The 72,089-nt window shown below is 43.2% G+C and overlaps 1 protein-coding gene across 1 annotated transcript; it reads left to right on the forward strand.

Annotated features, from left to right (window-relative positions):
• The first annotated feature begins 6,757 nt into the window (after positions 1–6,757).
• LOC110520623 (protocadherin-17) lies at positions 6,758–37,432 on the forward strand. Its single transcript, XM_021598026.3, has 4 exons — positions 6,758–10,420; positions 11,584–11,642; positions 11,813–11,985; positions 36,154–37,432. The coding sequence occupies exons 1-4, from the start codon at positions 7,940–7,942 to the stop codon at positions 36,762–36,764; spliced, it is 3,324 nt and encodes a 1,107-aa protein (XP_021453701.3). The 5' UTR covers positions 6,758–7,939; the 3' UTR covers positions 36,765–37,432.
• Positions 37,433–72,089: the final 34,657 nt, after the last annotated feature.

The raw sequence follows: 72,089 nt of genomic DNA on the forward strand, positions 1-72,089 counted from the left end.
AGCACTCAACAACTTAGCAATCAATTTACTTTCAAAGTTGGCCCCTTGGTCAGAGTGGATACGACAAGGAAAACCATACACAGAAGATGTTGTTCCACAGCTGAAGGGCCACTGCTATAGCTGATTGGTTCGGACACAAGAAGGCATGGGCCATCTTAGTAAAATGATCAGTGACGACCAGAACATCCAAGGACTTGTTGTTGGAGTCTTCAGCAGATCAGAAGTCCACACACACCAACTCGAGGGGCTCAGTCGTGATGATGTTCTCCAGTGGAGCTCTGGCCTCTGGCTCGGGGGCCTTACTGAACACACACCTCTTGCAGGTCTTGACATACTCTCTCACATCTGACTTCAGACCCTGCCAGAAGAACCTCTGTCTTGTCAAGTACAACGTCCTCTGTTGCTCCTGATGACCGGCTTCATCGTGGACACCCTTCAAAACTGTCGCCTTCATTGAGGTGGGTACTACATACTGGTACGTCTTCCTCTTTGACAGCAAACTTTCTTGCGACCTCAGGACTGCTGACACCGCTTCCTTTGACAGAGAACCAGGAGAAGGATAGGAGGTAGTTTGGCAGTCCATGACAATTTCACAGGCATCTGCCTCAATTGACGGTGAGCAGCTTTCAAGGTTGAATGGGTGGTTCGACCATCTTGCACCTTCTCAGCACGTACTCCCGCAGCTTCTTCCAGCAAGGCCTTGTATGGAACATTTGTGATACGGTGGAGAGCGCTCGGCTGCACAAATGGCTGTCTACTGAGGGCATCAGCAATGACAGCAAAGTAACGTTAGCAACAAACCGCACAGAGGCACGTAAAACATACACATGTGAAGATAAGACATTTCTCCCCCTTACAACCCAGTAGACTTTGTCCTTTCTGTTGATTTGCTGCTACAACCCAGTAGGCATGGTCTTTTCTGTTGATTTTTCTGCCTCGTCTCCAATTAGGCAGGCACTGAGTTGCCATTGACTAGCTGGAGGGGATATCCACTGTTCTCCTTTGAGGCACCCTTCGATTGACAAGGAGAGGCAGTCGACCCTATAGAATGGTTTTATTCTGAGTTAAAGTACAATCATTAACAGCCTTTTAGAAGGACTGGAGTGGGGGTACTTCCTGCCATGCTACACTCCTTATCAGACTTTAATTTGTCCTTATCCATAACAGAGGATGGCAGAGGACTGCAACATCATCCAAATATGCCCCTTTACTGTCACAGGACAAGTTGTGCATTCTGAGCTTCCGGGAAATTGATATTATGGAGGGACAGAGCAACGTGATGAATGCACATTACTCCCCTGATTGGACTGGTAGGTGATATCAGAGGATATAACTCACTTTGACCTTGTGCTCACTCATCACACAAAACACAAGGAGCAGACAGCGCCAAATCACCCATCCATCACATAGCAAGTATTATTGCCTTCAGATTGCTGATATCACCATGGCACTGTTTCAGATAGCTGCACTTCATTTTGTCAAAGCAGAAAAATTACATCTGAACCTAGGGTCTAATTAAATATTGCATAACTAAATGTGTCTCCATTCATATTCCATCCTAGGGTGTAGTAATTGATTTCATCGTCCCCAAGTTTTTTCATGATCAGAACGGAGACATCAAAAAGCAGTGACCCTCATTATAATCCCTTTGAAATTAAAACTTTAATTCTCTGCTCAGGCTCTCCCAGTAGCTCCAACTAATTCTCTAGGGTGATTCCTTTCCTAACCTGATCCTTCAGTGCTGGTCCAAAGAGTATCCAGCCATCCATCCACCTACTGTATATCACTTCCCCATGCTGTATGTGGGCCCCTTGAGATAGGAGTTAGACTAGGCATCTGACACAACCCTCCCGAGGCTGAGGATCAGTGTGCTAGATTCTGTCTCAGTGGTACACAGGCAGGCACAGGCCCAGAAGTCAAGTAGCACATGTGTTATATTGTTGTTGATAACACACGGGTCTTGTGGACTGAATGACATCACTACGCCACTCCATTTACAAGCCAAGGGCTCTATTCCCAGTTCAACACAAACAGAACCTGTTATACAGCATAATGCTTGTAGACCCACTGTTTTCTATTGTACTATTGTTATTTTCTACTGAAAGACACAAAAGTGGAGTTTGTGGGGTTTTTTGTTTTTTTTGGAGGGGATGGTTAGATCAGCTTTAATTAACAGTGCAGATAGACTGTGGTCTGCATCAATGTAATGGTCTGCATCATTTTCAATCCCCCATATTGTTTGTAAATATACAATATATATATATATATATATATATATATATAGAGAGAGAGAAATATTTTTTATATATTTTCCTTTATTATATTTCCCTAACCCTAAGGAACAATGTTGTTACTCTAATGTGACTACAGCGTCACTACACAGGGATAAGAGAATCTGTACCGAGCTGTTGTCTGGCTCATGGGGTGTACAGTAGGGTATATGCTCTCATACATTTTGAATTACTACATTTACACAATGTCTCAAGAGACATTATAATGTTGACGGTTCTACAACAAGTTCACTACTGTACTATCATACAGCACTAGTGGATGGGCTAACCAACACAAACACTTAGAATACCCAGGCTGAAAATGTGCAGGATTCTCCATTGGTGTTCCTTGAAAATAATTGTTTGATAAGCAGTTAATTTGCATTGTTCAGAGCATATAATTACATTAGGTAATCTTTTGAAGGTACATTTTCCATGGTAAACAGAGAGCTGATCCCCATAGGCTTACCTGACCAAAAAGCAGCTATCAGAATGGTTTAGCTAAACCTGAGCAGGGAGACTGGTGAGGGACATCTGTAGGGCATGGAGGCACGTATGTCCACCCACCTCAGGAGGGCACACAGCACACAGGGCTGAATATCACACACGGACCAACATTCTGTGTTCCTACACTGCACATTATTGTGGTTCAGGAGTGAAATGCTTTCTGTGATGTCTTGTATCACCTACTACACATTCATTAACTTGGTGTTTTGGAGGAATTTCTTGAAGGCGATGAGCTGAAATACAGGCAGGCTGTGACTCAGATATGAGGTGATAAACAGGCAGGCTGTGACTCAGATATGAGGTGATAAACAGGCAGGCTGTGACTCAGATATGAGGTGATAAACAGACAGGCTGTGACTCAGATATAAGGTGATAAACAGGCAGGCTGTGACTCAGATATGAGGTGATAAACAGACAGGCTGTGACTCAGATATGAGGTGATAAACAGACAGGCTGTGACTCAGATATGAGGTGATAAACAGACAGGCTGTGACTCAGATATGAGGTGATAAACAGGCAGGCTGTGACTCAGATATGAGGTGATAAACAGACAGGCTGTGACTCAGATATGAGACTAACATACCATATAGAAAGGCTGTGGCTCAGATATGAGGTGATAAACAGGCCGGGGATGTGACTCAGATATGAGGTGATATACTGTACAGGCAGGCTGTGACTCAGATATGAGACTAATATACAGTATAGAAAGGCTGTGACTCAGATATGAGGTGATAAACAGGCAGGCTGTGACTCAGATATGAGGTGATAAACAGGAAGTCTGTGACTCAGATATGAGGTGATAAACAGGCAAGATGTGACTCAGATATGAGGTGATAAACAGGCAGGGGATGTGACTCAGATATGAGGTGATAAACAGGCAGGCTGTGACTCAGATATGAGGTGATAAACAGGCAGGCTGTGACTCAGATATGAGGTGATAAACAGGCAGGCTGTGACTCAGATATGAGGTGATAAACAGACAGGCTGTGACTCAGATATGAGGTGATAAACAGGCAGGCTGTGACTCAGATATGAGGTTATATACAGTACAGACAGGCAGGCTGTGACTCAAATATGAGGTTATATACAGTACAGACAGGCTGTGACTCAAATATGAGGTGATAAACAGGCAGGCTGTGACTCAGATATGAGGTGGTAAACAGGCAGGCTGTGACTCGGATATGAGGTTATATACAGTACAGACAGGCTGTGACTCAGATATGAGGTTATATACAGTACAGACAGGCTGTGACTCAAATATGAGGTGATAAACAGGCAGGCTGTGACTCAGATATGAGGTGGTAAACAGGCAGGCTGTGACTCGGATATGAGGTTATATACAGTACAGACAGGCTGTGACTCAGATATGAGGTTATATACAGTACAGACAGGCTGTGACTCAGATATGAGGTGATAAACAGTTTAATCTCACCCTTTAATCACGTCGTTACAAGGTGGAAAGTCAATTTCATAAAGGAGATAGGCTAAGTATTGTATTCATGCTCGAAGCTGTGTAACTACTGTTTACTACTTGTCATTCCGGCTTCTCCAGTATTACAGCAGCTCAAAATGTGCATTGGCATTGTGATGCACATTTGACTGCGGATCAATTCACAGTGAGACAATCAACTCACCCATGTGTTCGTGCCACAAACAGATGCAGATGAAAGTTGATCACTCAAAGAAAAGCAATATGCTCGGGGGGGGGGGGGGGGGGGGGGGGGGGGCTCCGTGTCACAGGCTCTTCAATCTCCACAAACAAAAAAAAACTATTGGGAAATGGAGAGGCACACGTGTAGGATAGAGGCATGCATTATGGATCTGAATTTCACATTCATTCAAAGGGAGCTATGATAATAGTAAGAAAAATGGATGAGTGTGTCAATGCAAACAGTATTGTCAATAGCCGTCCTTTCCAGGGGGGGGGGGGGGGGGGGGGTTAACAGACGGAATGATAATTACAGCTTGCCTTTGTTGCTCTTATCTCTCACCTGCAGAAATGTCCAATTTATGCAGGCTGCACCCTGGGCTGGCAAAGTTGATGCTCCCCAGAGAAAGATGGTAGCATGTTTCAGACAATATAAACTAACCTGGGGACAACTCAAGGTTGATTTAGAGCGAGGAGCAACAAGCAATTTAATGATGAACCTGCAACCACACTGATCTTGCCCTTACAACTGACATTATTCCCTCTAAGAAATAATATGTCGGTCCATACCTTTTGTATTACCTAGGAGACCGGTATTGCACTGCTCTGGTCAGGTGAGAATTAAAATGCAAATGTCACCTGATTGGAAAGAAGAATGGATTAAATGTCAGTCGATCTTCCCAGGATCTGTCGGTGATAATAACTATGGCTAGTGCATAGAAAAGGTGGAACGATATGAAATAGGAAACATTCTCTGAATATAAAGCATATCCCCACGTAGACCAATAATCCCTTATAGGAACTGACGACTTTGTTATGTCACCACTGTGATAGGGCTTTTTCTTTAGTTTTATCCTCTTGTGAGACTTCTATCTACAGCGACTCACTTACAGCCTGTATTCTTGAATCACGAACCACAGTCATTATCAGACCCTGCAGTGAAAGGAGACAAGACCAAATCAGAATGTGTCATTACAGTAATATGAAAAGTATAATTGGGTGGAATGGGAGTATTGGATACATGCTGTACAAAGTTATTTTGGGTGATCATGTCCGCAAGCATTTCCACAGTCAGAAAAAACAGGGCTGTTGTTTTGAATTTTTAAATCTTTATTTAAATAGGCAAGTCAGTTAAGAACAAATTCTTATTTACAATGACGGTCTACCGGGGAACAGTGCCTTGTTCAGGGGGAGAACGACAGATTTTTTACCTTGTCAGCTCTGGGATTCAGTCTTTTGGTTACTGGCCCAACGCTCTAACCACTAGGCTACCTGCCACGCCAAGTAGCCTGGTACCAGCCCCTGGCATGACCCGCCTTTCTGGCACAACAGGACTGACCACCTTTAACAAACTCTTTCTGGTATGACCAGTGCTTGACTTGGGCAGGAGCTCTCCTGGGTACCAGTAACTCAAATGTTCTACTGCTTGAGCTCCTGTTCCTCCAGCTTGGTCTCATAGATTAGAAGTAACATATTAAAAGTAAATCCGGGACACTCAATTTAGTATGATATGTCATGTTACGTTTGGTATGGTTACAGAAGGTTTCTTGAGGCAAAAACGAAAAGATTGTGATTGGTTGGTTGGGGTGGGGGTGTATAATAACTCAAACGTCTACCAACCCAAAATTTGCGTGTTTGAATCTCATCATGGACAACTTTAGAATATTAGCTAATTAGCTCATTTTCAAATATTTACTAATTTTCAGCTACTTTGCAGCAATTACTTAGCATGTTATCTAACCCTTCCCCTAACCCCAACCTTAACCTTTTTAGCTAAACTTTCCGCTAACCCTAACCCCTAGCCTAGGTAACATTAGCAACAACAAATTGGAATTTGCAACATATCATACATTTAGCAAATTCCTAACATATCATACGAATTTTGATTCCTAACATCTCGTACGAATTGTAATTTGTAACTTATATCATACGAATTGTAATTTGTAACTTATATCATACGAAATGGATGATGGACATCCACAAATTAATGCATACCAAACGTAACATATCATATCATACTAAATGGAGTGTCCCAGATTTACATACAGTACTATACGAAATGCTCTGAGACCAGGTTGGTTCCTCTTCTAGAATATTAGTTTAAAAGTATTGTGGAGCTCCTGCATCTAAATATAACAATTTGCACCCCAAATTTCAGTCCAAGTTAAGCACTGGGTCACCACTCTACCCAAACCCTCACAGGTTTTATCAGTCTTTTTATATTTATACCTATTCCGACATTTTTCTATGATCCACACACACTATCTCTACTGCACATCCAGATGTATTCGGAACAACATCCACAAGCACGTTTTCATCTCCAGCTCCCTGCTCAGTGCGCTCACATCAGTAAGTGAGTCACGTACCAGCGGAACAGCCCTCCTTCAATGCGAACTTGCCAGACCTATTGGAGAAAACCCCCAAGGCAGGATCTGTCACTGTTTCACTCATTGGCTGGAAGACGATCAGAAACATGTTATATGCACCAAGATATAAACTGGAGTCGGTGTAGGGCGTATTGAGGAATCTTGTGGTAACCAGATCTCAATGCCAAGACGAGCTGTTTTCAACTGTTGACGTGACTGGAGAATTGAACACAGGAAGAAGAAAAAAAAAACACAATTTTGAGCAAATCGGAAAATCTACAACCTTGTGCACCTTATTTTTTTGGATTTGTGTAACCTCTAAAGAGGCAGTGTTGATTCTCTTACCTCCGAATCAATGCAGGATGCAAGAGCACAAGGTCCAACTGGACTGGATTACCGGATTAATGGACTGATTATAGGACAATTATCGGGCAAAAGTCCTTATCGCTCTCCAGATGTTCGTGAATGAAAGGATGTAAAACGTGGTCCCGAAAAAGCATATTTATTGGTGCATCTGCTATAGGGATACTTTATGGGTTAGTTCATGTAGCCTACATGTTCATAACCAGTATGCAACAGTGTGTAGCCTAGCTCTCACAGAAAAAAAGTATACTGTGTACTGTAGATGGTAGCCGGCTACGCTGGAAAATGTGTAGTTAAATGAATGAATATCTCCGTATTTTTCTGTAAACTAGGTGTAGATGCCGCATGGGCTTTGCGCATTTGTACTGCCTAACCTTCAGCATAGAGTGTTGAACAAACGGATGTAACCTTGTAGCAACAAGGGAAATGATGAACGCTTTAAAATCACTAAATATATTTTATTCATCGCACAAGTGAATCACGTCTGCCACATGTTCAATTGTGTATTGCGTTAGGCAAATGCGTGATATGTCTTTGGGCGTTCATCTCTGTTTACAGAAATAGTTCATTATATCTGTATATGGCATGTGAAGGAGGTTAGAATAACCGCGTAAAAGAGGGGAAAGGCTGGCTCATACATCGATTAAATATCCTCTGTCGTCTTGGATACAAAACTACCTGTCTCGTGTGATTTTAGTCGTAGTGTGTGGCACCTGGACAAATCAACAGGTTGGAAGTTAAAAGGGACATTTTTTAAGCACGCGCATCCTACACAGTAAAGGGATATGCGTCTTCCTGTCATATGTTTCCTTCTCTTCTGGGCTAAAGCCCGGACACTGAAAAATCTAAATTATTCTGTTCCGGAGGAGCAGGGACCTGGAACTGTTATCGGAAACATTGCTAAGGATGCCGGATTTGGACCGGTGGAGAAAGGAACCAAATCGAACTTTCGAGTTCTGGAGAATTCTGCTCCACATCTCATTGATGTGGATTCGGAGAGTGGGCTGCTTTTTACCAAACAGCGGATTGACAGGGAGACATTGTGCAAACGCAACCCTAAGTGTCAGCTCTCTATGGAAGTGTTTGCCAACGACAAGGAAATATGCATGATCAAGATTGATGTAGTGGATATAAACGACAACTCCCCCAGTTTCCCCTCAGATCACATCAATATTGATATTTCAGAGAACGCAGCTGCTGGGACACGGTTCCCTTTAACAATTGCACACGACTCAGATTCTGGACAAAACGGAATAAAGACTTATCAGGTCACCAGAGATGATTACAATACATTTTCTTTGGACTTGAAATTGAGGGGTGATGGAACCATATATCCTGAATTGGTGGTTCAGCGCCCTCTAGATAGGGAAGATCAGTCTCATCACACCCTCCTTTTGACAGCCATTGATGGAGGGGAGTATCCAAGATCAGGGTCCATGCAAATCAATGTGAGAGTTACTGATTCAAACGATAATAGCCCAGTATTTGACAAACCCGGCTACATGCTGGAGCTTCCTGAAAACTCACCGCCTGGGAGAATGCTGATAGATGTGAATGCAACTGATCAAGATGAGGGCAGCAATGGACAGGTAGTCTATTCTTTCAGTGGATATGCATCCGATAGAGTCCAAGAGTTGTTTTCTATTGATCCCAAAACAGGTGTCATTAAGATTCAGGGAGAAATTGACTATGAGGATAATCCAACCATTGAATTTGACGTGCAGGCCATGGACCTGGGGCCTAACCCCATCCCTGGCCATTGTAAGATTTCAGTCAAAGTGCTTGACAAGAATGATAACTGGCCCGTTATAAGTTTTGTCTCCGTCCGCCAGGGAGCTATCAGTGAGGCAGCGCCTCCAGAATCTGTCATCGCCCTGGTGAGAGTCACTGATAAGGATTCTGGGAGGAATGGCCAGCTCCAGTGCAGGGTGCTTGGCAATGTACCATTCAGGCTGCAGGAAAACAATGAGAATTTTTACACTCTGCTCACAGACAGACCTCTAGACAGGGAACTGAAAGACGAATATAACGTGACCATAGTGGCCAGAGACAACGGAATACCTTCGTTGAATTACACCAAATCGTTCACAGTGAAAATCTTGGATGAGAATGATAATGCACCGCGTTTCACCAAGACAGTGTACGTGCTCCAGGTGCCTGAGAACAACATCCCAGGGGAGTACTTAGGCTCAGTTCTGGCTCATGATCCAGATATAGGTCAGAATGGAACTGTGTCCTACTCCATTTCACCGTCGCACATCGGAGACGTGTCAGTTTACACCTACGTGTCTGTCAATCCTACCAACGGAGCCATATACGCCTCAAGGTCTTTCAACTACGAACAAACTAAGTTCTTTGAGTTCAAAGTTCAAGCTAAAGACGCAGGGTCTCCTCATATGGAGGGCAGTGCCACAGTCAGAGTCAGTGTGCTTGACGTCAATGACAATCTACCAGTTATTGTATTACCCCTCCTGATAAATGACACTGTGGAAATCATGGTCCCTAGAAATGTAGGTCTGGGGTACATAGTGACCACGGTGAGAGCGGTCGATCAGGACCACGGGGAGAGCGGTCGTCTGACCTACGAGATCTGGGAGGGTAACGAGGAGCACCTGTTTGAGATGGACCCTGTGGCCGGCGAGGTGAGGACTGCCCATGCTGTGTGGGAGGACGTGGCCCCAGCTGTAGAGCTGGTAGTGAAGGTAACCGATCACGGCAAGCCCCCACTGTCTGCCGTGGCTAAGCTGATCATTAAGGCCAACACAGGAGCCATGGCAGCAGGGGAGTCCAGCGCCAGCGGGGAGCAGCAGCACTGGGACATGTCCCTGCCCCTCATCATCACCCTCTGCATCATCTCCCTCATGCTCCTGGCTGTCATGACTACCATCGCCGTTAAGTCCAAGCATCAAGATAAGGAGGCTGGGAATTATAACTGCCGTATGGCCGAGTACTCCAACTCCAATCCCCCGGTTGGAAACGGCAAGAAGAAGAGGATCAACAAGAGCGACATCATGCTGGTGCAGAGCGAGGTGGAGGAGAGGGACTCTGTGAGCAGGATGAACGTGGTGAGCAGCCCGTCTCTCATCACCTCGCCTATCTGTTTCGACTACCAGGCGACTAGCCCCCTGCCTCTCACGCTGCCCAGGTCAGAGGTCATGTATCTGAAAACCACTTTCAACAGCCTGACGGTACCTCGGGCTGGCTGTCACTCGAGCTTCGCGGGGCTTACCACAGAGACTCCTACGAATAGAATGTCAGTGATACAGGTAAGAAACAGAATCATTGTCAGCCTTTTATTCTCCATTCATGGATTCTAATCTGCCACAAGAGAGGTAATTCTTCAAATCAATACTCTCAGGCACCATGCAATCACATATCCTTCTTATCATTTTTATTCCCTGCCTGGCGCCCTACAATATTGCCAATTGAAGGAGTCAAAAAATGCAGCCAATACAGGATAATACGCCATATTGAAGAAATATATTAAAATATATGTTGGCACCGGTTGTTAGCGTGCTTGAATAGACTGTTTGCAATCTACTTCTCCTCCACAGAGATCCTAACCATTTTGAAATTGGCCCATTATGATTCGCTTCTACCAGCACCTTACAGGTGGTCTGAATAATCAGAAACCCATTTCTGTTAGATATGCAAACCATGTGAGTCTTGGACTGCGCTGCTGTGCTGCCACTGCCAGATCTGTCTGTGAAAACAAAACCCTGCCCGAAATGTGGGATTGGACAACAGCTTGTCTGATCACATTAGTAAAATATTATGTGCCAGACAGCTAGATGCATACAGCATAACCTTACAATCCCATTTCTTGCCCTCCACAAACATGGACCAGTTCCACAAATCCAAATCCTATGTTGGCACGATAAGGCCTTTACCAGGGTCCAGCTCTACCTTGTACAAAATGACAGGGTTGCTTTATGCAAGCCAGCATATTCAATTGACAGGGAATGCATGTATTTGTATTTAGCACAGCAGTGTTTTTCAGTTGTTAATGATGTAAATATCTAGGACAGTCTCCGAGATGATAACACTGATGACAAGGTCTGTTGCTAGGGCACGTTGCTATGGCATGTGGGTGTGATCAACACAAACACAATAATTCTCATGATAAGTAGAAACGTGGATGCAGATGACAGTGGCTGCTACATTTACTGCTCAGCCTCGCCAAACAGGCACGTGTAGTATGGACGTGAAGGAGATTTGTTCTTTTCAGGGTGCCACTTTTGGAACATGGTGTATTACCATGTTTCATATATTCCTAAATGATTCAAATGTACAGATCAGAATGTAGGCCAAGCCACAGCTATGGGCATATCCTTTGAATATCTCATGTTGCACACATTAAAAAAATATTTTTACAAAAAATGTCTGGAGAAACAATAAACTAATAATTTCTCTCTGATTTTATTCTCAGACGGATAATTTTCCTTCGGAGCCGAATAACGTGGCCAACAGGCAACCATTTGCTCAAAGGTAAGGTCGCTGTATGACAACGACCTAACCGCCTCATTTTGCATCGTAGTCAATATCGAGGCATCAGGCTATAAAAATATGTCAAAATAGGGCGCAGAGGCGATCACAAGAGAGATAGACAGTGAGTTATTTTTTTATATTTATTTCATGTTTCTCTCCCCATCCTGCAGCAGCTCAACTTTTAAGGATGCAGAGCGAGCGAGCCTCCGAGACAGTGGCCATGGTGATAGTGACCAGGCTGATAGTGACCTGGATACTAATAAAGGCTGCGCCTGCAACACGTCTGCCAGGGGGGCCCTCAAGATGAAAGCCACAGCAGTTAATGGCCAGCCTCTTGACCAGGGTGAGTGGAAGCTCTCTCTCTCTCTGACATCGTGAAGATGCTTAACAGACCCTTGTATCAGACCCCCTGCATCAAGCCAACATGCACTACAAACACGTGTGTTGACAGTCTGTCTATCCCTATAATCCTACAGAACCGCCCTCAGTGTAAAGCTAAAGTAAATGATGATTACACAGTGTACACCTCAAAGAGATTACTGAAATCATAATACTTAAAAGAGATTGTAGCAGTATGAATTCTTTGCAGCAGTAATGAAATCTTAGCTCTGTGAGACAGCTTCGTATTGTAGCTCAGTGCTGGTGCAGAAATGTTGAACTACACTGCCAAGATGACATGAAGGCGCCATAGTGGAAAATAGACGATAGTTAAGGGGATAAAAGGGTCCATTGACAGAAGGAAATGATATTCAAACACCCTCTGCCAGCTTTGTAAAGTGTACCTCTATGGCTGTCTCATTTGAACATTTCATTATTTGATTATGAACTTTCTGCAAGCCTTGCTTGCATCACAAGACAGGGACAAAAGAGCATGACAGACACTTTCAGTACAAACAGACATGTAGCGTTTGGTGACTGCTGACAGAATACTTTCTTTCTCAGGTGCCTTTAATGGACTGTTAGAATGGTAAAGATGTACGTACGATAGGGAATGATAAATAGGACTATTTCGTGCCAGTTATGTCAAAAGTCTTGTTGATGTTCTCAATACGTATAAGCGTTGATGAGTTTGAAACACTTTCCGCCAGTCAAGTGCTTTTCACCACTTGTCGGATTCTGATTGGTTTATGTAGCTCTTTTTCTGTGCGATACAATGAGGCACATCTCCCATATACACCTTTCAAACCAAGATGTTTTTCTGTCAACTTTAGCATCTCGTCAGCTTTAACATCCCGCCAACTTTAGCATCGTGCCAAGTTTAGCATCGTGCCAAGTTTAGCATCGTGCCAAGTTTAGCATCGTGCCAAGTTTAGCATCTCACCAACATTAGCATCCTGCCAACTTTAGCATCCCGTCAACTTTAGCATCCCGTCAACTTTAGCATCCCGTCAACATTAGCATCCCGTCAACATTAGCATCCCGTCAACATTAGCATCCCGTCAACATTAGCATCCTGCCAACTTTAGCATCCTGCCAACTTTAGCATCCCGTCAACTTTTTGCCTACTTTTTGTTATAAATGAAATGTATAACCAACCTAGTCATTATTACGACTTGATCACAACAACATTGCATTTTGGTACACCAGAAGTACATTAATTTCTCTATTTTATTTCACCCATTTTTCTCCCCAATTTCATAATGTGCAATTGGTAGTTACAGTCTTGTCCCATCAGTGCCTTAGACTGCTGTGCCACTCAGGAAGCCCAGTAGTTCAACATTCCTTAACCATCAGAACCCAAAATATAAGCTTGTTTTACTCCAATGTTTGTAAACAAAGAAAATGTAAACACATTCCTCAATACATGTTTATAACTATACTTCTGATATTATGGATGGTCAGTTCTAGCATCCATAGCTCTGTCTTTGAATTTGAGAGTGGTTACATTTCTCCAGCCCCCCCCCCCCCCCCCCCTGCTTTTTTACCCACACAGTGATGGGGAGTACACTTTGTTATTGTGTTAGCTCCTTTAACAAGTGGATTGTTTTTCTCTTCACTTGCGGTCACTTAGTAGCCAAGGCCTACTCCAGACTAAAAGCCTGTTTCTTGTCTTAATAACCCTCTGGAGTCCAAGCTCTGGGTGGGGGGGGGGGGGGGGGGGTCATACCAAGGATCATTTTGCGATTTGATTTAGAATTTTAAGACCCCTTCAGGTATTACAAAAATATATGAAAATATTATTGGATGAAACATTGGCATTACTGCTATAAGCCAATAGAAGGGCATTGAATAAAATATTCCCTACATGGAACAACAGAGAGTCTCAAAATGAAGTTTGTTCTGAAGTGTGTTTGTCTTTTATCTGAGAGTTATAAGAATGATCAGTAAACTATATATATATATATATATACATATATTTTTTACATGTACAGTGTATTCGTTGAATATTCCGACCCCTTGATTATTTTTTTTATTTTTTTTCTAAAAACAGGTTTTTAGAAATTGTTTCAAATTGCAAATTTAACATAAAAAAACTAAAATATCATTTATATAAGTATTCAGATCCTTTGCCTTTTGGCAAACTCCAAGTGGGATGTCATGTGCTTTTTTACTGAGGAGTGGCTTCCGTCTGGCCACTCTACCATAAAGGGCTGATTGGTGGAGTGCTGCACCATTTCTGTATGGACTTCACTTTGTGCACAGGGGCATTGTCATGCTGAAACCGGAAAGGGCCTTCCCTAAAAATGTTGCCACAAGGTTGGAAGCACAGAATAGTCTAGAATGACATTGTATGCAGTACCGTTAAGATGGACCTTTTCTGGAACTAAGGGGCCCAAACCATGAAAAACAGCCCCAGACCATTATTCCTCCTCCACCAAACTTTACAGTTGGCACGATGCATTGGGCGTTCTCCTGCCAAACCCGGATTCATCCGTTGGATTGCCAGATGGCGAAGCGTGATTCATCACTCCAGAGAATGTGTTTCCACTGCTTTAGAGTCCAATGGTGGCAAGCTTTTCAGCACTCCAGCCGACGCTTGGCATTGCACATGGTGATCTTAGGTTTGTGTATGGCTGCTCGGCAATGGAAACACATTTCATGAAGCCCCCAACAAACAATTATTGTGCTGACATTGCTTCCAGAGGTAGTTTGGAACACGGTAGTCATTGTTGCAATTGAGGACAGATGATTTTTATGCGCTACGCGCTTCAGCACTCTGGGGTCCTGTTCTGTGAGTTTGTGTGGCCTACCACTTCGCGCCTGAGTCTATGTTGCTCCTTGACGTTTCCACAGCACTTACAGTTGACCGGGACAGCTCTATCAGGGCAGAAATTTGATAAACTGATTTGTCGGAAAGGTGGCATCCTATGACAGTGCCATGTTGAAAGTCACTGAGCTCTTCAGTAAGGCCATTCCAATGCTAATGCTTGTCTATGGAGATTGCATGGCTGTGTGCTCAATTTTATACACATGTCAGCAAAGGGGCTGAAATAGCCAAGTCCACTAATTTGAAGTGGTGTCCAAATACTTTAGTATACAGTTGAAGTCGTACGTTTACATACACTTAGGTTGGAGTGATTAAAATTTGTTTTTCAACCACTCCACAATTTCTTGTTAACAAACTATAGTTTTGGCATGTCAGTTAGGACATCTACTTTGTGCATGACACAAGTCATTTTTCCAACAATTGTTTACAGACAGATTATTTCACTTATAATTCACTGTATCACAATTCCAGTGGGTCAGAAGTTTACATACTCTAAGTTGACTGTGTCTTTAAACAGCTTGGAAAATTCCGGAAAATTATGTCATGGCTTTAGAAGATTCTGTTAGGCTATTTGACATCATTTGAGTCAATTGGAGGTGTACCTGTGGATGTATTTCAAGGCCTACCTTCAAACTCAGTGTCTCTTTGCTTGACATCATGGAAAAATCTGAATAAATCAGCCAAGACCTCAGAAAAACAATTGTAGATCTCCACAAGTCTGGTTCATCCTTGGGAGCAATTTCCAAACGGCTGAAGGTACCACTTTCATTTGTACAAACAATAGTACGCATGTATGAACACCATGGGACCACGCAGCCATCATACCGCTCAGGAAGGAGACGTGTTCTGTCTCCTAGAGATGAACGTTCTTTGGTGCGAAAAGTGCAAATCAATCCCAGAACAACAGCAAAGGACCTTGTGAAGATCCTGGAGGAAACAGGTACAAAAGTATCTATATCCACAGTAAAACAAGTCCTATATATAAGGCCGCTCAGCAAGGAGAAGCCACTGCTCCAAAACCGACATAAAAAAGCCAGACTGGGGTGGCAGCATCATGTTGTCGGAGTACTTTGCTCAGGAGGGACTGGTGCACTTCACAAAATAGATGGAATCATGAGGGAGGAAAATGATGTGGATATATTGAAGCAACATCTCAAGACATTAGTCAGGAAGTTAAAGCTTGGTCGCAAATGGGTCTTCCAAATGGACAATGAACCCAAGCATACAGTACTTCCAAAGTTGTGGAAAAATGTCTTAAGGACAACAAAGTCAAGTTATTGGAGTGGCCATCACAAAGCCCTGACCTCAATCATATAGAACATTTGTGGGCAGAACTGAAAAAGCTTGTGTGAGCAAGGAGGCCTTCAAACCTGACTCAGTTACCACAGCTCTATCAGGAGGAACGGGCCAAAATTCACCCAACTTATTGTGGGAAGCTTGTGGAAGGCTACACAAAACGTTTGACCCAAGTTAAACAATTTAAAGGCAATGCTACCAAATACTAATTGAGTGCATGGAAACTTCTGACCCACTGGGAATGTGATGAAAGAAATGAAAGCTGAAATAAATTATTCTCTCCACTATTATTCTGACAGTTCACATTTTTAAAATGATGTGTTGATCCTTACTGACCTAAAACAGGATTAATTTACTACGATTAAATGTCGGGAATTGTGAAAAACAGAGTTTAAATGTACTTGGCTAAGGTGTATGTAAACTTCTGACTTCAACTGCACATTGGGGCGGCAGAGTAGCCTAGTGGTTAGAGTGTTGAACTCGTAACCGAAAGGTTCCAAGTTCAAATCCCCGAGCTGACAATGTACAAATGTGTCATTCTGCTCTTGAACAGGCAGTCATTGAAAATAAGAATTTGTTCCTAACTGACTTGCCTGGTTAAATAAAGGTAAAAAAAATTGTTTATCTCCATATATACTGTACTTTACTTCCAGGAGCTGCCTAAAACAAAGGTGTAAATTCGATGGATGTATTAAAATAGACCATCCATATCTACTCCCACTCTTGAACCAGCCGCCATGTGCACGGGAGATATAATAGGTCCTGGCAAAAATGGGACTGTATTAATTAGGCTCTAAAGACTTTTGCCAGAATTGTTTTACAAGCACTGTCTGTGAAGGAGGTAATAGTCACAGTTTGTCTGCAGTTGGAAACATAGACTTGACTGAAGTGGGGCCGGCTCTCATTTCCGTTAGTCAGAGACAGAAGTGTCTAGGAATGGAATGACTGTTGTCATCAGGGGGACGCACTGTACCACTTTCATCAGTTCCCTGGACAGTACTGTTGTCATCATTTCCCTGGACAGTACTGTGGTCATCAGGTCCCTGGACAGTACTGTTGTCATCAAGTGGACAGTACTGTTGTCATCAGGTCCCTGGACAGTACTGTGGTCATAATTTCCCTGGACAGTACTGTGGTCATCAGTTCCCTGGACAGTACTGTGGTCATCAGTTCCCTGGACAGTACTGTGGTCATTAGGTCCCAGGACAGTTATTTTGTCATCAGGTGCACAGTACTGTGGTCATCAGGTGGACAGTACTGTTGTCATCAGGTGGACAGTACTGTGTTCATCAGGTCCCTGGACAGTACTGATGTCATCAGGTGGACAGTACTGTGTTCATCAGGTCCCTGGACAGTACTGATGTCATCAGGTTGACAGTACTGATGTCATCAGGTGGACAGTACTGTGATCATCATTTCCCTGGACAGTACTGTTGTCATCAGGTGGACAGTACTGTGTTCATCAGGTCCCTGGACAGTACTGATGTCATCAGGTGGACAGTACTGTGTTCATCAGGTCCCTGGACAGTACTGATGTCATCAGGTGGACAGTACTGTTGTCATCAGGTGGACTGTACTGTTGCCATAAGGTGGACAGTATTGAGGTCATCAGGTCCCTGGAGAGTACTGTGTTCATCAGGTCCCTGGACAGTACTGATGTCATCAGGTGGACAGTACTGTTGCCATAAGGTGGACAGTATTGAGGTCATCAGGTCCCTGGACAGTACTGTGGTCATCAGATCCCTGGACAGTACTGTTGTCATCATGTGGACAGTACTGTGGTCATCAGATCCCTGGACAGTACTGTGGTCATCAGGTCCCTGGACAGTACTGTGGTCATCAGGTGGACAGTACTGTTGTGATAAGTTCCCTTGACAGTACTGTTGTCTTCAGTTGCCTGGACAGTACTGAGGTCATTAGGTGGACAGTCCTGTGGTCATCAGGTGGACAGTACTGTTGTCATCATGTGGACAGTACTGTGGTCATCAGGTGGACACTACTGTGGTCATCAGGTCCCTGGACAGTACTGTGGTCATCAGGTCCCTGGACAGTACTGTGGTCATCAGGTGGACAGTACTGTGGTCATCATGTGGACAGTACTGAGGTCATCAGGTAGACAGTACTGTGGTCATCAGGTCCCTGGACAGTACTGTGGTCATCAGGTCCCTGGACAGTACTGTGGTCATCAGGTGGACAGTACTGTGGTCATCAAGTGGACAGTACTGTTGTCATCAGGTGGACAGTACTGAGGTCATCAGGTGGACAGTACTGAGGTCATAAGGTGGACAGTACTGAGGTCATCAGGTGGACATTACTGAGGTCATCAGGTGGACAGTACTGAGGTCATCAGGTTGACAGTACTGAGGTCATCAGGTGGACAGTACTGAGGTCATCAGGTGGACAGTACTGTGGTCATCGTGTGGACATTACTGTTGTCATCAGGTGGACAGTACTGTTGTCATCATGTGGACATTACTGTTGTCATCAGGTGGACAGTACTGTGGTCATCATGTGGACAGTACTGTTGTCATCAGGTGGACAGTACTGTTGTCATCAGGTGGACTGTACTGTGGTCATCGTGTGGACATTACTGTTGTCATCAGGTGGACAGTACTGTTGTCATCATGTGGACATTACTGTTGTCATCAGGTGGACAGTACTGTGGTCATCGTGTGGACATTACTGTTGTCATCAGGTGGACAGTACTGTGGTCATCATGTGGACAGTACTGAGGTCATCAGGTGGACAGTACTGTGGTCATCATGTGGACAGTACTGTTGTCATCAGGTGGACAGTACTGTGGTCATCATGTGGACAGTACTGTTGTCATCAGGTGGACAGTACTGAGGTCATCAGGTGGACTGTACTGTTGTCATCAGGTGGACAGTACTGAGGTCATCAGGTGGACAGTACTGTGGTCATCATGTGGACAGTACTGTGGTCATCATGTGGACAGTACTGTTGTCATCAGGTGGACAGTACTGAGGTCATCAGGTGGACAATACTGTTATCATCATGTGGACAGTACTGTGGTCATCATGTGGACAGTACTGTTGTCATCATGTGGACAGTACTGTGGTCATCATGTGGACAGTACTGTGGTCATCAGGTCACTGGACAGTACTGTTGTCATCAGGTGGACAGTATTGAGGTCATCAGGTCCCTGGACAGTACTGTGGTCATCGTGTGGACATTACTGTTGTCATCAAGTGGACAGTATTGAGGTCATCAGGTCCCTGGACAGTACTGTTGTCATCAGGTGGACAGTATTGAGGTCATCAGGTCCCTGGACAGTACTGTGGTCATCGTGTGGACATTACTGTTGTCATCAGGTGGACAGTACTGTGGTCATCATGTGGACAGTACTGTTGTCATCATGTGGACAGTACTGTTGTCATCAGGTCACTGGACAGTACTGTTGTCATCAGGTGGACAGTACTGTTGTCATCAGGTCCCTGGACAGTACTGTGGTCATCAGGTGGACAGTACTGTGGTCATCAGGTGGACAGTACTGTTGTGATAAGTTCCCTTGACAGTACTGTTGTCTTCAGTTGCCTGGACAGTACTGAGGTCATTAGGTGGACAGTCCTGTGGTCATCAGGTGGACAGTACTGTTGTCATCATGTGGACAGTACTGTGGTCATCAGGTGGACACTACTGTGGTCATCAGGTCCCTGGACAGTACTGTGGTCATCAGGTCCCTGGACAGTACTGTGGTCATCAGGTGGACAGTACTGTGGTCATCATGTGGACAGTACTGAGGTCATCAGGTAGACAGTACTGTGGTCATCAGGTCCCTGGACAGTACTGTGGTCATCAGGTCCCTGGACAGTACTGTGGTCATCAGGTGGACAGTACTGTGGTCATCATGTGGACAGTACTGTTGTCATCAGGTGGACAGTACTGAGGTCATCAGGTGGACAGTACTGAGGTCATAAGGTGGACAGTACTGAGGTCATCAGGTGGACATTACTGAGGTCATCAGGTGGACAGTACTGAGGTCATCAGGTTGACAGTACTGAGGTCATCAGGTGGACAGTACTGAGGTCATCAGGTGGACAGTACTGTGGTCATCGTGTGGACATTACTGTTGTCATCAGGTGGACAGTACTGTTGTCATCATGTGGACATTACTGTTGTCATCAGGTGGACAGTACTGTGGTCATCATGTGGACAGTACTGTTGTCATCAGGTGGACAGTACTGTTGTCATCAGGTGGACTGTACTGTGGTCATCGTGTGGACATTACTGTTGTCATCAGGTGGACAGTACTGTTGTCATCATGTGGACATTACTGTTGTCATCAGGTGGACAGTACTGTGGTCATCGTGTGGACATTACTGTTGTCATCAGGTGGACAGTACTGTGGTCATCATGTGGACAGTACTGTGGTCATCATGTGGACAGTACTGAGGTCATCAGGTGGACAGTACTGTGGTCATCATGTGGACAGTACTGTTGTCATCAGGTGGACAGTACTGTGGTCATCATGTGGACAGTACTGTTGTCATCAGGTGGACAGTACTGAGGTCATCAGGTGGACTGTACTGTTGTCATCAGGTGGACAGTACTGAGGTCATCAGGTGGACAGTACTGTGGTCATCATGTGGACAGTACTGTGGTCATCATGTGGACAGTACTGTTGTCATCAGGTGGACAGTACTGAGGTCATCAGGTGGACAATACTGTTATCATCATGTGGACAGTACTGTGGTCATCATGTGGACAGTACTGTTGTCATCATGTGGACAGTACTGTGGTCATCATGTGGACAGTACTGTGGTCATCAGGTCACTGGACAGTACTGTTGTCATCAGGTGGACAGTATTGAGGTCATCAGGTCCCTGGACAGTACTGTGGTCATCGTGTGGACATTACTGTTGTCATCAGGTGGACAGTATTGAGGTCATCAGGTCCCTGGACAGTACTGTTGTCATCAGGTGGACAGTATTGAGGTCATCAGGTCCCTGGACAGTACTGTGGTCATCGTGTGGACATTACTGTTGTCATCAGGTGGACAGTACTGTGGTCATCATGTGGACAGTACTGTTGTCATCATGTGGACAGTACTGTTGTCATCAGGTCACTGGACAGTACTGTTGTCATCAGGTGGACAGTACTGTTGTCATCAGGTCCCTGGACAGTACTGTGGTCATCAGGTGGACAGTACTGTGGTCATCAGGTGGACAGTACTGTTGTCATCAGGGCCCTGGACAGTACTGTTGTCATCAGGGCCCTGGACAGTCCTGTGGTCATCGTTTGGACAGTACTGTTGTCATCAGTTCCCTGGATAGTACTGTTGTCATCAGGTCCCTGGACAGTACTGTGGTCATCAGGTCCCTGGACAGTACTGTGGTCATCAGGTCCCTGGACAGTACTGATGTCATCGGTGGACAGTACTGTTGTCATCAGGTGGACATCACTGTGGTCATCAGGTGGACAGTACTGTTGTCATCAGGTCCCTGGACAGTACTGTAGTCATCAGGTCCCTGGACAGTACTGTGGTCATCAGGTGAACAGTACTGTTGTTATCAGGTGGACAGTACTGTGGTCATCAGGTCACTGGACAGTACTGGGGTCATCATGTGGACAGTACTGTTGTTATCAGGTGGACAGTACTGTGGTCATCAGGTCCCTGGACAGTACTGTGGTCATCAGGTGAACAGTACTGTGGTCATCGTGTGGACATTACTGTTGTCATCAGGTGGACAGTACTGTTGTCATCATGTGGACAGTACTGTTGTCATCAGGTGGACAGTCCTGTTGTCATCAGGTCCCTGGACAGTACTGTGGTCATCAGGTCCCTGGAAAGTACTGTGGTCATCAGGTGGACAGTACTGAGGTCATCAGGTGGACAGTACTGTGGTCATCAGGTGGACAGTACTGAGGTCATCAGGTCCCTGGACAGTACTGTGGTCATCAGGTGGACAGTACTGTGGTCATCAGGTCCCTGGACAGTACTGTGGTCATCAGGTGGACAGTACTGTGGTCATCAGGTGGACAGTACTGAGGTCATCATGTGGACAGTATTGAGGTCATCAGGTCCCTGGACAGTACTGTGGTCATCAGGTCCCTGGACAGTACTGTTGTCATCAGGTGGACAGTACTGTTGTCATCAGGTCCCTGGACAGTACTGTGGTCATCAGGTCCCTGGACAATACTGATGTCATCAGGTCCCTAGACAGTACTGTGGTCGTCAGGTGGACAGTACTGAGGTCATTAGGTGGACAGTACTGTTGTCATCAGGTCCCTGGACAGTCCTGTGGTCATCAGGTGGACAGTATTGAGGTCATCACGTCCCTGGACAGTCCTGTGGTCATCACGTCCCTGGACAGTACTGTGGTCATCAGGTCCCTGGACTGTACTGTTGTCATCAGGTGGACAGTACTGTTGTCATCATGTGGACAGTACTGTGGTCATCAGGTGGACAGTACTGTTGTCATCAGGTGGACTGTACTGTTGTCATCAGGTGGACTGTACTGTTGTCATCAGGTGGACAGTACTGTTGTCATCATGTGGACAGTACTGTTGTCATCATGTGGACTGTACTGTTGTCATCAGGTGGACTGTACTGTTGTCATCAGGTGGACAGTACTGTTGTCATCAGGTGGACTGTACTGTTGTCATCAGGTGGACTGTACTGTTGTCATCAGGTGGACTGTACTGTTGTCATCAGGTGGACAGTACTGTTGTCATCATGTGGACAGTACTGTGGTCATCAGGTGGACACTACTGTGGTCATCAGGTGGACAGTACTGAGGTCATCAGGTCCCTGGACAGTACTGTTGTCATCAGGTCCCTGGACAGTACTGTTGTCATCATGTGGACAGTACTGTGGTCATCAGGTGGACAGTCCTGTGGTCATCAGGTGGACAGTACTGAGGTCATCAGGTCCCTGGACAGTACTGTTGTCATCAGGTCCCTGGACAGTACTGTTGTCATCAGGTCCCTGGACAGTACTGTGGTCATTAGGTGAACAGTACTGTTGTCATCAGGTGGACAGTATTGTTGTCATCATGTGGACAGTACTGTTGTCATCAGGGCCCTGGACAGTACTGTTGTCATCAGATGGACAGTACTGTTGTCATCAGGTTGACAGTACTGATATCATCAGGTTGACAGTACTGATATCATCAGGTTGACAGTACTGTGGTCATCAGGTGGACAGTACTGTTGTCAACAGGTTGACAGTACTGTTGTCATCAGGGCCCTGGAAAGTACTGTTGTCATCAGGTGGACTGTACTGTTGTCATCAGGTGGACAGTACTGTTGTCATCATGTGGACAGTACTGTGGTCATCAGGTGGACACTACTGTGGTCATCAGGTGGACAGTACTGAGGTCATCAGGTCCCTGGACAGTACTGTTGTCATCAGGTCCCTGGACAGTACTGTTGTCATCATGTGGACAGTACTGTGGTCATCAGGTGGACAGTCCTGTGGTCATCAGGTGGACAGTACTGAGGTCATCAGGTCCCTGGACAGTACTGTTGTCATCAGGTCCCTGGACAGTACTGTTGTCATCAGGTCCCTGGACAGTACTGTGGTCATTAGGTGAACAGTACTGTTGTCATCAGGTGGACAGTATTGTTGTCATCATGTGGACAGTACTGTTGTCATCAGGGCCCTGGACAGTACTGTGGTCATCAGGTCCCTGGACTGTACTGTTGTCATCAGGTGGACAGTACTGTTGTCATCATGTGGACAGTACTGTGGTCATCAGGTGGACAGTACTGTTGTCATCAGGTGGACTGTACTGTTGTCATCAGGTGGACTGTACTGTTGTCATCAGGTGGACAGTACTGTTGTCATCATGTGGACAGTACTGTTGTCATCATGTGGACTGTACTGTTGTCATCAGGTGGACTGTACTGTTGTCATCAGGTGGACAGTACTGTTGTCATCAGGTGGACTGTACTGTTGTCATCAGGTGGACTGTACTGTTGTCATCAGGTGGACTGTACTGTTGTCATCAGGTGGACAGTACTGTTGTCATCATGTGGACAGTACTGTGGTCATCAGGTGGACACTACTGTGGTCATCAGGTGGACAGTACTGAGGTCATCAGGTCCCTGGACAGTACTGTTGTCATCAGGTCCCTGGACAGTACTGTTGTCATCATGTGGACAGTACTGTGGTCATCAGGTGGACAGTCCTGTGGTCATCAGGTGGACAGTACTGAGGTCATCAGGTCCCTGGACAGTACTGTTGTCATCAGGTCCCTGGACAGTACTGTTGTCATCAGGTCCCTGGACAGTACTGTGGTCATTAGGTGAACAGTACTGTTGTCATCAGGTGGACAGTATTGTTGTCATCATGTGGACAGTACTGTTGTCATCAGGGCCCTGGACAGTACTGTTGTCATCAGATGGACAGTACTGTTGTCATCAGGTTGACAGTACTGATATCATCAGGTTGACAGTACTGATATCATCAGGTTGACAGTACTGTGGTCATCAGGTGGACAGTACTGTTGTCAACAGGTTGACAGTACTGTTGTCATCAGGGCCCTGGAAAGTACTGTTGTCATCAGGTTGACAGTACTGATATCATTAGGTGGACAGTACTGTTGTCATCAGGTCCCTGGACAGTCCTGTGGTCATCAGGTGGACAGTATTGAGGTCATCAGGTCCCTGGACAGTCCTGTGGTCATCACGTCCCTGGACAGTACTGTGGTCATCAGGTCCCTGGACTGTACTGTTGTCATCAGGTGGACAGTACTGTTGTCATCATGTGGACAGTACTGTGGTCATCAGGTGGACAGTACTGTTGTCATCAGGTGGACTGTACTGTTGTCATCAGGTGGACTGTACTGTTGTCATCAGGTGGACAGTACTGTTGTCATCATGTGGACAGTACTGTTGTCATCATGTGGACTGTACTGTTGTCATCAGGTGGACTGTACTGTTGTCATCAGGTGGACAGTACTGTTGTCATCATGTGGACAGTACTGTTGTCATCAGGTGGACTGTACTGTTGTCATCAGGTGGACTGAACTGTTGTCATCAGGTGGACTGTACTGTTGTCATCAGGTGGACAGTACTGTTGTCATCATGTGGACAGTACTGTGGTCATCAGGTGGACACTACTGTGGTCATCAGGTGGACAGTACTGAGGTCATCAGGTCCCTGGACAGTACTGTTGTCATCAGGTCCCTGGACAGTACTGTTGTCATCATGTGGACAGTACTGTGGTCATCAGGTGGACAGTCCTGTGGTCATCAGGTGGACAGTACTGAGGTCATCAGGTCCCTGGACAGTACTGTTGTCATCAGGTCCCTGGACAGTACTGTTGTCATCAGGTCCCTGGACAGTACTGTGGTCATTAGGTGAACAGTACTGTTGTCATCAGGTGGACAGTATTGTTGTCATCATGTGGACAGTACTGTTGTCATCAGGGCCCTGGACAGTACTGTTGTCATCAGATGGACAGTACTGTTGTCATCAGGTTGACAGTACTGATATCATCAGGTTGACAGTACTGATATCATCAGGTTGACAGTACTGTGGTCATCAGGTGGACAGTACTGTTGTCAACAGGTTGACAGTACTGTTGTCATCAGGGCCCTGGAAAGTACTGTTGTCATCAGGTTGACAGTACTGATATCATCAGGTTGACAGTACTGATGTCATCAGGTTGACAGTACTGTGGTCATCAGGTGGACAGTACTGTTGTCAACAGGTTGACAGTACTGTGGTCATCAGGTGGACAGTACTGTTGTCAACAGGTTGACAGTACTGTGGTCATCAGGTGGACAGTACTGTGGTCATCAGGTGGACAATACTGTTGTCATCAGGTAGACAGTACTGTAGTCATCATGTCCCTGGACAGTACTGTGGTCATCAGGTGGACAATACTGTTGTCATCAGGTGGACAGTAGTGTAGTCATCATGTCCCTGGACAGTACTGTGGTTATCAGGTCCCTGGACAGTACTGTGGTCATCAGGTGGACAGTACTGTTATCATCAGGTGGACAGTACTGTTGTCATCATGTGGACAGTACTGTTGTCATTAATTGAACAGTACTGTTGTCATCAGGTGGACAGTACTGTTGTCATCATGTGGACAGTACTGTGGTCATCAGGGCCCTGGACAGTACTGTTGTCATCAGGTTGACAGTGCTGTTGTCATCAGTTCCCTGGACAGTACTGTTGTCATCAGGTTGACAGTACTGTTGTCATCATGTGGACAGTACTGTTGTCATCATGTGGACAGTACAGTGGTCATCAGGGCCCTGGACATTACTGTTGTCATCAGGTTGACAGTGCTGTTGTCATCATGTGGACAGTACTGTGGTCATTAGGGCCCTGGACAGTACTGTTGTCATCAGGTTGACAGTACTGTTGTCATCAGGTTGACAGTACTGTTGTCATCAGGTTGACAGTGCTGTTGTCATCAGTTCCCTGGACATTGCTGTTGTCATCACTTCCCTGGACAGTACTGTTGTCATCAGGTTGACAGTCCTGTTGTCATCATGTGGACAGTACTGTTGTCATCAGGTTGACATTGCTGTTGTCATCAGTTCCCTGGACAGTACTGTTGTCATCAGGTTGACAGTCCTGTTGTCATCATGTGGACAGTACTGTTGTCATCATGTGGACAGTACAGTGGTCATCAGGGCCCTGGACATTACTTTTGTCATCAGGTTGACAGTGCTGTTGTCATCATGTGGACAGTACTGTGGTCATCAGGGCCCTGGACAGTACTGTTGTCATCATGTTGACAGTACTGTGGTCATCAGTTCCCTGGACAGTACTGTGGTCATCAGGTGGACAGTACTGTTGTCATCAGGTTGACAGTACTGTTGTCATCATGTGGACAGTACAGTGGTCATCAGGTTGACAGTACTGTTGTCATCAGGTTGACAGTACTGTTGTCATCAGGTTGACAGTACTGTTGTCATCATGTGGACAGTACAGTGGTCATCAGGTTGACAGTACTGTTGTCATCAGGTTGACAGTACTGTTGTCATCAGGTGGACAGTACATTGGTCATCAGGTTGACAGTACTGTTGTCATCAGGTTGACAGTCCTGTTGTCATCAGGTGGACAGTACAGTGGTCATCAGGTTGACAGTACTGTTGTCATCAGGTTGACAGTACTGTTGTCATCAGGTCCCTGAAAAGTACTGTTGTCATCATGTGGACAGTACTGTTGTTATCATGTGGACAGTACTGTTGTCATCAGGTCCCTGGACAGTACTGTTGTCATCATGTGGACAGTACTGTTGTCATCATGTGGACAGTACTGTTGTGATCAGGGCCCTGGACAGTACTGTTGTCATCAGGTGGACAGTACTGTTGTCATCATGTGGACAGTACTGTTGTCATCATGTGGACAGTACTGAGGTCATCAGGTGAACAGTACTGTTGTCATCTGGTCCCTGGACAGTACTGTGGTCATCATGTGGACAGTACTGTTGTCATCAGGTGGACAGTACTGTTGTGATCATGTGAACAGTACTGTGGTCATCAGGTTGACAGTACTGTTGTCATCATGTGAACAGTACTGTGGTCATCAGGTCCCTGGACAGTACTGTGGTCATTAGGTTGACAGTACTGTTGTCATCATGTTGACAGTACTGTTGTCATCAGGTGGACAGTACTGTGGTCATCAGGGCCCTGGACAGTACTGATGTCATCAGGTTGACAGTGCTGTTGTCATCATGTGGACAGTACTGTTGTCATCATGTGGACAGTACTGTTGTCATAAGGTTGACAGTACTGATGTCATCAGGTTGACAATACTGTGGTCATTAGGTGAACAGTACTGTTGTCATCAGGTGGACAATACTGTGGTCATCAGGTTGACAGTACTGTGGTCATCAGGTTGACAGTACTGATGTCATCATGTTGACAGTACTGTTGTCGTCATGTGGACAGTACTGTGGTCATCAGGGTCCAGGACAGTACTGTGGTCATCAGTTCGTGAGACAGTACTGTTGTCATCAGGTCACTGGACAGTACTGTTGTCATCAGGTCACTGGACAGTACTGTGGTCATCAGGTCCCTGGACAGTACTGGGGTCATCAGGTCCCTGGACAGTACTATGGTCATCATGTGGACAGTACTGTGGTCATCATGTCCCAGGACAGTACTGGGCTCATCAGGTCCCTGGACACTATTGTTGTCATCAGGTGGACAGTACTGTTGTCATCAGGTCCCTGGAGAGTACTGTGGTCATCAGGTAGACAGTACTGTGTTCATCAGGTAGACAGTGCTGTCGTCATCAGGTAGACAGTACTGTGTTCATCAGGTCGACAGTACTGTGTTCATCAGGTAGACAGTACTGTGTTCATCAGGTAGACAGTACTGTGGTCATCAGGTAGACAGTACTGTGGTCATCAGGTAGACAGTACTGTTTTCATCAGGTAGACAGTGCTGTCGTCATAAGCTAGACAGTACTGTGTTCATCAGGTAGACAGTACTGTGTTCATCAGGTAGACAGTACTGTGGTCATCAGGTAGACAGTACTGTGGTCATCAGGTAGACAGTACTGTGGTCATCAGGTAGACAGTACTGTGGTCATCAGGTAGACAGTACTGTGGTCATCAGGTTGACAGTACTGTGTTCATCAGGTAGACAGTACTGTGGTCATCAGGTTGACAGTACTGTGGTCATCAGGTAGACAGTACTGTGTTCATCAGGTAGACAGTACTGTGTTCATCAGGTTGACGGTACTGTGGTCATCAGGTAGACAGTACTGTGGTCATCAGGTAGACAGTACTGTGTTCATCAGGTTGACAGTACTGTGGTCATCAGGTAGACAGTACTGTGGTCATCAGGTAGACAGTACTGTGGTCATCAGGTAGACAGTACTGTGGTCATCAGGTAGACAGTACTGTGGTCATCAGGTTGACAGTACTGTGGTCATCAGGTAGACAGTACTGTGGTCATCAGGTTGACAGTACTGTGTTCATCAGGTAGACAGTACTGTGGTCATCAGGTTGACAGTACTGTGGTCATCAGGTAGACAGTACTGTGGTCATCAGGTAGACAGTACTGTGTTCATCAGGTGGACAGTACTGTGTTCATCAGGTGGACAGTACTGTGTTCATCATGTTGACAGTACTGATGTCATCAGGTAGACAGTACTGTGGTCATCAGGTTGACAGTACTGATGTCATCAGGTAGACCGTACTGTGGTCATCAGGTTGACAGTACTGTGTTCATCAGGTAGACAGTACTGTGGTCATCATGTGGACAGTACTGTGTTCATCAGGTAGACAGTACTGTGGTCATCAGGTAGACAGTACTGTGGTCATCAGGTAGACAGTACTGTGGTCATCAGGTTGACAGTACTGTGGTCATCAGGTCGCTGGACAGTATCAAATCAAATCAAATGTGTATAGCCCTTCTTATTGCTGGACAGACACCCAGCCTAAAACCCCAATCAGCAAGCAATGCAGGTGTAGAAGCACGGTGGCTTGGAAAAACTCCCTAGAATGACCAGTACCTAGGAAGAAACCTAGAGAGGAACCAGGCTATGAGGGATGGCCAGTCCTCTTCTGGCTGTGCCGGGTGGAGATTATAACCGAACATGGCCAAGATGTCCAAATGTTCATAACTGACCTGCATGGTCAAATAATAATAATCACAGTAGTTGTCGAGGGTGCAACAGGTCAGCACCTCAGGAGTAAATGTCAGTTGGCTTTTCATTGCCGGTCATTGAGAGTGTCTCTACCGCTCCTGCTGTCTCTAGAGAGTTGAAAACAGCAGGTCTGGGACAGGTAGCACGTCCGGTGAACAGGTCAGGGTTCCATAGCCGCAGGCAGAACAGTTGAAACTGGAGCAGCATCACGGCTAGGTGGACTGGGGACAGCGAGCAGTCATCATGTCAGGTAGTCCTTAGGCATGGTCCTAGGGCTCAGGTCCTCCGAGAGAGAGAAAGAAAGTAAGAGAGAATTAAAGAGCGCATACTTAAATTCACACAGGACACCGGATAAGACAGGAGAAGTACTCCAGATATAACAGACTGACCCTAGCCCCCCGACACATAAACTACTGCAGCATAAATACTGGAGGCTGAGACAGGAGGGGTCAGGAGACACTGTGGCCCCATCCGATGATACCCCCGGACAGGGCCAAACAGGAAGGATATAACTCCACCCACTTTGCCAAAGCACAGCCCCCACACCACTAGAGGGATATCTTCAACCACCAACTTACCATCCTGAGACAAGTCTGAGTATAGCCCACAAAATACTGTTGTCATCGGTTCCCTGAACAGTACTGTGGTCATCAGGTCCCTGGATAGTACTGTTGTCATCAGGTAGACAGTACTGTTGTCATCAGGTCCCTGGACAGTACTGTGGTCATCAGTTGGACAGTACATTGGTCATCAGGTACCTGGACAGTACTGTGGTCATCAGGTCCCTGGACAGTACTAAGGTCAGGTGGACTACTTTCCACTCCATTGCTATGAGCTGTGTGTTTGTGGTATGCCCAGGAGGACAGAAATGGTTGCCAGGGGGATGTGTGTGTGTGTGTGTGTGTGTGTGTGTGTGTGTGTGTGTGTGTGTGTGTGTGTGTGTGTGTGTGTGTGTGTGTGTGTGTGTGTGTGTGTGTGTGTGTGTGTGTTGTCAGGGGAAACGGCAGGGCCAGTCTCTCTGTGGGATGTGTAAATTCAATCCTACCTTTCTGGAGCACATATTTCTGAATGTAATTCTCCAGACCCTGTCCAAAGACCAATCAAATGGAACGATACTGAAAGAGATGTTTCATATGTTCAGAAACGGAATTGACACGCAGCACAGACGCTTACTTGACTGTAATGTCAATTAATTTATAGACCTGCATTTAGTGAGATAAGATCATTGCAAAGAACAGGTACTAAAATGAATAGCTTGTGTTATGGATTTTTTTCTGTTGTACTCAGAGTTGTGTCTTTGGTTGTACAATATGTTGTTTAAAGCTAAACTGATTGTTACACTGAATGGTTACTGTTGGTCCGTTTTATATTGAATTGACAGGCAGTTTGCAGACAGTTTTCTCCTCTGGGGCAATCGGTTTCTGGTATGATGTATTTGCTCTATAGGCCCAAATTGCCCTCGTAGTGAGGTGTAGGTTGATGTGTCCTTTACCTGGACAGGAGGATCATATGGCCTGGAATAATAGTTTCAACTTAGCACAAAGTCACCACAAGCCCTAACAACAGGGTGGATTGAGTATTGCTTTTTTTTTTTGTGTATTTTCACCTTTATCGTAGACTCCTCTCGGATTTGATACAGGCGATGAATGCACCAATAGCTGTCCTCCCTTCGAAGTATGTCCTGTCACCAGGAGCCTCTAGCTGCGTGTGTACCGGGCGTCTCTGTTGCTAGGCTTTTTCTATTTACCACGACCAGGCAGGTTCTTTGTCTTTGAAAACATTTCCCACCCCCCCCCCCCCCCTTCAGCTTAGACGTAATACCACCACCCTTGTGATCTCTTTAAATGGCTTCTCTGTGTCTCTGGCTTTTAACAAGCATCCACAAGGCACACGCCTGCAATTGTAGACCCATTAAAGATGATTAGTCTTGGAACTCTATGGTGCTTTCAGAGATTTTAATTATACTGACTCGGGCACGTACATGGCAAAACACAGCCAGATGTCTACTCTGGCTATGTTTTGTAAGATCCCCCACATTGTCTTTAGGAATAGTTACAGGACAGCTGTTCTCTCTTAATTTGACCACTCTGTTGTCGCTAAAACAAATCCTGTGTCACAGGAAATGCTAACGTGTATTTGAGTTATAAATATGCTTCTAAAGTTTCGAATTTCCACAATTTCAGACTTAATTTGCACTAACGAAAAATGGATCAACCCATCAAAAAAATGTCCATTAACTATAATCCACATAATAATGAACATTTCCTGTTACTGCAGGATTATTTTCCTGCTGTGAGAAACTGGTCAAATTAAGATCCTACATCTGTATGTAAGAAGGGAAGTTCCTAACGTGTGATTGGTCTGTGTTGTGTGAGACATGGCAAATCCGCATACCATCCACCACTGAAAGGTGTATCTTGGCAAAGGGTGTGCAACTCGTTTGACACAAACACACTAACTTTGATAACAAATAGCTATTGTTTCGGGCAAAGTGAGAGTCTTCGCCTGTAAGCTGTGAAAATAAACTATCCCTGTGAGTCAAGGTATGATAGTTTCCTATATTTAACCACTTTCCATATGCATTGCAAAATAAACATAAAATGCCTTGTTGGCACCTCTCTCAACAGGTGCTCAACCCATATATCAATTCTTAATTGTCTGAACTCATTTGAATTCAACGCACATAGTGAGAAGGCAATGTAACACTGGATTTTTAGTCACCACAGTCATAAAAACTGTAGTCCAAAATATCAACTGTGCAAATGCTTCCATGAACCTTTTCAATACACAGACCTCTCTCTCTACATCATTGTCAAAGGCTAGTTTCTTTACAGTGGGGATAGCTACCTTTAAAACTACATTTAAATGAGTCTCTTTCCTGGTCCTACTGCCTATGTTGTGGTTGTTATACAGTGCCTTCGGAAGGTATTCAGACCCCTTTACTTTTTCCACATTTTGTTACGTTACAGCCTTATTAAAAAATGTATTAAATAATTGTTTTCCCTCATCAATCTTCACACAATACCCCCATAATGACAAAGCAAAAACAGTTTTTTAGAATGTTTTGCTAATTTGTATATATATATTTTTTTACATAAGTATTCAGACCCTTTACTCAGTACTTTGTTGAAGCTTTACAGCCTCGAGTCTTTATGGGTATGACACTACAAGCTTGGCACTTGTATTTGGGCAGTTTCTCCCATTCTTCTCTGCAGATTCTCTCAAGCTCTGACAGGTTTTTTTTTCAGGTCTCTCCAGCGATGTTCGATTGGGTTCAAGTCCGGGCTCTGGCTGGGCCACTCAAGGACATTCAGAGACTTGTCCTGAAGCCATTCCTGCGTTGTCTTGGATGTGTGCTTAGGGTCATTGTCCTGTTGGAAGGTGAACCTTCGCCCAAGTCTGAGGACCTGAGCGCTCTGGAGCAGGTTTTCATCAAGGATCTCTCTGTACTTTGCTCCATTCATCTTTTCCTCAATCCTGACTAGTCTCCCAGTCCCTGCCGCTGGCTTCCGTCTGGTCACTCTACCATAAAGGCCTGATTGGTGGAGTGCTGCAGAGATGGATGTCCTTCTGGAAGGTTCTCCCATCTCCACAGAGGAACTCTTGAGCTCTGTCAGAGTGACCATCGGGTTCTTGGTCACCTGACCCTTCTTCCCCATTTGCTCAGTTTGGCCGGGCGGCCAGCAAAACTTCTTCCAACAAACTTCTTCCATTTAAGAATGATGGAGGCCACTGTGTTCTTGGGGACCTTCAATGCTGCAGAAACATGCACTGTCAACTGGGGGACCTCATATAACAGGTGTGTGCCTTTCCAAATCACGTCCAATCAGTTCAATTGACCACAGGTGGACTCCAATCAAGTTGTAGAAACATTTCAAGGATGATTTCACGGAAACAGGATGCACCTGAGCTCAATTTCGAGTCTCATAGCAAAGGTTCTGAATACTTATATAAATAGGGTATTTATGTTTTTTTTTATTTTATAAATTTGCCAACATTTCTAAAAACCTGTTTTTTCTTTGTCATTATGGGGTATTGTGTGTAGATTGATGAGGATTTTTATTTATTTAATTCATTTTAGAATAAGGCTATAGCGTTACAAAAATGTGAAAAAAGTCCAGGGGTCTGAATACTTTCCGAATGCACTGTATGCATATATATGTAAAACTGGTGTGGTTCTCCCTCTGACTGGAGATGAAAAGCAGACAAAAACAATTGCACTTCCCAGGCAGCATATTTGGTACCTTAGAAGTTTGTAGTTTCCTATTGGTTCTGGTAACAAAGCCATACATTTCCTGACCAGTAAAACTGTACATTGTTTTTTAAACACCCTGCGAACGGAAGTGAAAACATGGCCTCTTCTGGGAACGTTTATTTTAGTTTGCAGGGAGGTTCTGAGAATGTTTTACTCCGTTGAAAGTTTTATTAAAACTCTTGAGATCAGAAATATTGGTTGTTTGAGGTTTTACCCCCCCCCCCCCCTTTTTCGGTGGTTGTGATCTTGTCTCATCACTGCAATTCCCCAATGGACTTGAGAGAAGCGAAGGTTGAGAGTCATGCGTCCCCCGAAACATGACATGCCAAGCCGCACTGTTTCTTAACACACTGCTCGCTGTACTCAGAAGCCAGCCGCACTAATGTGTTGGAGGAAACACCATCCAACTGACAACCGAAGTCAGCTTGCTGCCTCCGGCCTGCCACAAGGAGTCACTAGAGCACAATGAGCCAAGGAAATCCCCCCCAGCCAAACCCTCCCCTAACCCGGACAATGCTGGGCCAATTGTGCGTCGCCCCATGGGCGTCCTGGTCACGGCCAGCTGTGACACAGCCTGGGATCAATCCCAAGGCTGTAGACCGCTGCACCACTCAGGAGGCCATTTTGAAGATTATTTGTTGTAACTTTCTTAAGACATTCACAGAATGAAGAATTTTAATAACAATGCTAGATTATTTTTTTGAGCTCCAAGCGCAGATGGAAATTCATTTCCTTAGGCATAAATCATCCGAAAACATGTATGAGATTCAAACCTATAATCTTGTATTCTCTGTCCATGGAATTAGTCCACTGCACCACCAGGATGGAGTTAGGATGACATGTTTTTTAAGCTTACAAAGCTGTTCATTTTAGTCTATTCAAACAGACCTCATTTCAAAGAAAAAAACACTCCTTAAGATCCGGTGTGGCCAATTAGTGGGCGAGGCCAATAAACCTGAACACACTTAACAAGATAGGGAGAGTTAGAGAGAGTTTTGTTGATGCTGAGAATGGAATGTATTTGTTTTTAAATAACCATGATAACCATGAATAGAACCATGAGGAAACCTGAAGGAAACGTTATGTTGAAGTACTGAAATTCCTGTAGAAGAAAGTTGCTTCTTAACGTTCTCTGAACTATTTGAGAACATTCCCAATGTCAAACCAGTTGGAGAGCCTTCCTAGAACATTTCCACCATTTACATTAAATCTAACCATGTTGGAAGTTTTAGGAAATGTTCTGTTAAAGAAATGAAATGTGCTGAGATTATTCCAAAGCCAAGCAACTATCCTGCAACATTCCCAGAAAGTTGTGGGAAGGTTGTTTGCTAAATAACCACAGGACAACCACGCTCTCACCAAGCTCTAAGAAACATATGGTTCTCAGAACGTGATGCGCTAGCTGGGATGGTTCTCAGAACGTGATGCGTTAGCTGGGATGGTTCTCAGAACGTGATGCGCTAGCTGGGATGGTTCTCAGAACGTGATGCGCTAGCTGGGATGGTTCTCAGAACGTGATGCGCTAGCTGGGATGGTTCTCAGAACGTGATGCATTAGCTGGGATGGTTCTCAGAACGTGATGCGCTAGCTGGGATGGTTCTCAGAACGTAATGCGCTAGCTGGAATGGTTCTCAGAACGTGATGCGCTAGCTGGGATGGTTCTCCGAACGTGATGCGCTAGCTGGGATGGTTCTCAGAACGTGATGCGCTAGCTGGGATGGTTCTCAGAACGTGATGCGCTAGCTGGGATGGTTCTCAGAATTGTATGTGCTAGCTAGATTGACTGTAATCTGTTGTTAGTCTGCCTTGCTGGATATGCCTTCAAAAGCACAGGGATTGTAATGTGTGGGATCCATGTTGCAGTTTTGCCAAATCGAACAGTCTCTTTTGATTTAATATGCATTTTGAATTCACATTTTCTCTTGATCGTAGTCCTGACAGACTGGAAATTTGAGTGGTTGTACTAATTCCCTAGAAATGATTTATTCATTCTTCTATAGTTTTTATTTGAGTGGGTTTGGGAGGACATATGGGTCTCTAGTGCTGAAATTGAGCTCTGAATTACATTTTATTATTTATCTTCAATATTTGATAATACCTCAAATGCACCCATCCCTTTGTAAAGTGGTTGTCATTTAATAGCAACTTTTTAACTCTTTCCATAGGACAAGGCAGATCTGTTCACTGCACAGATGAATGTCGTGCGCTGGGCCATTCTGACAGATGCTGGATGCCAAAGCTACGTGTAGGAAGCCAAGCAGACAGTGGCGATAATCGCACCGACCTTTTCATCCCAGTGGGAATGGAGGCCACGGCTGAGACAGAGATTTATGGCAGCCTCAACCGCAGCGCAGCCAGAAAAACCCTCAGCACGTTCGGCAAGGAGCAGCGGGACAGCACCATCCTAGTGGCCAACATCAAACCCTACTTCAAGTCTCAGCGTGCCCGCAGTCCCCTGCTGCAGGAGTGCTCTTCCGGGTCCAGCAGCCCCACCAAAGGGAACACACCCCTGGACTCCCACACCAAAGGGCCTAGGGAGGAGGTGGGGAGGGACGGGGAGGGGGGCTCAGACAGCAGTGCCTATGGACCCCCAGACGGCCAATGTTCACCGCCCCATACGGAATTGGAGGAGCCGTCATACATGGCTTGCGGCCTCACGCCCAAGTCCCTGTCAAACAGCCTTATCCACAGCTCTGAGATCAGATCTGGGATCATCAGCCAGGAGTGTGTGGGGATGGAGTGTGTCAGTCCAAACCAGCGGGACTCTGGGGACTGAAAGGTCAGGGTCTGGGCCTCATCTGGGTGCCGTGTGATGCGGTCACAGATGAATGACGGAAGGGTAATTTATGTTCACCCAGGAAGGTTCCAGACATTGTACTGTATAACCAAAAACCATCAGACATTAGCTCTGTCTTTTTTTTTTATTCTGTGGTTTGTTGTTAAACGTAAAGGAAAACATGTATGTCCATGGTTCGGACTGCTGTGAGCAAGAAGGGGAAGAAAAGCATTGCTTTCATGCTATTATGTGTTTTCATGCTATACTGTTCAATTCAGATGTCCGTGTTTTACACAATTCAAGCTCCAATTTTGTGAGGCTGTTGAACGAATTGCTGCTGTTAAGGTATTAAGTCCTGTCTGCTTTTGTTAAGTGATATGCTTTTGTCTTCACTTACTGTAGTGTATGAAAAACATCCGCTTGGATTTATAATTTAAGTGAAATACAACGTGAAGTGTCTTATAAACGTTTAAATTCGACTCTGCTCTGGTAAACCAGGGAATGTCCCTTTTCATAAAACCATTTGAGGTTGCTGAAAAATCAAACCGTTTTTTACAAATGTATTTGTAATTTTATCGTCGGTTTATGTGCAAAAAAAAGCTGAGCTTTCAAGTGAATATGAGCTACTGTACTTGTGTATTGTATTAAATTTGTATACACACATGCTACAGCGGAACACAGAATGTAATTATTTTTTGACAAATGGTGCCTCTAAAGCTATCAAGCTTTATTCTGCCTGAGGATCATAATTATCTCTCCAAGGTGTGGTTCAAGGACCGACATGATTTATCTTGCTTAATCAACTGTCAGAAAAGGCTGCAACCCCACAAACACACCAAAACGAGCCGTGACTATTTACAATAGCGGTCGAGACCCCACTCTAGTTAACTTGATATTATCATACTCATTATGCAATCATGACTCTTACCACAGTCACCTTTCTTTTTAACACCAACTAATTATCTTTAACAGCAACTAATTATCTTTAACACCAACTAATTATCTTTAACACCAACTAATTATCTTTAATTAAATCAGACCATATGAAGTGGTTTAGTTTATTCAAGGTGTCGACCTCAGCTAGTGTACCTCATTACACAGCAAATCAGCCAAGCCTATGCTGCTTCTATGCTGCTCAAGCATTAAAGTAACTGCCAAATGAAAATCTCACTTTAAAAAGTTCATATTCTGTTAACTCCAAATAATGTTGTTGACTCCTCCTATACTCATATTTGTGGCAAAAGCATCAATTTGGAGAAAAAAACACTTAAATCCCCCCCCCCCCCCCCCCCCCCAGCTTAAAGTTGTATTTCAAACAGACATTAAAAAATGCTTGCTATTTTCTCATAGAACACGATGTCATCTCCCTGAGGAGGATAAGCAGGCCAATCAGCAGTCTACTTGCGTGAATATTTTTAATGAGTATACACCCACACCTTTCCAACACAGAAAAGCTGCATTTTAGCATACCTAATTACCTTGTTTTTTTTAAGGAAAACTATTTCACTCATATTGTACTGTAAGTAATTATAGGTCATATTCCATAGAAATCTTGAAACAGTGGTCAGTTACTTTAAACAAGTCTCCAATGTATGTATGGTACAAGGACATTTGTTGATGTAGTAGCACTAGCATACCTGAATTTAAGGCCAGCTGAATCAATGTTCCTCTACCTCTGCACCACCCTGAGGAGAACCACCCTGAGAATAACCCACCCCGAGGAGAATCACCCTGAGGAGAAACCACCCTGACAAAAAAAAAACCCAGAGAAGAAATCACCCTGAGGAGAATCACCCTGAGAAGAAACCCTTCTGAGGAGAATCACCCTGAGGAGAATCACCCTGAGGAGAACCACCCTGAGGTGAACCACCCTGAGGAGAACCACCCTGAGAATAACCCACCCCGAGGAGAATCACCCTGAGGAGAAACCACCCTGACAAAAAAAAAACCCAGAGAAGAAATCACCCTGAGAAGAACCACCCTGAGGAGAAATCACCCTGAGGAGAAATCACCCTGAGGAGAACCACCCTGAGGAGAATCACCCTGAGGAGAACCACCCTGAGGTGAAATCACCCTGAGGAGAAATCACCCTGAGGAGAACCACCCTGAGGAGAATCCACCCTGAGGAGAATCCACCCTGAGAAGAACCACCGCGAGGAGAATCACCCTGAGAAGAAACCCTTCTGAGGAGAATCACCCAGAGAAGAACCACCCTGAGGAGAAATCACCCTGAGGAGAAATCACCCTGAGGAGAACCACCCTGAGGAGAATCCACCCTGAGAAGAACCACCGCGAGGAGAATCACCCCGAGGAGAACCACCCTGAGATGAACCACCCTGAGGAGAATCACCCTGAGGAGAAACCACCCTGAGAAAAAAAAACCCAGAGAAGAAATCACCCTGAGGAGAATCACCCTGAGAAGAAACCCTTCTGAGGAGAATCACCCTGAGAAGAACCACCCTGAGGAGAAATCACCCTGAGGAGAAATCACCCTGAGGAGAACCACCCTGAGGAGAATCCACCCTGAGAAGAACCACCCTGAGGAGAAATCACCCTGAGGAGAAATCACCCTGAGGAGAGAGGAGAAATCACCCTGAGGAGAAATCACCCTGAGGAGAATCACCCTGAGAAGAACCACCCTGAGGAGAAATCACCCTGAGGAGAAATCACCCTGAGGAGAACCACCCTGAGGAGAATCACCCTGAGGAGAACCACCCTGAGGTGAACCACCCTGAGGAGAACCACCCTGAGGAGAATCACCCTGAGGAGAATCACCCTGAGGAGAACCACCCTGAGGTGAACCACCCTGAGAGGTATAGAAATAGTTTGTCAAGAGAATCTCAAGAGGCGTAAGAAAAAACCCTCAGTGTACTAAAATCTGCAGCAGAGGTAAGTACTTCAGGTAAAATTGATGGACAACAGCAATGATATGACAGCCCAAAACATTTGGAACGTCTTCCTAATATTGAGTTGCACTCCCCACTTTTGCCCTCAGAACAGCCTCAATTTGCCTGCACTAACCATGGAACTGCATGATGACACGGCCAAGTATTGCGCCATGCATTGGGTTCAAACTGTTATGACTTGGTATGCGCTCCGCTCCATAATGATTTAATTAGCCTATGTGTCTTTTTTATATATATATATATATATATATATTATCAACTGTAAATAATGATCCTCAGCAACAACCACACGGCCGTGACAGCGTTTTACAGAGGAAGCAAATGAGGTTCGCTGGACCTTATTCATGGTTTCTTCTCATGTAAAGGTGGTGGAATTATTAGGGAATTAAGTCAAAGTCAGAATACTGCGCATCTGTAGACACACCTCTGCTACACATTAATTTATTCGATCCGTAGACACACCTCCTCCACCTTAATTTTTTCGATCTGTAGACACACCCCCTCCACCTTAATTTATTAGATCTGTAGACACACTTCCTCCACCTTAATTTATTCAATCTGTAGACACACCTCCGCTACACCTTAATTTATTCGATCCGTAGACACACCTCCTCCACCTTAATTTATTCGATCCGTAGACACACCCCCTCCTCCTTAATTTATTCAATCTGTAGACACACCTCCTCCACCTTAATTTATTCAATCTGTAGACACACCTCCGCTACACCTTAATTTATTCGATCCGTAGACACACCTCCTCCACCTTAATTTTTTCGATCTGTAGACACACCCCCTCCACCTTAATTTATTAGATCTGTAGACACACTTCCTCCACCTTAATTTATTCAATCTGTAGACACACCTCCGCTTACACCTTAATTTATTCGATCTGTAGACACACCTCCTCCACCTTAATTTCTTCGATCTCAAACAAATAGCGAGTGAATAGCAAGCTATTTTCATGCTGAAGTTCAAGGTCAGAATACTCATAGAAAAACTTGAATCACTTGCAGCTCATCTGGCTCTATACGGTAGGCTACTCTACTGCTCCTCTACTGGCTATTCACTCAATGATTTTTTTTATTATGACGCATTGATTTCTAGTTAGACCACCGCACGCGTCAGCAGCCTCTAAAAAAGGCTGTGTTTCGCAAATAGCCAAATGATCCCCACGAATTGGTGTTTCTATTTTCCGCTGTCTCTTATCTGCAGACGTGTGACTTCTGTGTGTCATCTCACCGGGAACGCCACAGTGCTGGTTTCCTGGTTAACGGGATCCTGTCATGTTACCTCCTCCAGGGGAAAACATATTCATTTATATTTCTATTGGTATTTGTTTCCGTTGCAATTCCAGACCGAGATGTTGAGCTCATCTGCATAAATTGAAATATTCTTTGAGGGGGGTAAATTGCGTGGGTCACCGCAACAAATTCCCATTGAAATGCCAGGAACTAACATCACATCTCTCACCCTCTACTTTATTCCCCAGAATTTTAAACCACTTGAAAGCAAAAACAGGGGACAACAGAATGTCAATCTGAAAGTACTCAGGCAATTTCATCACATTTACCCCTGAGATCCTTTAAGATATCCCTTCAAGAAATGGCCACAGGTTAAACTCCCAAGTCAGCGGCAAATTATGCAAAATATGTTCTTTGAAGAAAACACTCCTTTAATTAACACGGTGTGACAATGACTTGACATATTTAAAAAAAAATAAGTGGTGTTGAGGACAGCTGAATGCAGATTATGGACAGGCATAGCACACACTGTGGGACGGATGAACATGACTTGTCTCTCACACAATGATTACAGTCAGAATTAATAGGAATTACAGACAATGACAGCGATCAATGTACTACCACCCCCCCCCCCATTCTTCACCATTTTACACCAATTATTTATTCCAATGAAATAGGACCATTCAGTTGACATGCCCACCCTGAGCACATACGCTTTATATTCAATAACACATAGGCAATAAGAGTTTGTCTTTACCTCCACCAAATACTGTGGGAAATGCTTCCACTTGGTTGAAAGCTGTTGGTGGGGATAAACCCTGAGAGCATGTCATAAACAATATTGAGAGAGTACCTTCCCTTCAAGTTAAAAACACCAGTCAACATTAGTCACCCTAAAGAGCCTTTATTTTTCAAGTTAAAAACACCAGTCAACATTAGTCACCCCAAAGAGCCTTTCTTTTTCAAGTTAAAAACACCAGTCAACATCAGTCACCCCAAAGAGCCTTTCTTTTTCAAGTTAAAAACACCAGTCAACATCAGTCACCCCAAAGAGCATTTATTTTTCAAGTTAAAAACACCAGTCAACATCAGTCACCCCAAAGAGCATTTATTTTTCAAGTTAAAAACACCAGTCCCCATTAGTCAGCCCCAAGAGGATTTATGTTTCTCGTTAAAAACACCAGTCAACATCAGTCACCCCAAAGAGCCTTTATTTTTCAAGTTAAAAACACCAGTCCCCATTAGTCAGCCCCAAGAGGATTTATGTTTCTCGTTAAAAACACCAGTCAACATCAGTCACCCCAAGAGGATTTATTTTTCTCATTAAAAACACCAGTCCCCATTAGTCAGCCCAAAGGGCTTTTTATTTCTACTTCTTTTGCTGACGAAGAAATGAGGTGCGTAAATGGAAGAACTTTGTAATAAGAATGATCAAAGTGTTGAAGTAAGAACACTTTCAGCTGATTTGACAGGACAAGAAAAACTACATTATTGTAAAGACTCAGTGTCTTCTTTCAACTATTTTTTTTACAGTGTTTCCAAGACTTTTTGCAAACCCTCAGAATTTCACTAGTATTTATTCACGCTGTGTTTAATGCACTGAAAGTCAAGAGAAAAAGACCTAGCAGTGCTGCAGTCTTTTTTTCTCTTAGAAGATCATGACACTGTTGACTGCATGTAGTTTTCAGTCTCACCCCTGGGAATTCACACCCATTTTATAGACCTTGTCGAACGCAAGAGAGAGATGGAGAGAAAAAAAACACTGGAGTCCACAGTCATCCTTTCTTAAGCGCTCGTTAGAATTGTGTTACTGATGGCTTTTCTCTCTGGGAAGAGTTGTCATAGATCTCCAAACTGTCAATCAACAGTGAAGAGTTGTAATGCAGCTCCAACCTGTCAATCAACAGTGAAGCTTTGTAATGCAGCTCCAGCCTGTCAATCAACAGTGAAGCTTTGTAATGCAGCTCCAACCTGTCAATCAACAGTGAAGCTTTGTAATGCAGCTCCAACCTGTCAATAACAGTGAAGCTTTGTAATGCAGCTCCAGCCTGTCAATCAACAGTGAAGAGTTGTAATGCAGCTCCAGCCTGTCAATAACAGTGAAGCTTTGTAATGCAGCTCCAGCCTGTCAATCAACAGTGAAGCTTTGTAATGCAGCTCCAGCCTGTCAATCAACAGTGAGTGTTACAGATCAAGACAGGATAGAGAATAAGAAGGAAGTTTCAGCGGAACTTCTGATGGGCTCCTTTATTGGTCAAAACATCAATGTCTCTCTTACTACTGTCCTCTGTAGAGAATTGTAGTGTAGAGTAGTAGGGACACTCAAAGTCAATATTAAATGAATAATTGTTTATTGTCAGCAAGCTGGAGAGGTCACAGTCAAACTTAGATGTATAAAGTACCGGTCTGAAGGGAGCTCTGACGGGGCAGTCCCGTTAGTTCTCTTATATACTGGTTACAGAAACGTCAGATGGGTATAGTTCATAGGGTTGGTTCTGGCATGCATCTGGCAACGTCTCCTCTGCCAAACAGTCTAAGGAGGTCATGACCCCTCATATCTTCACCAGGCACAGGCATGAACCAAGGATTGTCTATGACACCAAAGTCAAGTAACTACAATGAAGTAAACATGTCCTTCCCATTCCATCCTTTTATAATAATAATTACATTTTAAGGTAAGCATTGTTTAACTTCTATATCAATCTGTCTATTGAAGTAAGGGAAATTAACACAAACCAGACACTTCATCATTTCAAGCCCTTCCTTCTGAGTTGTACAATCCAATTGGTATGGTGTACTATCATCTTAATTACGGTTGTACTTCTATTAATGAGAGCGTACTTATCAAAAATACACACACACACACACAGCATATTAAATAACACACGCTGCATCCCATTTGGCAACTTGGGATCTTCCAAACAGGGATTCCAACCAAGTTGCAGGCGTCCACTCTGATTGTGGGGAATTATTCTTAGCAACGGTGCTAATGTATTCGGCGAGATCAGTCATATTAGAAGAGCGATCTGGGACAAAAGTACAACATTCATTGCCAATGATCGCACCCTTGACCTGCCAAAAGATAGTCAAGAGCCTCTCTGTTTTGCAGAGCCAATTTACACAATAATTTTACCATTGCCAATTTTCTCTACGTCTCTAGAGATCTCCCGAATTTGATCTAGGGCACATGCATATTGACTTTCACAGGGAAGAGCGAGAACACATGATGTAAAAGTTTCACACAAACCTTGATAAGAGTGAGATTGGGGAAAATAAAAGAAAAAGACCCCACACAATAAAACAACCGCTAACAACAATTCATTAAAAGTTGGGTTGTGTGTGGGTGCTGGCATGTACAGTGCCTTGCGAAAGTATTCGGCCCCCTTGAACTTTGCGACCTTTTGCCACATTTCAGGCTTCAAACATAAAGATATAAAACTGTATTTTTTTTGTGAAGAATCAACAACAAGTGGGACACAATCATGAAGTGGAACAACATTTATTGGATATTTCAAACTTTTTTAACAAATCAAAAACTGAAAAATTGGGCGTGCAAAATGATTCAGCCCCCTTAAGTTAATCTTAAGTTAATACTTTGTAGCGCCACCTTTTGCTGCGATTACAGCTGTAAGTCGCTTGGGGTATGTCTCTATCAGTTTTGCACATCGAGAGACTGAAATTTTTTCCCATTCCTCCTTGCAAAACAGCTCGAGCTCAGTGAGGTTGGATGGAGAGCATTTGTGAACAGCAGTTTTCAGTTCTTTCCACAGATTCTCGATTGGATTCAGGTCTGGACTTTGACTTGGCCATTCTAACACCTGGATATGTTTATTTTTGAACCATTCCATTGTAGATTTTGCTTTATGTTTTGGATCATTGTCTTGTTGGAAGACAAATCTCCGTCCCAGTCTCAGGTTTTTTGCAGACTCCATCAGGTTTTCTTCCAGAATGGTCCTCTATTTGGCTCCATCCATCTTCCCATCAATTTTAACAATCTTCCCTGTCCCTGCTGAAGAAAAGCAGGCCCAAACCATGATGCTGCCGCCACCATGTTTGACAGTGGGGATGGTGTGTTCAGCTGTGTTGCTTTTACGCCAAACATAACGTTTTGCATTGTTGCCAAAAAGTTCAATTTTGGTTTCATCTGACCAGAGCACCTTCTTCCACATGTTTGGTGTGTCTCCCAGGTGGCTTGTGGCAAACTTTAAACAACACTTTTTATGGATATCTTTAAGAAAAGGCTTTCTTCTTGCCACTCTTCCATAAAGGCCAGATTTGTGCAATATACAACTGATTGTTGTCCTATGGACAGAGTCTCCCACCTCAGCTGTAGATCTCTGCAGTTCATCCAGAGTGATCATGGGCCTCTTGGCTGCATCTCTGATCAGTCTTCTCCTTGTATGAGCTGAAAGTTTAGAGGGACGGCCAGGTCTTGGTAGATTTGCAGTGGTCTGATACTCCTTCCATTTCAATATTATCGCTTGCACAGTGCTCCTTGGGATGTTTAAAGCTTGGGAAATATTTTTGTATCCAAATCCGGCTTTAAACTTCTTCACAACAGTATCTCGGACCTGCCTGGTGTGTTCCTTGTTCTTCATGATGCTCTCTGCGCTTTTAACGGACCTCTGAGACTATCACAGTGCAAGTGCATTTATACAGAGACTTGATTACACACAGGTGGATTGTATTTATCATCATTAGTCATTTAGGTCAACATTGGATCATTCAGAGATCCTCACTGAACTTCTGGAGAAAGTTTGCTGCATTGAAAGTAAAGGGGCTGAATAATTTTGCACGCCCAATTTTTCAGTTTTTGATTTGTTAAAAAAGTTTGAAATATCCAATAAATGTCGTTCCACTTCATGATTGTGTCCCACTTGTTGTTGATTCTTCACACAAAAACACAGTTTTATATCTTTATGTTTGAAGCCTTAAATGTGGCAAAAGGTCGCAAAGTTCAAGGGGGCCGAATACTTTCGCAAGGCACTGTATATAGTAAAATCGTAAGGTAAAAACAAACTAAATGGCCAGGTCTTACTAAATTTGGGAGTTCCCTTAACAGCTGGATCCGGGTACCTTTAAGATGATACAGTGTCCCGTAAAGCTGAATTTAGGCACTTTCTAAATCTAGCCACTTTCTACAATCTCAGAGCCCCTCTCTTGACATACAGTTCTGTACAACCTGTCCCTGGGACATGAGCTTAGTTGAAATATAAAACCTGTTATTTAACAACTTTTCTAGGACCTTCAAAAAGTTGGTGATGTGTTATCAGCTCAATATTCTGTACTAAAAAAACGTTTACCTGTGATCTACTTCAATTCTGGACACAGTTCCACATCATGGAAAGAGATTTTTGTTTTAGATGACATTTACCTTCTTATTTAAATCTCTGGTGCTACCCAAACTATATAATTTTGTAATACATTGTCAAAAACGTGTCTTACTCAATTATTCATACCTCTGTCACAAATTTCCCCACTGTGTCTCTTGCAGCCTTTTTGAGTTCAGTGTGTACTGAAGGCTATCTATTGTTCCACAGGAAGCTTATCTATCACAAACAGCAGATGACTTAAACACAAGAGTAGTGGACCAGGCCTTGAAGAGTGAGTGGCTTCTAATTTAATATCAGTCCCAATGCTCAGTCTTCAAATTACTAAAATATTGCATTATGAGCATCACTCTCAAACAACATTTTGCTCCCCCCCCCCCCCTATTGCAAGGTTTAAAAAAATAATTAAAAAAACATGATACATTTCTCCACATTGGAATGCATTGTTTTCATTTCAGTATACCTTCAAAAAGTTACTCTATATTTTTTATTACCAATCTCTGTTGGATATTCAATTTCTGCTTCAATATTTATTAAATGTCTGTATATTAAGATTCATGTGTAATGCTTTGTAGGGATTATGTATTCACTGTGATGGCACTGTCTATCAGTCCCCTGTAGGTGGTATGCTCTGTCCATGAAAAGTCTCTACCTAGCAAGTTAAACGGTTGAGTAGGTGAATATAGAAAACCATTGGTTCTATTTAGCAGGGTATGGGGTTTATTTCAAAATCTATTACCAGGGTGGAAGGCGTCTCATGAGTGTTTACAGTTTTATTGGTTAGGGGTAAGTCAAGTCCCATACAATGCCTTAACCTTCTCAAATGATCTATAAAGGAACCACTCTGAACATTCCTCTGAATAGTTTTTACACATCTTTCGTACATCTACGTGTGTGTGTGCAAGTTTGATATTATTATAGTTTTCTATTGTTACCTTATCAGATCATCATAAGAACCCATTATACTCAATATTATGTTTATACAAAATTCCTCCTTTAGACTAGTGTTCCATTCGTACAAGGATTTACACTATTTCTATTTAACAGCATATTTGGGAATAATACTCTGTCCTTTCATATCTCCATACAGGACCCCTATATAACGTTATAAATAGTTATTCATGTCCACATGGCAGCGACGACCACAGTGCAGAGAGAGGTACACATATCGGGTTCTCAAGGAAATCTCAGTGTCCGGGGGCATCGATAAACTATTGATACATTGATACAGCCGTTACCCATCTCAACTGGTACCCTCTGAAACTTTTCAATGGCTTCTCCTGTCCGTTGGGCGGCAGGCTAGCCTAGTGGTTAGAGCGTTGGACTAGTAACCAAAAGCTTGCAAGTTCAAATCCCTGAGCTGACAAGGTAAAAAATCTGTAGTTCTGCCCCTGAACAGGCAGTTAACCCACTGTTCCTAGGCCGTCATTGAAAATAAGAATTTGTTCTTAACTGAGCCTAGTTAAATAAAGGTAAAATAAAAAGTGCTCACTACCTGTAGATTGATGGGCGGTGGTGGACAGAACCTCCTAGATAATGTTATAGATCTGAAAACTCAGCTCACAGAACTGGTTGTACACTGGAGCTAGTCCCCTGACATCTCTCATTCACTCAGTAATTCAGCTACAGTTGAAGTCGGTAGTTTACATACACTTATGTTGGAGTCATTAAAACTTGTTTTTAAAACGCTCCACAAATTTCTTGTTAAGATTGAAATTTGTTTTTTAAATTGAAATTTAAAGTTGAAGTCGGAAGTTTACATACATTTAAATTCAGTTTTTCACAATTCCTGATATTTAATCCAAATAAAAAGTCATTGTCTAAGGTCAGTTAGGATTCTAACTTTATTTTATGAATGTGAAATGTCAGAATAATAGTGGAGAGAATGATTTATTTCAGCTTTCATTTCTTTCATCATATTCCCAGTTGGTCAGAGGTTTACATACACTCAATTAGTATTTGGTAGCATTGCCTTTAAATTGTTTAACTTGGGTCAAATGTTTGGGTAGCCTTCCACAAGTTTCCAACAATAGGTTGGGTGAATTTTGGCACATTCCCCCTGACAGAGCTGGTGTAAATGAGTCAGGTTTGTAGGCCTCCTTGCTCTCACATGCTTTTTCAGTTCTGCCCACATATTTTATATATGATTGAGGTCAGGGCTTGTGATGGCCACTCCAATATCTTGACTTTGTTGTCCTTAAGCCATTTTTCCACAACTTTGGAAGTTTGCTTGGGGTCATTGTCCATTTGGAAGACCCATTTGCGACCAAGCTTTAACTTCCTGACTCATGCCTTGAGATGTTGCTTCGATATATCCACATCATTTCCCTCCCTCATGATGCCATCTATTTTGTGAAGTGCACAGTCCCTCCTGTAGCAAAGCACCCCCACAACATGATGCTGCCACCTCCGTGCTTCGCGGTTGGGATGGTGTTCTTCGGCTTGCAAGCCCCCCCTTTATCCTCCAAACATAACGATGGTCATTATGGCCAAACAGTTCTATTTTTGTTTCATCAAACCAGAGGACATTTCTCCAAAAAGTATGATCTTGGTCCCCATGTGCAGTTGCAAACTGTAGTCTGGCTTTTTTTTATGGCGGTTTTGGAGCAGTGGCTTCTCCTTGCTGAGCGGCCTTTCAGGCTTTGTCGATATAGGACTCGTTTTACTGTGGATATAGATACTTTTGTACCTGTTTCCTCCGGCATCTTCACAAGGTCCTTTGCTGTTGTTCTGGGATTGATTTGCACTTTTCGCACCAACTCAGTTCATCTCTAGGTGACAGAACGCATCTCCTTCCTGAGCAGTATGATGGCTGCGTGGTCCCATGGTGTTTATACTTGCATACTATTGTTTGTACAGATGAACGTGGTACCTTCAGGCATTTGGAAATTGCTCCCAAGGTAGGCCTTGAAATACATTCACAGGTGCACCTTCAATTAACTCAAATTATGTCAATTAGCCTATCAGAAGCTTCTAAAGCCATGACATCATTTTCTGGAATTTTCCAAACTGTTTAAAGGCACGATCAACTTAGTGTATGTAAACTTCTGACCCACTGGAATTGTGATACAGTGAATTATAAGTGAAATAATCTGTCTGTAAACAATTGTTGGAAAAATTACAAAGTAGATGTCCTAACCGACTTGTCAAAACTATAGTTTGTTAACAAGAAATTGTGGAGTGGTTGAAAAACAAATTTTAATCACTCCAACCTATGTGTATGTAAACGTCCGACTTCAACTGTATACTGAAGTATTTGGACACCACTTCAAATTAGTGGATTTGGCTATTTGAAGTGAAATAATCTGTAAGTGAACAATTATTGGTAAAATGACTTGTGTCATGCACAAAGTAGATGTTCTAACCAACTTGCCAAAATTATAGTTTGTTAATAGTACTATTTTCAATCCATTTATTATCAAAATTCCTTGTGTTACAGCTTAATATGTCATATCTTAAAATCACACAACTTTCACATCCTCATTCACTTAGTACTATTCCCAAACACAGTCAGTAATCTCCCCCATTAACCCATGTGCATCTTCAATGATTATTGTCATTACTTGGTATGCACCATGGGTATACTGCTATACATATAAATAACACCCTGTATTTAAAAACACATTGTGTTATTTGCAGTGGCTGCAGACCACGTACACAGTTTTTCTAAATGCCTACAGACAGCTGTCAGTCAAGCTTTCCATGGTACCATTACACCTTCGCTCTAGTCTTATCATAAAACTACTGTCACGAGAATTTTCAATCCCATTGATGATAACAATCACTATAGCTTTGACCAATTCCCCCTTGTAAAGCTAGGGTTAATAAGAATTTGGCAAAGTCCCAGATTCCTGCAAAAGGTTGGTTCTTTAGTCACAAGTACGTTCTAAAGTCAACCAACATTTTAACAGTCTTCATAACACACACACACACACACACACACACACACACACACACGCACACACACGCACGCACGCACGCACGCACGCACGCACACACACACACACACACACACACACACACAGTTTTATCACTTTTCTACCAGCCTTGGCAGTTTCTTGCCGTTCTCTCCTCTCCTCCCTAGGTTAGAGAGGCCTTGGAAGGGCCCTCCTGTTGTCAGCTTTTTCAGAGTTATCATGTGTAATCTACCAGCCTCTGTTTTCTCGAACAAACATTTCTCCCTCTTAACTTGTCCCACACATGTATTATTGGAATATAGTCTCATAATTCTAATACATTTCATATAGTCTTATACGTTTCAGGGTGGAATTCTTTAATCATTACTTTAAACATATAAATTCCCTTATCAATCCACCCTTTGACTAAATATTACACACTGATACGTCAACCTTAATTTGGAATTATAAATGTCACACAATACATGTATTTACATCATATACTCATCAACGACTGTTCTAGGCCTATATCCAATTATAACTCTTCTTTTTAGGATTTTCATTATGAACTTTATTAAATAAACAGTCTGTCTAAACATTGAAGATAGTCTCATCCAACATGGGCTCTTCGTGATTGAAGTGATCAGAGCCATCTACTAGGTTTGGAGGCCTGTATTTGTCATACCACTGGTAGGAGCTCAGAATCGGTCCGTACCTCATCATTTGTTGCGTCATTGATCTCTCTTCTTGACACTACCCATCCCTTAAGCGGGATAATTGTCATCAGCAACCGCTGAATAGCATAGCGCCTCAGTCAAATAATATTACTAAAAATATTAATATTCATGAAATCCCAAGTGCAATATTGCAAAACACAGCTTAGCCTTTTGTAAACATCTCTAGGGTAGGGGGCAGCATTCCGAATTTTGGATGAAAAGCATGCCCAAATTAAACGACCTGCTACTCGGGCCCAAAAGATATGATATGCATATGACTGGTAGATGTGGTTAGAAAACACTCGAAAGTTTCCAAAACTGTTCAAATAGTGTCTGTGAGTATAACAGAACTGATTTAGCAGGTGAAAACCTGAGAAAAATCCATTCAAGAAGTAGTTTTTTGTTTTTGTTTTGTAGTTTTCTATTCAATGCCATTACAGTATCCATTGACTTAGGACTCCATTTGCAGTTCCAATGCCTTCCACTAGATGTCAACAGTCTTTAGAAATCGTTTCAGGCTTGTATTCTTTTATGATGATTTTGGATATAAAGAGACTTCCTCGAACAAAAGGAACATGTCTTCTGATTGCCAACATATGAAGATCATCAAAGGTAAGGGATTCATTTTATCTCTATTTCTGAGTTTTGTAACGCTTCTGCTTGGCTGGTTACTGTTTGTAATAATTTGTCAACTGGGCTATGTTCTGGGCAAGGTATGTTCTGGGCTAGGTATGCTTTCGCGAAAAGCATTCTATAAATATGACACTGTGGTTGGTTTAACAAGAAGTTAATCTTTAAACCTATGTAAAATATGTTTTGTTTTCTGAATTTTTATAATGAGCATTTCTGTAATTGAATTTGGCGCTCTGCAACCTCACTGGATGTTGGCCAGATGACCACATACCCTAGAGAGGTTAATCCACCTGTCGTCTCAGATTTTTAAATTATGCTTACAGCGAAAGCAATCCAAGCGTTTGTGTAAGTTTATCGATCGCATGACAAAACATTAAGTACACTTTGTATCAGGTAGCTTGGTCAGGAAAATCAGAAAAGCAATCAAATTAATCGTTTACCTTTGATGATCTTCGGATGTTTTCACTCACGAGACTCCCAGTTACACAACAAATGTTCCCTTTGTTCCATAAAGATTATTTTTACATCCAAAATACCTCCGTTTGTTTGGCGCATTATGTTCAAAAATCCACAGGAAAGAGCGGTCACGACAACGCAGACAAATTCCAAATAATATCCGTAATGTCCACAGAAACATGTCAAACGTTTTTTAGAATCAATCCTCAGGTTGTTTTTAAAATATATAATCGATAATATATCAACCGCAAATGTCTTTCACAGTAGGAGAGGGAAAAGCGATACCTATCCAAACTTGTTGCGCGAGCAAAACTCATGTGACCACTTGACGCGATGTTATCGTTCTGGCTCATTTTTCAAAATAAAAGCCTGAAACTATGTCTGAAGACTGTTGACACCTTGAGGAAGCGATAGGAAATCTGGTTGATATCCCTTTAAATGGAGCAATTGGAGGCTATGGAACATGGAGTTTTCAAAATAGTAGCCACTTCCTGGTTTGATTTTTCTCAGTGTTTCGCCTGCAATATCAGTTCTGTTATACTCACAGACAATATTCTGACAGTTTTGGAAACTTTAGAGTGTTTTCTATTCTAATCTGTCTAATCAATTATATGCATATTCTAGCATCTGGTCCTGAGAAATAGGCTGTTTACTTTGGGAACGTTATTTTTCCAAACATGAAAATAGTGCCCCCTAGCTTCAAGAGGTTAAACCTTTCACACACGGGATCAAACAGCAACCACACAACATCAACACACTCATACAGGTGAAAGCAGCCCACAACACAGTGATTATAAAATTTTCCGAACATATTATCGAACCACCCAGTCAGTGAGGTTTCCACCCCAGAGTTCTCTGCTAACTCGCTAGCCAATGTGGTTAAACCGGCCAGGGCCTTGGTCACTGATCCATCTGGAGCTGTGTTATTTGGGATGTAAGTACAGCACTCTGATCCAAATATCACACACACACCACCCTTCTCGGCCAGTAACATATCCAATGCTATTCTATTCTGCCATACCATCAAACTAGTTGCCTCTGTCTCTTCTGCTAACCCTTTTATCGCATCTCTAGTACAGTTGATGAAACGCTGTGTATTATAATAGATATCATTTATCCAATCTACATCCTTACTGAGAGTAAGTAACCCAGACGGAGAGCTTCTTCTTGCCCGCTTTACTGGCATTAGGATGAGGGTGAAAGGCATTCCTAACTGTTCAAGAGCACATCTGCCAGTCCAATTTGTAGGTAGAGTTGGCCATAATTCCACTCCCCAACACAACCACCAGACATCAGCTCTCGGTCTCTTGATCTCACTGAAGTCCTCTTAGCTCAACCACCCTGTCAGATCCCTCATAGTCTCATCAGTTGTGACATTTTCAGTCCTGTTACATTTTGCCACCTCCCCTACGTCTCTCCCATGAGTATTGTACTGGGCCAAACAGTCATAGTCTCCTCCTGCCACTATGAAAGGGGGAAGCCTAGATCTAATAGGCTCATGGGGGTACAAATAATGTAGATCAGTATAGCTATCATTGTCAGGCTTTCCTGTTTTCATGAAAAGCTTTATCATACACGCTACTCCTCCAGGTGCATTGGTTCCATCAAGTGGGAACAGGGTAGTCGTTAATCAGGGTTTAGCTGTTGCACAGGCATAGCCCTCTTCCTTAGATATAGACCTTGCTTTATATTGGATCCACTCCATCCACAATAAACCCTGTTTCTACCTCTATAACTTCTTTGAGATCTTTAGTTTGAACTATCCACACCCGTCCTTGACTCTGGATCACTCCACGGGTGACGTTCGTTTTATCAGAGGTATTGCTTGTATTCTGGCTGGCTGTAGAACTATCACCAGCCCTAACCTCTACTACCCGGAATGGTACCTTAGTGTCGACAATGGTCTGGTCAAAGCCAACATACCATAAGCCGAGATCCTCTTTCTTCACGCTTTTAATGGTAATTCGTACTTTTATGCAATACTTCCCTCGCTCCGGATTGCAGTCAAAAACCCTGACCTTTACTATAATCCATCTGTGTTTATGTTGGGAGTGTGGATTTACATAGCCTTCTCTCTATGTGTGAGCTATGACCTGATTCCATGAGTTACACAGGGATCTACACAGATACCTTCCCCATGAAGTCAGAGTCCTAGACTGCCAGGAGGTTAGGGACCCTATTTGGTCTGCATAGAACTCAATTGAGACATCCTTCCCCAACTCTACTCTCACTTCCTTTTTATCCAGATTCAGTGACCTCTGGTATCTTGGTAATGCTAAATCCTCTTCTTTCACATTATGGGTCAAGTTACTACCTTCTGCATTTGCGAGTGGTTCATGATGTATTAGGAATATGGCTGCCACAATTAGACAGCTCAGACCGATCAGTACTCCTGTAAAGACCCACCCCTTTCCGGAGAACATATGGCTAGAGGCCAACCTATACTTTCACTTCTATGAACGCACACAGTGATGATAGGTCGGGTTAGGGAATCTTCGTTAGATTGGTGACCCTCGAACCTTATTGGTATTCGGTTCTTCTCCTAACTCTGTGATTGTTCGACAGTGTCATTGTGTCTCACCCTCTTGCAGTGTGTAATATGGACCCAGGTGGCTCTTTCCGCTATTCTTACTGCAAAGTCTGTCACCAGTAGCACCTGGTATGGTCCTTCCCACCGTGGCTGTTTCCAGTCTTTTTTCTTCAGGGATTGGACCCAGACCCAATCTCCTGGTCGGATCTTGTGTGTCACCTTACTCTGCAACTCTCCTGTTGGCCATAGAATCTTTGACATACGGGTGTGGTTACTAACAGTCTTCTCATGTGTTCCGCTAGTATATCTTCAACTTCTATGTCTGTCCGTTTTGGTCTCCCTAACTCTGGCATTCTATATGGTCTACAAGATTAGCTAAAATGTACTCCATTATTTAAAGAAATAGATCCTAGTAAACCAACTCTAGGGATAATATCTTGACCCAATATTTTCCCTCACTTTGGGATAGTTCAGTGAAGTCCATTTCCAATTGTTGGAATGGATATTATATTCTACCTGAGTGGTGCTCTTATTCTACCCTGATGATTATTCTGTGCACAGATAAAAACATCTGGAACAAAATCTTATTTTTTAAAATTTGTAATCCCGTGTGCTACGAAGTGCTTTCCTAACCTGCTCTACCACCTGCTCTACCATCCCCCCTATTGACACATGGCTCTGCTCTAAGTATTACCCTCTGATTCCCTCTTTGTAAGTCTAATACCATTCTCCAATCATTACTGGGGGCTGCTTTCTTTACGGGAGAATTGCACTGTGCATCTCCTTCTCTAATTACATCCCCCTCTACCAATTCCTCAAAGGTGGGAGTAATCTCTTTTATGGCCTCGGGCTTTCTGTGGGGGTGACGACCACATTCAACAGAGTCATTGTATCTCTTCCCAACAGATTAACTAGACATAACCTGGAGATAAGGACTGGAATACATGCCTGCCCCGCCCTGCCGACTTCTCCTGTTTTTAGAACCTATGGAGCAGACAGTCTTTCCACTACCTGATGTCCAGAAGCTGAACCAACCAAAATCTTTTCCCCATTTATTCTTACTCCTTCGAGCTTAAAATATGTCTTAAATACTTAACCTAATTCTATCATAATTAAAACTAATTCTTGCTAACTTTATAACCTTATTCAACAACAAAATATAATAATACTATTATATCAATTTCACAGCCTTGTTGTGTTACTCTTCTCACAAAAATATAATCTGCATACAACAACAGCTAACTACCTAAGGGAAAATAAAACTTAGCCAGGTTACTAAAGATTACCTAAGCCAAAATAGTTGGAGTTTCAAAATAACCTTATGACAATTTTTTATAAACCCACCTTCGACCCATTTTGTACATATAATTCTCCATGAGAGTAATGTATAAAAAACTACTACTGGTCAAAAGATAAGACAAAATTTCAAATACCATAATCAAATTAAAATCACTACTACACTAATCACTAAAAAACTCCACCAAGAAAAATTATTGTGCCCTTACGGTCATAGGAAAATAGACTTAAGGAAGCCTACCCTTTGTCAAAGGCTATGCCCTTTCTTTCTTCTCATTGGTTCAAATTACAAATATGTCTAATAACTTTAAACTCCATCATAATTATCAATTACACAAATTACCTTAAAATCAGTATTACAAATGACCTTAAATTCATTATCCCAATGGCTTTCCAATGAGGCTGATCAAACCACAATGGAAAGTCATGATAGAGGTCATAGGTCATACAAACCCTTCAAATAAGTGTTTCTTACTATATTAGACAAATTAAAGAAAAACAGTCAAACTTTTTCTACATGCTGTATCCCAGGTTCCTAGAACATTCCTTTGTCAAAAGAATTCACGTGTTTAATTAAAAATAAAAATAAATAAAAATAAAATTCCATGTGTGTGCGTGCCCCTTTAAGATACCTTGGCACTAAGACCAATTGAAATCTCACCAAACCCAAAGGAAATAGTGCACACGAATCAAACAGTATTCTTTTTTAATTTTTTAGAAATACCAACAAATACACTATGTATTGTGTGTGGGTATTTATAAACCCTAAGGTAAAAACAAACAAAAACAGTAGTAGTAGATGGTTTACGGCCTCTATCTCACTCACTCTCCCCAAGATTATAGCCCCAGGAAACATTCCAAAGAGAGACAATGAAACACTAATTTTCCCAGAAAAAAAACACAAACACTTGGTCAGCATTCATTATACTACACCAATACAGAAACCCAAAAGTTAACTACAAACAAAAACTGATAATAATGATAATTCCACTGTACTCCCTCAAATCATTTGTTTTAATCTACATCAGTGTATATGTATGCTTAATTAAACATGCACTACCCTTAGATACTATTATCCTGCTATTAGATCAATGTCCAACAAATATGTGATAGCTTTTTCTCCTTAGATTGTTCCTGTTACCCCACTAAACGTAACCTTTTTTCTTTCTGTCGCAAATGTAGTACATTTCTCAGCGTAAGGAATCCGTGATATTTAATCAAAAGTTGGTGCTGTCTCATATCCATATCTCTCTGCTCTTGCTCTCGTTGTCTCTGTCTCTGTCTCTCTTTCTCTCTCTATTGTCGCGCCTGTCCTTCCCCTTATGTTTGCAGTTTCGGTGGTTGTGTCCTACTCAGTCACAGTGTTTACAGGGAGCCTAACACTCCCGGGCGAAATGTTCTGTCTCATCTCAATTGAAACACTTTCTATCATCTGATCCTGTATATTTTTTCCCTTCTCTCTTAGGTCTCTTCCCCATATTAAAGCCTCCTTTATGCTTATCTACAATTACCCCGATAGTTAGTGTTAAATACTCTGCTCCAGTCTGTTCTTTCTTTCCTTTTCCTCCTCTGATTCTGGTTGTGGGCGCCTGACGTTTTTCATCTCCGTTCCTGCCTTTGACCCTCTCTCCTGTCTTTCCTGTCCTTGTTCTTTCTACAGTCTCTGTGATTATGGCCTACTTTATTGCAGTGTTTACAAGGCGCCTCACAATCTCTAGCAAAATGACCTGGTTTGTTACAGTTGAAGCATCTATCTCCCCCTTTCTCTTGACTGTCTCTCTCCGGACTCTGGTTATGGGAATCGAGTCTACTGAGGGCTCTAGGTGGTGCAGCCCCATAAACACACTCTCTTCTCTTTTTTCCTCCTCTCCCTTTTCTCGACTTTCTCCCTTTCTCTACCTCTATCCACTATCCTGTCCTCCGTGTCTCTTCCTTCCTCCCTCCCTCCCTCGGCTCCCTGAGGACCAGCATTTTGGGGAGGTGGTAGCGGTACGGGCGGCACCTAGGTCTGGCTGCCTCAGTCTCACCACCACCTCGTCGTCTGGATTTTCCCTCCACGCCTGGTCTACCAGGGAGAGGTATAATTTGGGTTTAGGTGGTGTCTCTGTGGGAGCCGTGGGAGTCCTCTCTGTCTGCTCCTGGCTACCTACTTCTTCCTACTTAGTAGCTTCCTTTTTCTTTGCCCCTTCGGCTCTCTTTCTAGCTTCAGCCAGCCACACCCTAGCGGTATCAAGCCCTTCTGCCTGTTGCTTCTCTGTACTGTCCACACCCTAGCGGTATCAAGCCCTTCTGCCTGTTGCTTCTCTGTACTGTCCACACTCTAGCGGTATCAAGCCCTTCTGCCTGTTGCTTGTCTGTACTGTCCCCACATTCCTTATGTATCTGTTTGATCATTAATTCTAGTTTTTCTATATTTAAACGTTCATCAAATTCGTACTTTTTTCTTAATTTGGGGCCGAAATAAATGTTCCTTTTATCCTTAGATTCCATATATCTCTCATCCCCAGTTAATCGGCCATCCATGGTATCCTCTATTGGTTTTTAGAAAATGATCCTATACGGTAGAGGGTTATATGGTTGTTATTTACCTACGCGTGTTCTTAGAATGATCCTAAACCCTTTTTAATTGGATTTCTATCTGTTAATTATTTTAATGTATCTCTACACCAATACTCACAAGTTCAATTCTAGCGGGATTCTATCTGTTAATTATTTTAATGTATCGCTACACCAATACTCACAAGTTCAATTCTAGCGGGATTCTATCTGTTAATTATTTTAATGTATCTCTACACCAATACTCAACAAGTTAAATCCTAGCGGGATTCTATCTGTTAATTATTTTAATGTATCTCTACACCAATACTCAACAAGTTCAATTCTAGCGGGATTTCTGTCTGTTAATTATTTTAACCTCTCTGGGATCGTTTGGGACGCTAGCGTCCCACCTCGCCAACAGCCAGTGAAATTGCAGGGCACCAAATTCAAAACAACAGAAATCTCATAGTTAAAATTCCTCAACCATACAAGTATTTTACACCATTTTAAAGATAAACTTCTCGTTAATCCAACCACAGTGTCCGATTTCAAAAACGCTTTTCGGGGAAAGCAGAACATATCATTATGTTAGGTCAGCAACTAGTCACAGAAAGCATTCAGCCATTTTCCAACCAAAGAGAGGTGTCACAAAAAGCAGAAATATAGATCAAATGAATCACTAACCTTTGACGATCTTCATCAGATGACACTCCCAGGACTCAATGTTACACAATACATGTATGTTTTGATGATAGCAATCACTATAGCTTTGACAGATTCCCCCTAGGTTGTAAAGCTAGGGTAATAGAGTAGTAGAAAATTAGGCAAAGTCCCAGATTCCTGCAAAGTACTTTCTAAAGTCAACCAACATGTGAACAGTCTTCATAACCCCCTCTACACACACACACACACACACACACACACACACACGCACGTACGCACGCACGCACGCACGCACGCACACACACACACACACAGTTTTATCACTTTTCTACCAGCCTTGGCAGTTTCTCGCCCTTCTCTCCTCTCCTCCCTAGGTTAGAGAGGCCTTGGAAGGGCCCTCCTGTTGTCAGTTTTTTCAGAGTTATCATGTGTAGTCTGCCAGCCTCTGTTTTCTCAACCATACTTTTCTCCCTCTTAACTTGTCCCACACATGCATTATTGGAATATAATTATAATTACAATACATTTCACATAGTCTTACACGTTTCAGGGTGGAATTCTTTAGTCATTACTTTAAACATATAAATTCCCTTATCAACTACTGAATAGCCTTCTCTCTATAAGACTATGGGTACCATTTTATGTTGCTCACCTTGATTACATTTTTTTATCATTTATTTTACATTTTTACACAGATTCATTTAAATTGACTTACTGAAATCAGTTACCGTCCCTCAATTGTTCGCGGATGTCATGTGGAGTAATAGAGTAATAGAGTCATAGAGTAATACAGTAGTAGAGTAGTAGAGTAATATAGTAGTAGAGTAATATAGTAGTAGAGTAGTAGAGTAGTAGAGTAATATAGTAGTAGAGTAATATAGTAGTAGAGTAATATAGTAGTAGAGTAATATAGTAGTAGAGTAATACAGTAGTAGAGTAGTAGAGTAATATAGTAGTAGAGTAGTAGAGTAGTAGAGTAGTAGAGTAATAGAGTAATAGAGGAATAGAGTAATAGAGTAGTAGAGGAATAGAGTAGTAGAGTAATAGAGTAATAGAGTCGTAGAGTAGTAGAGTAATAGAGGAATAGAGGAATATAGTAGTAGAGGAATAGAGGAATATAGTAATAGAGTAGTAGAGGAATAGAGTAGTAGAGGAATAGAGTAATAGAGTCGTAGAGTAGTAGAGTAATAGAGGAATAGAGGAATATAGTAGTAGAGGAATAGAGGAATATAGTAATAGAGTAGTAGAGTAGTAGAGTAATAGAGGAATATAGTAGTAGAGTAGTAGAGTAATATAGTAGTAGAGTAATAGGGTAGTAGAGTAGTAGAGTAATATAGTAGTAGAGTAATAGAGTAGTAGAGTAGTAGAGTAATATAGTAGTAGAGTAGTAGAGTAGTATAGTAGTAGAGTAGTAGAGTAGTAGAGTAAAATAGTAGTAGAGTAGTAGAGTAGTAGAGTAATAGAGGAATATAGTAGTAGAGTAGTAGAGTAATATAGTAGTAGAGTAATAGAGTAGTAGAGTAGTAGAGTAGTAGAGTAGTAGAGTAATATAGTAGTAGAGTAATAGAGTAGTAGAGTAATATAGTAGTAGAGTAGTAGAGTAATAGAGTAGTAGAGTAGTAGAGTAGTAGAGTAATAGAGTACTAGAGTACTAGAGTTATATAGTAATAGAGTAGTAGAGTAATAGAGTACTAGAGTTATATAGTAGTAGGGTAGTAGAGTAATAGTTGTAGAGTAATATAGTAGTAGAGTAATAGAGTAGTAGAGTAATATAGTAGTAGAGTAGTAGAGTAATATAGTAGTAGAGTAGTAGAGTAGTAGAGTAATAGAGTACTAGAGTTATATAGTAGTAGGGTAGTAGAGTAATAGAGTACTAGAGTTATATAGTAGTAGGGTAGTAGAGTAGTAGAGTAGTAGAGTAATATAGTAGTAGAGTAGTAGAGTAATAGAGTAGTAGAGTAATAGAGTACTAGAGTTATATAGTAATAGAGTAGTAGAGTAATAGAGTACTAGAGTTATATAGTAGTAGGGTAGTAGAGTAATAGTTGTAGAGTAATATAGTAGTAGAGTAATAGAGTAGTAGAGTAGTAGAGTAGTAGAGTAATATAGTAGTAGAGTAGTAGAGTAATAGAGTAGTAGAGTAATAGAGTACTAGAGTTATATAGTAATAGAGTAGTAGAGTAATAGAGTACTAGAGTTATATAGTAGTAGGGTAGTAGAGTAATAGTTGTAGAGTAATATAGTAGTAGAGTAATAGAGTAGTAGAGTAGAGTACAGTAGCAGGGGAGTAGAGTAGTAGAGGAGAGGAGTAGAATAGAGTAGAGTAGTAGAGTAGAGTAGAGGAGTTGAATATAGTAGAGTAGAGTAGATGAGTTTAGAATAAGAGGGTAGGTTGGTAGATTAGTAGAATAGAGTAGTGGAGTAGAGTAGAGTATAGTAGAGAGGTAGAGTATAATATAATATATCAGTTTAGAGTACAGTAGTAGAGTAGTAGAGTAATAGAGTAGTATATTAGTAGAACAGAGTGGAGTAGTAGATTAGTAGTAGTAGTAGTAGAGCAGTAGTAGTAGAGTCATAGATTAGTAGAGTACAGTACAATACTACAGTAGTAGAATAGAGTAGTAGAGTTGTATAGTAGTAGAGTAGAGTACAGTAGTACAGTAGTAGAATAGAGTAGTATAGTTGTAGAGTATATTAGTAGAGCAGAGTTGTATAGTAGTAGAGACATAGAGTAGTAGGGTTGAGCACAGTAGTAGAGTAGTAAAGTAATATAGTAGAGCAGAAGAATAGAATAGAGTAAGTAGAGTAGTGTGGAGTAGAGTGGTAGAGTAGCAGGGTATAGTTGTAGAGTGGAGTAGAATAGTATAGTAGACTAAAGTAATGTTGTATAGTAATAGAGTAGTGGAGTCGAGTAATATTGAATGGTAGTTTAGTAAAGTAGAGTAGCAGAATAGAGTAAAGTAGTGGAGTAGAGTAGAGTAGAGTAGTAGAGTAGTGTGGAGTAGAGTGGTAGAGTAGCAGGGTATAGGTACTAGAGTAGTAGAGTAGTGTGGAGTAGAGTGGTAGAGTAGCAGGGTATAGTTGTAGAGTGGAGTAGAATAGTATAGTAAACTAAAGTAATGTTGTATAGTAATAGAGTAGTGGAGTCGAGTAATATTGAATGGTAGTTTAGTAAAGTAGAGTAGCAGAATAGAGTAAAGTAGTGGAGTAGAGTAGAGTAGTAGAGTAGAGTAGGGTAGTAGCCTAGAGTAGTAGAGTAGAGTAGAGTAGAGTAGAGTAGAGTAGAGTAGAGTAGAGTAGAGTAGAGTAGAGTAGAGTAGTAGAACAGAGTAGTACAGTCGAGTCGAGTAGAGTATTAGAGTAGAGTTGAGTTGAGTAGTAGAATAGAGTGTTGGAGTAGAGTAGAGTAGTATAATAGAGTTGAGTAGTAGAATAGAGTAGAGTAGTAGAGTAGAGTAGATTAGTAGAGTAGAGTAGAGTAGTAGAGTAGAGTTGAGTAGTAGAATAGAGTAGAGTAGTAGAGTAGAGTAGATTAGTAGAGTAGAGTAGTATAATAGAGTTGAGTAGTAGAATAGAGTAGAGTAGTAGAGTAGAGTAGATTAGTAGAGTAGAGTAGAGTAGTAGAATAGAGTGTTGGAGTAGAGTAGAGTAGTATAATAGAGTTGAGTAGTAGAATAGAGTAGAGTAGTAGAGTAGAGTAGATTAGTAGAGTAGAGTAGAGTAGAGTAGAGTAGAGTAGAGTAGTAGAATAGAGTAGAGTAGTAGAGTAGAGTAGAGTAGTAGAGTAGAGTAGAGTAGTAGAATAGAGTAGAGTAGTAGAATAGAGTAGAGTAGTAGAGTAGAGTAGAGTAGTAGAGTAGAGTAGAGTAGTAGAGTAGAGTAGAGTAGTAGAATAGAGTAGAGTAGTAGAATAGAGTAGAGTAGTATAATAGAGTGTTGGAGTAGAGTAGAGTAGTATAATAGAGTTGAGTAGTAGAGTAGAGTAGAGTAGTAGAATAGAGTAGATTAGTAGAGTAGAGTAGAGTAGAGTAGAGTAGAGTAGAGTAGTAGAATAGAGTAGAGTAGTAGAGTAGAGTAGAGTAGTAGAGTAGAGTAGAGTAGAGTAGTAGAATAGAGTAGAGTAGTAGAATAGAGTAGAGTAGTAGAGTAGAGTAGAGTAGAGTAGTAGAATAGAGAACTGAATCGGGGTCTTTACTTACTGTTGTGAGTTAGAATAGCAGAATACACAAGGTGGGATTTCGACATTTGGACATCAGCAGTTTTCCTCTTGTTATGTCAATCACTGACAGACAGTCATTTAGGTATGTATGTGGGAACACAGACCAGCAAGCAAATGCAGCCCCTCATGATGAGTTCAGATATTTTTGTGGGCCACACCCCCATCAATGTACAGTACCAGTGAAAAATGTGGACACACCTACTCATTTTTCCTTATTTTTACTCTTTTCTACATTGTAGAATAATAGTGAAGACATCAAAACTATGAAATAACACATAGAATCATGTAGTAACTCCCCAAAAAATGAAATGTATTTTATATTTGAGATTCTTCAAATAGCCACCCTTTGCCTTGATGACAGCTTTATACACTCTTGGCATTCTCTCAACCAGCTTCATGAGGTAGTCACCTGGAATGCATTTCAATTAACTTCTTAACAGGTGTGCCTTCTTAAAGGTTCATTTGTTGAATTTCTTTCCTTCTTCATGCGTTTGAGCCTATCGGTTGTGTTGTGGCAAGGTAGGGGTGGCATTCAGAAGATAGCCCTATTTGGTTAAAGACCAAGTCCATATTTTGCACAGCTCAAATAAGCAAAGAGAAACGACAATCCATCATTACTTTAAGACATTGTCAGTCAATGTGGAACATTTCAAGAACTTTTAAAGTTTCTTCAAGTGCAGTCGCAAAAACCATCAAGCACTATGATGAAACTGGCTCCCATGAGGACCGCCACAGGAAAAGAAGACCCAGAGTTACCTCTGCTGCAGAGGATAAATTCATTAGATTTACCAGCCTCAGAAATTGCAGCCCAAATAAATGCTTCACAGAGTTCAAGTAACAGACACTTCTCAACGTCAACTGTTCAGAGGAGACTGTGTGAATCAGGCCTTCCTGCTGCAAAGAAACCACTACTAAAGGACACCAATTAGAAGAGACTTGCCTGGGCCAAGAAACATGAGCAATAGACATTAGACTGGTGGAAACTTGAGATTTTTGGTTCCAACCCCATGTCTTTGTGAGACTCAGAGTAGGTGAATAGATTATCTCCGTGTGTGAGATTCCTACCATAAAGCATGGAGGAGGAGGTGTGATGCTGTGGGGGTGCTTTTCTGGTGATACTGTCTGTGATTTATTTAGAATTCAAGTCACACTTGACCAGCATGGCTACCACAGCATTCTGCAACAATACGCTATCCCATCTGGTTTGTGCTTATTGAGACAATAATTTGTTTTTCAACAGGACAATGACCCAACACACCTCCAGGCTGTCTAAGGACTATTTGACCAAGAAGGAGAGTGATGGAGTGCTGCATCAGATGACCTGGCTTCCACAATCACCAGACCTCAACCCAATTGAGATGGTTTGGGATGAGTTGGACCGCAGAGTGAAGGAAAAGCAGCCAACAAGTGCTCAGTATATGTGGAAACTCATTCAAGACCGTAGGAAAAGCCTTCCAGATGAAGCTGGTTGAGAGATTGCCAAGAGTGTGCAAAGCTGTCATCAAGGCAAAGGGTGGCTATTTGAAGAATCTCAAATATAAAATATATGTTGATTTGTTTAACATTTTTTTGGTTACTACATGATTCCATGTGTTATTTAATAGTTTTGATGTCTTCACTATTATTCTACAATGTAGAAAATAGTAACAATAATAAATACAAACCCTTGAATGAGTAGATGTGTCCAGACTTTTGACTGGTACTGTAGTCTAACAGACTCTGTCCAAGGTGCCCTCACACCTCTGGTGCACATGTCTGCTTTGACTGTGACTGATACATTGGAGTATTTTAGAAGAATAAGACTGGAGCCTTGAATCAATACGCAGTTTAGTGAATCAATACACTATTTAGTGAAACACAAAGCTTGGCCGCCCGACTAGAATGACACAGGTTAAATAGAAGGACCTTGTGATGTGCTGCTTCGTGGGCTAGGATTGTTCTATATCCTGGTAAGATAAAAGGTGCTTTTCTCACAGGATACAAAATAGGAGGCGTATTATGAAGACAGACAGTACGCCTTTGTATTGTTCTAACGTAGACTGAAGGTTCATGCTATAATGGAAACTTCAATGATGTGTTCCATCAAACTGTTTCTATTTAAAGTCGAAACTTGTCTCCTCTCCCATTTTGACAAAAAGGGGATACGCATAACAACTCTTTAACTTTAATGGTGGGGGCGAGAAGACATGTCCGTATTCATGTGACCTTGAACTGTCAGAACAAACTTCTCTGAAAAAAAACCTGATATGACATTATGTCCTATGTTATTCTGTGAATGTATTTCAATCAACACATCATTAAAGACTTTGGGGTGGAGACAGTCAGTCATGACACTGTGCATTATCACATTGCCGTAAATCTCCGGCTCTGAAATGAAAGGGTCTTAAGTAGATATTTACCGTGAAGCCATTTTCTGACTAGAGGGTAAAAGGCCTTTTCTCAATTGGATTCGCTCAACTCCTGCGTCCTCTCTCCTCTATCGTCTCTCGCCTCCTCTTGAAAAGGTCAAAGGTAATCGAGGAGAAGCATCGAGGAGAGTGAACTTGGACGAAAAATGCGCTTGTATGAAATGAGGCTTTCCTCCACTCGCGTCATCAGGTAAATTACGTTTACAGGGGTGGATCACAAAATAAACACGTAAAGGGACCAAAACAAATCAAATTAGTTTAGCATTTATATAGATGAAACGGTACGCAGCATATTATTTTTAAATGTCTCCATGGTTTTCTCCTCCATCAAAACAATAGCTGATTCCAAGGGGGTGTGGCAGATAGGGGAGGACACTCTTCCAGCTTCGCCCCACTAAGGAATTTACATCTCATCAGTGACTTATCGGTTTCTGGGTCACGGAGGAGAGAGGGCGGAGGGGAGAGGGTGGAGGAGAGAGGGAGACAGACTTTTGCCTAAATTAGAAAAGGCCTATGTTTGATTTAATGACTGTCTTTCACTGAAAAGTCATCATCTGGGTAATCGTGAAGAAAACATCATCTAATTCATGTGAAACCAGACAGTGGCAACGTAGAGGGAAATTTGTAGATGCAGTGTGTTCACAGATGGCAAGTGAATCACACATCTCTATGACTGGTCTAAATACTAAGACCTTCTGAATGTTCATCACTCTAATGGAGTGGTACTCATCCCCATACACCCTCGTGGTATGACTCATTCGCCTAGAGAAGTACTTCGTATTACTGCTACTTTTAAGTGCTTTTAAAAAGCTTTTACCCTTTTACTTTTTAAGTCTTAGTTTTACTCCTACACACTAATATCTGTAGGAAGGCGAGTCTCTCGCAAACGTTTACGTGCTGGTTGTTTTGTTGTAGGACGCCCACAAGCCTCACAACACTCGTCTGAATGTCCCCAGTACCAGTTTAAAACATTTGATGGAAGTACAATATATATGGAGATTGTTTAGTGCCAAAAATAAGGGGTCAAATAAATGTGGATAAAAAACATTTTTTTTAAACAATCCGGAGCTTTCTTTTTTCTCTCAGATATAGGACAGACACATCAGAACAAACTTCCTTTAGATTTTTTTTTGGGGGGGGGACTATCTGTTGTTCCATGTGTTTGTATGGGCTAATAGTAGTAAGGCCAAATTAAATGTTTTATTAAATTTAAAAATAGATATATTTTAATACTTCAAAATTCAAAATCAAAAAGCTAAATGATCCTTGGTATGTGTAAAACAATTCAAACTTCTTTAAACCTTTTCATTTCCTTGAATCCAGCAAATAAACATGGCTGCTTTCCCTCAAACCCAATTAAACGTTGTGCTCCCTCAACCCCAATCATACGCTGCTCTCTCTCCTGTCTCCCTCCCATTGAACACAGTTCTCCCTCCCTCCACGCTCCCATTTAACGCTGCCCTCCCTCCCTCTTCACTCCCATTGGACACCACCCTCCCTCCTGCCTCCCTCCCATTGGACGCCACCCTCCCTCCTGCCTCCCTCCCATTGACTGGCCAGTGACTTTGAGAATCTGGCAGTAGCTCCCCACTAGAAGTGTTAACGGCAATTAAACACATGGCGCCACTTTGTCAGTCTGCAGCTGAGGTGACACATGAAGGATAACAGACTCCCGTTACCTTCAGCTTTCATCTGACAGGGATTAAATGGCACTAGACTCTTGGTTTTCCTGACATTTGTCAGAAATCGATTGCAATTGAATCACTCAGAGAGGCGCTATCAGCCATGCGTACCCTAACTGTTTCCATGTTAACTGGACAAAGAATTGAGCACTTTTGTAAAAATCTGTCGCCTGATACTGGGCTATAAGTAACTATACAGGCTAATCATCATTAAGCAGGACAGAGAGACTAGCACTGACAGTAGAAGGCAGGAGAGACTAGCACTGACAGTAGAAGGCAGGAGAGACTAGCACTGACAGTAGAAGGCAGGAGAGACTAGCACTGACAGTAGAAGGCAGGCGAGACTAGCACTGACAGTAGAAGGCAGGAGAGACTAGCACTGACAGTAGAAGGCAGGAGAGGCTAGCACTGACAGTAGAAGGCAGGAGAGACTAGCACTGACAGTAAAAGGCAGGAGAGACTAGCACTGACAGTAGAAGGCAGGAGAGACTAGCACTGACAGTAGAAGGCAGGAGAGACTAGCACTGACAGTAGAAGGCAGGAGAGACTAGCACTGACAGTAGAAGGCAGGAGAGACTAGCACTGACAGTAGAAGGAAGGAGAGACTAGCACTGACAGTAGAAGGTAGGAGAGGCTAGCACTGACAGGAAAAGGCGGGAGAGACTAGCACTGACAGTAGAAGGCAGGAGAGACTAGCACTGACAGTAGAAGGCAGGAGAGACTAGCACTGACAGTAGAAGGCAGGAGAGGCTAGCACTGACAGTGGAAGGCAGGCGAGACTAGCACTGACAGTAAAAGGCAGGAGAGACTAGCACTGACAGTAGAAGGCAGGAGAGACTAGCACTGACAGTAAAAGGCAGGAGAGACTAGCACTGACAGTAGAAGGCAGGAGAGACTAGCACTGACAGTAGAAGGCAGGAGAGACTAGCACTGACACTAAAAGGCAGGAGAGGCTAGCACTGACAGTAAAAGGCAGGAGAGACTAGCACTGACAGTAAAAGGCAGGAGAGACTAGCACTGACACTAAAAGGCAGGAGAGGCTAGCACTGACAGTAAAAGGCAGGAGAGACTAGCACTGACAGTAAAAGGCAGGAGAGACTAGCACTGACACTAAAAGGCAGGAGAGGCTAGCACTGACAGTAAAAGGCAGGAGAGACTAGCACTGACAGTAGAAGGCAGGAGAGACTAGCACTGACAGTAAAAGGCAGGAGAGACTAGCACTGACAGTAAAAGGCAGGAGAGACTAGCACTGACACTAAAAGGCAGGAGAGGCTAGCACTGACAGTAAAAGGCAGGAGAGACTAGCACTGACACTAAAAGGCAGGAGAGGCTAGCACTGACAGTAAAAGGCAGGAGAGGCTAGCACTGACAGTAAAAGGCAGGAGAGACTAGCACTGACACTAAAAGGCAGGAGAGGCTAGCACTGACAGTAAAAGGCAGGAGAGACTAGCACTGACACTAAAAGGCAGGAGAGGCTAGCACTGACAGTAAAAGGCAGGAGAGACTAGCACTGACAGTAGAAGGCAGGAGAGGCTAGCACTGACACTAAAAGGCAGGAGAGGCTAGCACTGACAGTAAAAGGCAGGAGAGACTAGCACTGACAGTAGAAGGCAGGAGAGGCTAGCACTGACAGTAGAAGGCAGGAGAGGCTAGCACTGACAGTGGAAGGCAGGCGAGACTAGCACTGACAGTAAAAGGCAGGAGAGACTAGCACTGACAGTAGAAGGCAGGAGAGACTAGCACTGACAGTAAAAGGCAGGAGAGACTAGCACTGACAGTAGAAGACAGGAGAGACTAGCACTGACAGTAGAAGGCAGGAGAGGCTAGCACTGACACTAAAAGGCAGGAGAGGCTAGCACTGACAGTAAAAGGCAGGAGAGACTAGCACTGACAGTAAAAGGCAGGAGAGACTAGCACTGACACTAAAAGGCAGGAGAGGCTAGCACTGACAGTAAAAGGCAGGAGAGACTAGCACTGACAGTAGAAGGCAGGAGAGACTAGCACTGACAGTAGAAGGCAGGAGAGACTAGCACTGACAGTAGAAGGTAGGAGAGGCTAGCACTGACAGGAAAAGGCGGGAGAGACTAGCACTGACAGTAGAAGGCAGGAGAGACTAGCACTGACAGTAGAAGGCAGGAGAGACTAGCACTGACAGTAGAAGGCAGGAGAGGCTAGCACTGACAGTGGAAGGCAGGCGAGACTAGCACTGACAGTAAAAGGCAGGAGAGACTAGCACTGACAGTAGAAGGCAGGAGAGACTAGCACTGACAGTAAAAGGCAGGAGAGACTAGCACTGACAGTAGAAGGCAGGAGAGACTAGCACTGACAGTAGAAGGCAGGAGAGGCTAGCACTGACACTAAAAGGCAGGAGAGGCTAGCACTGACAGTAAAAGGCAGGAGAGACTAGCACTGACAGTAAAAGGCAGGAGAGACTAGCACTGACACTAAAAGGCAGGAGAGGCTAGCACTGACAGTAAAAGGCAGGAGAGACTAGCACTGACAGTAAAAGGCAGGAGAGACTAGCACTGACACTAAAAGGCAGGAGAGGCTAGCACTGACAGTAAAAGGCAGGAGAGACTAGCACTGACAGTAGAAGGCAGGAGAGACTAGCACTGACAGTAAAAGGCAGGAGAGACTAGCACTGACAGTAAAAGGCAGGAGAGACTAGCACTGACACTAAAAGGCAGGAGAGGCTAGCACTGACAGTAAAAGGCAGGAGAGACTAGCACTGACACTAAAAGGCAGGAGAGGCTAGCACTGACAGTAAAAGGCAGGAGAGGCTAGCACTGACAGTAAAAGGCAGGAGAGACTAGCACTGACACTAAAAGGCAGGAGAGGCTAGCACTGACAGTAAAAGGCAGGAGAGACTAGCACTGACACTAAAAGGCAGGAGAGGCTAGCACTGACAGTAAAAGGCAGGAGAGACTAGCACTGACAGTAGAAGGCAGGAGAGGCTAGCACTGACACTAAAAGGCAGGAGAGGCTAGCACTGACAGTAAAAGGCAGGAGAGACTAGCACTGACAGTAGAAGGCAGGAGAGGCTAGCACTGACAGTAGAAGGCAGGAGAGGCTAGCACTGACAGTGGAAGGCAGGCGAGACTAGCACTGACAGTAAAAGGCAGGAGAGACTAGCACTGACAGTAGAAGGCAGGAGAGACTAGCACTGACAGTAAAAGGCAGGAGAGACTAGCACTGACAGTAGAAGACAGGAGAGACTAGCACTGACAGTAGAAGGCAGGAGAGGCTAGCACTGACACTAAAAGGCAGGAGAGGCTAGCACTGACAGTAAAAGGCAGGAGAGACTAGCACTGACAGTAAAAGGCAGGAGAGACTAGCACTGACACTAAAAGGCAGGAGAGGCTAGCACTGACAGTAAAAGGCAGGAGAGACTAGCACTGACAGTAGAAGGCAGGAGAGACTAGCACTGACAGTAGAAGGCAGGAGAGACTAGCACTGACAGTAGAAGGCAGGAGAGACTAGCACTGACAGTAGAAGGCAGGAGAGACTAGCACTGACAGTAGAAGGCAGGAGAGACTAGCACTGACAGTAGAAGGCAGGAGAGACTAGCACTGACAGTAGAAGGCAGGAGAGACTAGCACTGACACTAAAAGGCAGGAGAGACTAGCACTGACAGTAGAAGGCAGGAGAGACTAGCACTGACAGTAGAAGGCAGAAGAGACTAGCACTGACAGTAGAAGGCAGGAGAGACTAGCACTGACAGTAAAAGGCAGGAGAGACTAGCACTGACAGTAGAAGGCAGGAGAGACTAGCACTGACAGGAAAAGGCAGGAGAGACTAGCACTGACAGTAGAAGGCAGGAGAGACTAGCACTGACAGTAAAAGGCAGGAGAGGCTAGCACTGACAGGAAAAGGCAGGAGAGACTAGCACTGACAGTAAAAGGCAGGAGAGACTAGCACTGACAGTAGAAGGCAGGAGAGACTAGCACTGACAGTAGAAGGCAGGAGAGACTAGCACTGACAGTAGAAGGCAGGAGAGGCTAGCACTGACAGTAGAAGGCAGGAGAGACTAGCACTGACAGTAAAAGGCAGGAGAGACTAGCACTGACAGTAAAAGGCAGGAGAGACTAGCACTGACAGTAGAAGGCAGGAGAGACTAGCACTGACAGTAGAAGGCAGGAGAGACTAGCACTGACAGTAGAAGGCAGGAGAGACTAGCACTGACAGTAAAAGGCAGGAGAGGCTAGCACTGACAGGAAAAGGCAGGAGAGACTAGCACTGACAGTAAAAGGCAGGAGAGACTAGCACTGACAGTAGAAGGCAGGAGAGACTAGCACTGACAGTAGAAGGCAGGAGAGACTAGCACTGACAGTAGAAGGCAGGAGAGGCTAGCACTGACAGTAGAAGGCAGGAGAGACTAGCACTGACAGTAGAAGGCAGGAGAGACTAGCACTGACAGTAAAAGGCAGGAGAGACTAGCACTGACAGTAGAAGGCAGGAGAGACTAGCACTGACAGTAGAAGGCAGGAGAGACTAGCACTGACAGTAGAAGGCAGGAGAGGCTAGCACTGACAGTAAAAGGCAGGAGAGACTAGCACTGACAGTAAAAGGCAGGAGAGACTAGCACTGACAGTAGAAGGCAGGAGAGGCTAGCACTGACAGTAAAAGGCAGGAGAGACTAGCACTGACAGTAGAAGGCAGGAGAGACTAGCACTGACAGTAGAAGGCAGGAGAGACTAGCACTGACAGTAGAAGGCAGGAGAGACTAGCACTGACAGTAGAAGGCAGGAGAGACTAGCACTGACAGTAAAAGGCAGGAGAGACTAGCACTGACAGTAGAAGGCAGGAGAGAC

The sequence above is a fragment of the Oncorhynchus mykiss genome, chromosome 3 (genome assembly GCF_057628025.1).
Source record: "Oncorhynchus mykiss isolate SJ-2025 chromosome 3, ASM5762802v1, whole genome shotgun sequence".
In the NCBI taxonomy this organism is placed as follows: Eukaryota; Metazoa; Chordata; class Actinopteri; order Salmoniformes; family Salmonidae; genus Oncorhynchus; species Oncorhynchus mykiss.

What these genes read in the sequence shown, in the direction of transcription:
- LOC110520623 (XM_021598026.3), top strand. Translation starts at nt 7,940, where the DNA reads ATGCGTCTTCCTGTCATATGTTTCCTTCTCTTCTGGGCTAAAGCCCGG. An exon ending in AGGCAACCATTTGCTCAAAG is followed by an intron (nt 11,643 to 11,812) that starts GTAAGGTCGCTG and finishes CCCATCCTGCAG; the next exon opens with CAGCTCAACTTTTAAGGATG. An exon ending in TGGCCAGCCTCTTGACCAGG is followed by an intron (nt 11,986 to 36,153) that starts GTGAGTGGAAGC and finishes CTCTTTCCATAG; the next exon opens with GACAAGGCAGATCTGTTCAC.